Source organism: Melospiza georgiana, chromosome 15 (assembly GCF_028018845.1).
Source record: "Melospiza georgiana isolate bMelGeo1 chromosome 15, bMelGeo1.pri, whole genome shotgun sequence".
NCBI lineage: Eukaryota > Metazoa > Chordata > Aves > Passeriformes > Passerellidae > Melospiza > Melospiza georgiana.
This window is the reverse complement of record NC_080444.1, coordinates 9,146,082-9,218,170: the sequence shown is the minus strand read 5'-3', so window position 1 is coordinate 9,218,170 and position 72,089 is coordinate 9,146,082. Positions and strand designations below refer to the sequence as shown.

At 41.4% G+C, this 72,089-nt stretch overlaps 1 protein-coding gene across 4 annotated transcripts; it reads right to left on the bottom strand.

Annotated features, from left to right (window-relative positions):
* Positions 1–25,020: 25,020 nt before the first annotated feature.
* LOC131089691 (core histone macro-H2A.1) lies at positions 25,021–67,615 on the bottom strand. 4 transcript variants are annotated; one of them, XM_058034526.1, is made up of 9 exons: positions 67,507–67,615; positions 59,698–59,898; positions 46,876–46,982; positions 45,269–45,466; positions 43,368–43,478; positions 38,179–38,278; positions 32,793–32,882; positions 29,537–29,711; positions 25,021–25,525 (listed from the first exon to the last, which is right to left on the bottom strand). In XM_058034526.1, the coding sequence occupies exons 2-9, from the start codon at positions 59,867–59,869 to the stop codon at positions 25,360–25,362; spliced, it is 1,119 nt and encodes a 372-aa protein (XP_057890509.1). In that variant the 5' UTR covers positions 59,870–59,898; positions 67,507–67,615; the 3' UTR covers positions 25,021–25,359. The 4 variants fall into 4 exon arrangements, with proteins under 4 accessions (XP_057890509.1, XP_057890510.1, XP_057890511.1 ...); XM_058034527.1 differs by having other exon boundaries at positions 43,368–43,475; XM_058034528.1 differs by lacking the exon at positions 38,179–38,278 and adding an exon at positions 36,624–36,714 and having other exon boundaries at positions 67,507–67,614.
* Between the last annotated feature and the right edge of the window lie 4,474 nt (positions 67,616–72,089).

The window sequence follows — 72,089 nt, the reverse complement described above, 5'->3', positions numbered from 1 at the left end:
CCTGGCTCATGAAGCAGATGAAGTGTTGCCTTGCATTTCAGAAAGAATGCCTCAACACCAGCAGGACTTTGCTGGCTGCTTTTATGCAAAACCTCCAGTTTGTTTTGCAAAAGAGGGGAGGATTCAGCTGAGTTTAAACTGGGCTAAAGTATGTCACTGACTTTTTTTCTGTTTTATTGTATTTTTTCAGTGTATGCTGGCTCCTAAATTTACGAACTATTTTTAAAGGACTCCTTACATAAGCATATTTAGATGGTTTAAATTTGCTCTTAATAAGTGGAAAGATTTACTAAAACAGGCCTGATGTGATGACTTGGGAGGGATTATTCACCACTGATGCCAATATATTCCAGACAGCCTGAAGAATTAGGCACTCTGGGTGTTGAAAGCAATCTGAGCATCACCACAAACTTGTGCTAATGGAGCTCTGGTCTGCAAGGGGCAGGAGTGTCAGGAATGCAGGGAAAACCAAGGGACTGCATGGAGGGCAGAGGCAGGTAAGAACAAAGTTTACATTTTTATGGGAACTTTTCAAATGATGATGTAGCCAAGCTCTGCAAAGAAATCTGTCTGATGAAGATGTGAGGCTCTGATAAATGATGGGCTACAACTGCATTCCTACCAAGTGCTGCTGTCACTCACCGAGCAAATTTATCGTATTTTATTCTAAAGTGCATTGGATTCCGAGGTTAGGAATTTTCCTCTGGCCCTCTTATGGTTTCACTTTTCTTTAGGGAAACAGATTTAACTACTTATAAACAGAATTTACTAACAGTTTTTCACGACAGTCTCTCAGATGGGAAAGGATGCCCAGGGAACTGCAGACACTTCCATAGGATCAGTTCATGCAGGTAGCACTGGCATAGCTCGAAACAGGGTCCTGCAGGATGGCACTCCCTGTGAGGAATGCTTTCCAGGGAGATCATTTGGGCACTGGTGTGTGGAGAAAGAACCAATAAATTATAACAAATTGTTATAGAAATTATTAACAATAAATTATCAACAATAAATTATCATTCCTTCTTTGGAATTCCAAAAGAAGGAATGATAGGAATTATTCCCCAGGATGAAGTATGGCTAAATATGAGTAGGATGATTTTTTTTGGTAAAACAGGCAGGCTCAGCTCCATCTGATGTACCTGCTTGGGTAGGTCTTAGTGCCCTGCAGAAGGCAGAGGTGTTGACTCATATCAGCCCTTTTCTCTGATCAATTTTCCTAAGTGAGTATTTTCCCAGCTCATGTTCCCCTGACAGCTGTGGAGCAGCATGAAGGTTATAGTTCAGTAATCACAGCTTTCCTCCTTGTGGCCACCTGTTATAATGGAATATAGATTGTTAAATACCTATTTAAAGGTGAGCTTGATATATGGGAGTTTTTTTTTCTGTATCAGCTGCAAGGATGTTATATTTTTGTTAATGGAGAGAGAAAAGGCTCATTTAATTGCAAATTAATTAACTCATCCAAGGGCAGAACCTTGAAATCCTTTTTAAACCCAGTGTGGATACTAATTTATTTCATTTATTTTATTTCCTGTTACCCTCTTTGGTCAACTGCCATTTCCATTCCATATCATGCATGACCTTCCCTGTCACACCGACCCAAATCACACTAAACATTCAGTTCATCTGTTTTGTGCTAAGTCATTACCAAAAATAGCTGACATTTCACTGGCAGGGAAAAGATGTGTGGGTTCACTTCCTTTGCCATGGTCACCTGCATGTTTTATTAACAGGCAGGTGAAAGCCAGGAAGTATCTTCAGGAAGATACTGCAACTGCAGACACCAGACTTGGGGGATGACTGAAATATCTGTCTCCTGTTAAATGAGTGGGTCATAATGAGGGGGCAGAAATGTGAGGAGGAGCCTCCCTGGGAGTCCTGAGCAAGCCCATCCAGCTGACTGTGCATGAAAAAGGCTGGGGATCAGAAAGCACCCAAAAGTGCTGCTAGCAGCATTGCTTCTTTTTATTTTTTAACTTCAGAAACCAGCAAGTCTGAGATGTGCCAGGCTGAGGTCCAGCTCTTTCTGGGATCTGTGCTAGGGTGTTTCTAAGAACACTGCAGAAAGTTCCACTTGGCATGTCCTGCTGTATGACATAACTTGTGATCAAAGCACAAATTCCAAACCTTAAGCTTAACATCTTTCCTTCCACAGCTATAAAAATCAAGAACAGCATGAGGTGCTAGAGGCCTTACCCCAGGATAGACATTCTGTACACCAGAAACATGGATTTTTTTTTTTTGCAGTTTTTGTTATTGTTTTTGTTTCCAGTGTGTTTGTGAGGAATGATTCAAAGATGTCTTGACCGCTCTGAGTAAGAGGTGACTGCAAGATAAACACTGACATAATTTTATTTCTATTTTTATCTATCAAATAGTCACCTTTGAAACCAAGGCATGGAAAGTTTTGGCTAGGGAAATGGCACCAACCTCAAGGCTGGAATCTCACTTTTGCTGCACAAACAGTTCCCCCTGTTCAAAATTAGCAGCTTGCTCGCTAAACACTCGCCAGGAAAGTTGGATACAGATGTCCACTGGAGTACAGACAATCATTTTTAACACCATAGAGCATGCAAGAATGTCAAGATCCTGGTAATTTTGTGCTGAGCTCCCATTCCCCGTGTTCCCATTGGCAAAGCAGCCTCATGGTGCATGGTGGCAGACAGGCTGCCAGGGTTGGGATCTTTGTGTTTCAGCGTCTCCCTTTTTGGGAGCCAAAGGCTCCAGTGGTACCTGGATCTGTCATAATTCTTGGATCTTCCTCTCTCCTTCTCTTGTGAGCATTAAAAACATTTATTACCATAATCTACCAGCTAAATGACTTTATTTTACATTTTTTTCATCATACAAAATTATCCAGTCAGAAGATCTGATTCCTGTTTGTCTGCTATGTAAATCATCTCAGAAGGGAAGTAAATTGCACTGCTATTGTCAAGTCCCTGGTGGTAAGAGACATTCAGCCCAATCTTCCCTCAGGTATTCCTGCAACCCCTACATTGCAGGAAAATGAATTGGCCTGATCGATGTGAAGTGATTCTGGCAGGGAAAACCACACTCAGCTGAAAGATATGTTTTAGCCTTTTGGATATGATTTCAGCTTTCAAGATAACTGTTCCTTTGAGGAGCTCTAACAATAAATCCCAAAGTGCCTGCAAGGAGTTGGGTAGGAGCCAAAAATGCCAAGTCAGGGGAAAATAATTGTTTTCAAATGGTGCCAAACCTGCAAGGTCAGCAGGGAGCAGAGGGGCTGTGCTGCTGGATGGAGATAGCCCTGAAACTCAGGGCTGTGAGCTCTGTACACTAAACAGAGCCTAACATCTCAACAGGCTGTTTGACTGCTGCAAATGCAGAAGGGAACTGGTCTGCACTGGTCTAACTCACATGGCAGAAATGATATTGAAAGAGAATCTGAAGATGTGGGGTACAGACATGGTGTGCAGTGCTAAAGCTTTGGCTCATTCTGGTTTCATTTCCCTGAGGTGGAGAAATGACAGAATTTGTATTTTTTTTAATTATTGCAATGCAAATAATTTGACAGCTTGGTCTGGAGGTTTTTGTGTCGTGAAACGTTGTTTGAAATTGTGCAAGGCAATACAATAATTATACAGTCAAGCATGTCTAAGGATGAAGGACACTTTGTGTAGAGGCTGTGAATTTGCCACTGCTGTGGCTCCAGATTCCCTCCTGCCTTGGACAGATTCCTACCCAGACTTCAGGAACAGCACTGCTTTGAAAATGCAGTTGCAAGTCTTGAGGAATCAGCTTGAGGGAGCCTGGTGATTACTTTCTAAGGATATCTACACATTAAAAAGTATGCCTGGGGGTATAAATCAGCACAGCTCTGCTGGCTGCAGCAGAGCTGCATCCATCTCCTCCAGCTGAGGATCTGGACTAAAGCACTCCAGCAGCACAGAGGACTGAAAACTACCAGAACACCTTTAAAGCTCATGTGCCAGCACACAAGAGAGGCATTCAGCTGTTTGGAGTGGACTTCTTTCATCTGGGGCAGTTAAAGAAGAAAAGTGAACTTTAGATTCTCACAATTTTACTGCATCTGTTAAAGCAGTATTGGCTTTCAGCAATGAAATGAGTATTCAGGCCAAGTGTCTCTGCAGAATTTCGGGCACTCCATGAACGGATAAAATTTCAATTGCAGAAACAAGAGAAAGTACCAGACACAAATGTACCACGTATTACATTTAAGGGAAGACAGTGGAGGGGCAGGTTACACCGTGGGAATAGGCAGCAGCTGTGGCTGACTCTGCTGTTATGGCTAAGTCATCGATGAGGCCACAAAAAATTAGGAAAATTAGTAAGTGAGGGCAGGGTGCCCTTAGGGAATCCAGGAGGGCTGGTGTGCAGGCAGAGAGCAGCCCTGGCTCCCCTGCTCCCCAGCAGACGGAGCTGGCAGCAGCCTGCATCACTCTCTGGAGGCCCCTCGGGCCAGAAAGAGGAGGTCCATTGGCAGCCCAGCCAGGGCACAGAGCCAGCTCCCCGTGCCAGAGCTCAGGTTGCTCCATCAGTGCTGGGGAAGGCTGGAGCAGGGCCCCTGGAGCAGCACACAGGGCTGGCAGGAGCCCCCAGCCAGAGCCACTCACCTGTCTGAGCATCCCTGGCTCCCAGGGCTGGGCTCTGGCGTGGCTGTGGCTGTGTCACTGTCCCAGCTGGCCAGAGCTCCTTCAGGCTCAGTGTGGAGAGTTCCTCCAGCAGCTCCTGGCTCTGCAGCAGCTCTGCCTCCCCCAAGCTCAGGGCTCGTTGCATGTTTCTTTTCTCTTCCCACTGCTGGTCTGGACAGGCCTGCTGCTCATCCTTTCAGTTCATCAAAAGGGCCTCAGCCCCTCCTCTAGCATCTCAGAACACAGTGCTGGGAAGGTCAGCAGTGGCAGGCAGAACTGGAGTAGCCACTGCACCCTTGTGCTGACAATTACCTTCTGTCCAGGTGAGAATCTCTCAGTGACCATGGGCTCTTCTCATTTTCATCAGCTGGAGAGCTGCATCTTTGGGATTATCCTCTCAGCATCTTTGCCTACCCCTCAATGTCACAGGCTTTGGCCTGTTAGCCCACTTATAGCTTGTCTCAATTCCAGCCTCGTCCTCCTGCAAGGGTAACTCACAAATAAAGCAAAGTGGGAGTTGCCACGTTAATGTGCTTTCCTTGAGCCCTTGGGGAAAGGTCCTGAACATGATTTCTTCCGCTTGGATGGAAAGAGGAATTTCTGTTAGAGCCTCCATGAAATTACAGTCTTCTCTTTTTATGAAATGTAAACCAAAGTAAATATTACCTTAGAGTCTCCTATTCGTGTTGCAATAAAATGAGACACTTCCTTGGAAATAAGTTTTAAGACACGAGTCTTGTAATGTTGGGGTTTATTGGAGTGGAGTTCACAGCTGACCTGAGGTCTGGAGGGTTTGGAAGCAATAGTCTGTGTGAACTTCCCCTTCTCCAGCACATGAGGTGCAAAACTGGCCAGTTATTCAGAGACTTCCCCACCCTTTGTAAGCTCGTGTGCTCATATATCTCTCATGGTACATAAAGAATGACATATTGCAGTGAATCTGCTAAGAATAGCTTGTAAAATACATCATTATATGAATCAGCCTCATTAGAAGTCTCCTTCTCTCATGATTTAAACCAGACACAGGAATGGAAACCAGTTTTGGGTTTTTTTTTCTCTCTTGCTGGCATGTTGTACTCAACCAAATGTTGAAACAGAAGAAAACAATTCTCTGAACTCAAGGCCAGAAGTAGAAAGTAAGTACTGCATTACCCTGATGCCTTTCTGGCATAATTAAGGTCTGGGTGTTTCCCTGGATGTACGACTTTCCAGCTTCATTAATAAAATATTATGTTGCTCTTCTGAGCTGCATTCCTCACATACTCCCAATCCCCCCGACTCAGGACCCTGTAACACCTCACTCTCAGCATCCTCAGCCATTCCAGGCCTTTCTCCCCCAGCTGCTGCTGTTTATGGAGGGGATTATCCAACATGGTGCCTGTGATAGCAGCAGACAAGGCTGGGCGGCCCAGGAGGCCTCTCCCAGCCCTTTTTTCTGCAAGGGTTTGTGCAGCAGATGCCACGGCTGTGTGACTCAGACCTCGCTCAGGTTGCTGTCTGCTGTGCAAGCACTTGCCAGGGAAGGCAGGGGAGGCAGTGCTTGGCTCTGACAGGGCAGATGCAGCCCCAGCAATGTCCCAGGGCTGGCTGCAGCCCTGGGCTGGTGGCCACATCCTGCAGGACTCATGGGAGCAAAGGGATGGCTCTGGGCTCCAAGGCACTGCAACAAAGCCTTTGTAGAGCTCGCTGACAAACTGCAGGTACAGCAACTTTTTATTGTTTCTCTCTTGTCACTTCAGGGTTGGAGAATGTTGTGCTTGCTGCTTTTTCTTTTAAACCACGCCAACACACGCCCTCCACAGCACACTGCCTTATAAACCTCTGGCTGCACTCTTCTGAATCACACTGATTTTTTAATTAACTGTTGTAAGATCAATTACTCAGCTGCCCTTGGTTGCTCTGGCCTCCTATTGCTTCCACCCATGTAACTCTGGTTCTCTCTCCCTGGTTAGCTCTGTACTGTGGTCTTGTCACCACAGAGCCTTGTTGGCTCAGCACCACCATGTGTTTGTCTCCCACCCAAGATTTTGGGCCAAGGACAGCCCCAGGAGGCTTGTCACAATCAAGACATCATGACTTTGCAGGCAAGCTGTATTTATCTTGAGCTTACTTGTTTGTTAGACTCTGTTTTGACTTTTGCAGAAGAAGGACATAAACACAGTCTGGATGAAACTTGCAGGGGTGATGAGCAGCTTCTGCTCAAGCCATGGAGGCTCCACAGAAAGCACCACTGCCTGCGACAACAGGCTTCAAACACTGCCCTTCTATTGCATTTGCTGGGAAATGCCCCAATAAGGCAGGAATGATGAATCTGACTCCATGGTCTCAGAAGGTTAATTTATTATTTTAAGATAATATATTATATTAAAGAATACTATACTAAACTGTACTAAAGAATACAGAAAGGATACGTAGAGAATGCTAAAAAGATAATAATGAAAACTCGTGACTCACTCCAATCCTGACACAGCTTGGCCCTGATTGGTCAAAGAGTGAAAACAACTCACACCAGAATCCAATGAAACAATCATTATCTGTGGGTAAACAATCTCCAAACACTTTCCACATGTGAGCACAGCACAAGAGAAGCAAATGAGATAAGAATTGTTTTCCTTTTCTCTGAGGCTTCTCAACTTCCCAGGAGGAAAATCCTGGGTGAAGGGATTTTTCAGAGAATGTGAATGTGGCACCCTTCTATCCTGCAGTGTCCTCAGGCTGCTCTGGAACCTGCAGTGCCTTTGGCTGCTGCCATTGCAGTCATTTCAATGCATCTGGGAGCATCCTCAGGCTGGATTCAGCACCACCTTTGCTTGGAGCTGATGGCCACAGGCTGCACTAAATAACCCACAGAGAGACACAGGCTGGGAGTTCTGCCCTAGGGAAGGAAGATTCTTTGGCTCTCCTGTGCTCTGGATATCTGTTGTTTTTTGTCAGTAGGAAATACAAATCCCTGATTTTCCTTCTGCCAGGGTTTGGATGCTCTAGCAGGTAGATGGTGCTGAGGGTTCAGCCTGGCCCCAAGATGAAGCAGTGTTTGGAAATATCTGGGTACTTTGTGCAACTGCACCTCACCCTGTGACATTTCAAGGTGTAGAACAAGCACATTTTCTCTTTATTTCTAGACTTGGTCACCCTTATCCACGCATTTGCCTATGTGTCATGATTTGAAGAAATTTTTTTTAATAGCATTTATTTTACATAACCTTCATGTCACTGATGCTTTTGCTATGACAGAAATGGGTTTACTTTTGTCTCTCTCTCACTTTGTTCATCAATAACCATTTTACAAGGCCTGCTGTGATTTTTACCTTAGGACCGTGCATCCTTTGCAATACAAGCCTTGTCTGCTGCCCCTCAGATTTGAAAGTGAGGATCTGGTTCCCAAAGCCTGGATTTCACAGCTGTGCTCTGACTGGTTTCCTATCAGCACATACAAAAGCAGTGAGCACACAGCCACAGCTCAATACCCACTTCAAACCTTAGCTGGAACAACTGCTGTGGTTTGAAGTTGTTTTGTTAACTTTGGCTAATTGATAACATCTGCATCTCAGCACCCTTCCTTGCCTCTCAAGCTGCTTTCAGATAGATGGACAGATAATGAGAAACTGAGGCAGATCTCTGTTTCTGTACTAGTGATCTATTGTTACACTTTTGGAAAATTGGGTGAGAACTGGGGGGTGTCTTCAAATAAAGCCTCCTTTATCAATGCTCCTTTCACACAGAAACAAGCCCAGAGACACTAATAAACCCTCATGCTATTAATTTGGCATTTCTCTTGTGATCAGATAAAAGAACTTATGATTTCACACTTTTTCCCCCCCCATGTTTTCTAAGGGTGGAAATTTACACTTGGGCTTTAAAATATTGGAATTAACATTTATTTCTCATTAGTTTTCATTTTCTTCGTATTACAATAGAAGGATCAGGAACTGGTATATGTGATATTTTAGTAAATAAAATCCTTGTATTCAGGATCACTCTTGAAGTCTGGTAATACAGAGTGACACCATATAGGTCCCAAGGAGACATTATGGTTGTAATGGAAATATCATATATCTCATATCCCAGGTCTGATATATCAACTCAGCAATAAAAAGAAACAGGATATTTGCAACTATATTTTAAACAGGGATTTTGCTGTTACTATGAGAACATGGATTACTCAGAAATTTTGGTGAGAAAACTCCTTAATGGTTTCATCAATGTCTAACCCCATGAGATTTCAGTTCTCTCACTGCTATTTGCAATAGCTGTTAATGCAGGGAAAATCAGAAATAAATGAGCATGGTTCATTGGTGCCTGCATGTGCACCCCTGAGCTGGGTCTCAGTGCAGGTCAGATGGTCTCTCAGGCTGCAGGATTGCCAGGATCAGATTGGGGTTATGCCTGGAGACACGTGTGCCCTGGGATGTTGTATTTGCCCTGATGAAGGAATGATGAGTCTGACTCCATGTTCTCAAAAGGCTAATTTAATATTTTAAGATACTATAATATATTGAAGAATACTATCCTAACTAAAGAATACAGCAAGGATACTTATAGAATGCTAAAATTATAAGAACTTATTATTATAAAGATAATTATTATTATACTTATTATTATAAAGACAATAACAGAATGCTAAAAAGATAATAATGAAAACTTTCATTCTTTCCAGAGTCCCAACACAGCTTGGCCCTGATTGGCCAAAGAGTGAAAACAACTCACAGCAGAATCCAATGAAACAATCACCTGCGGGTAAACAATCCCCAAACACGTTCCACATGAGCAAAACAGAGGAGAAGCGAATAAGATAATTTTTGTTTTCATTTTTCTCTGAGGCTTCTCAACTTCCCAGGAGGAGAATCCTGGGCAAGGGGATTTTTCAGAGAATGTGAATGCCACATTGTGACCTGTCCCCACCTCGGCACCTTTCCCTTTTGGCTGCCTCGAAGGGTTGATGCTGCTCAGCCAGCCAGGAGAGCCTCAGGAACTTCCTGGTAAAAGGAATTTCTCAGGATTCAGGGAGACCTGTGTTACATAAGACTTTGAAAACAAGATTTGACACAGGATAGGGCTATCCCCTTTATGAAGACCCAAACAGAACCCGCATGCTGCCATGAGCACTGTTATTATTGCAATTCTTTTATTTTGTGCCCTTTCAGCACCACCAGCACCTCCGAAAAAGATAAAATCCCAAATACAGATATCATAACTTCACCTAATGCAAGCTCAACACATTTGGTCTTAATCTGAGTGCCTGGACTGGGATGAGTTCTGCAGGGCTGTAATAAAATAAATATTTTCCTGCACTGGGAACAGCTCAGGGGAAGGTTCAATGTCAGGTCAGCAAAGGGAGCTCTTTAACTATGTTTTGCTAGACATGGACCATATCCTTCTCTAGGAAACTGTCAGAGGTCCATAGGGGCTGGTGGATGGCAAGTGACTGAAAGAGGCACTCTTTCACACTAAAGAAGCACCTCTTGCTGATTTTAAATGTTGGATTTGGTTGGAATTTGAGCAAAGTTGGGCAGTGGGTACAGCCCCAGCTTGCAGCAATAAGAGTTTCCACCAGAAAAACAAAAGTTATTAGTGAGTGAATTACTTTGGTTGGAATTCCCTTTCCTTGCCTGCTCAAATTGGATTACGGGCAGGAACAAAAGGAACAAGCAGCCCTGCTGCAGCAGACCAGTCCCAGGTGAGCAAGGCTGAGCTACTTAACAACTGCCAGCATAGGGAGAGCTCCTTTAATTGTTTTTTCAAACAAACCTGACCCCCCTGTCCTGCCATTTTAATGCAGGAAGCAAGGGAAATGTGATCCACAGGTGCATTATAAAAGGGAAGGCAGAGGACCTGGGGAAGGAAGTTTGCCTTTTGCTGCAGTGTGAGACAGTGCCTGAGTGCTTTGTGTCCTTGCACATCTGGTGCAGAAATAACCTGAACATCAGAAGAATTTGTTAAGGTCAGTAGCTTTCTATTCCTTTGCAGACATGCTGTTTTTTGGTATACCACAGATGAGCAAAAAACCCCCTCATGCTGCCAGGTCATTCAAACCCATTCCTAAGAGTTTGTTCCTCACCAAAATTCCTGGTGTCAATACTGCTGCAAACTCAGGGTAGTTTCCTTTCAATTTCCTGGGAACTGATTATGAACTCAGGAAATAAAATGCACTTCTTTGGATGGGGATTCCTTAGATTAAATTGGTTTATTGAGTTACTTTCCTAGAGGTTGGTCTTTTTATAGTCTGAGAAATTATTAATTTCCAACTTAAGCATGCATTTAGTTATTGAATGTTCTCTCTTTTACACTAGGCAGGAACATTTTTTTCATTTCCAGGCTCATACCAGCCCATGCAAAGAACTCAAGGTTTTGAACAAATTCAAAAACAGGACTTTGAACAGAGCTGGAAATTAGTGCAGGAGTTTGGTTCAAGGTACCTCTGACTAATTAATTATCCACTGATGTGATTCAGTTTCCAGAGAGATCAGCCATACCCACCATAAACTAACCAAGCTCAAAACAAAGGTATTTAATGCACAGTTGCAGACCTGGCCAACAGGAAATTCATTGTGGGCTCATAGAAGTGGATGATGCTCCACACCTGGGCTTAGATATTTTGCTACTTATGTAAATTCAGCAAATACATTCCATGTGCTCTCATATCTCTTGGAAAAGCCTAATTCTCCTTGTTAAATGAAAAATGTATTTATTGAGACACTTCAATGGCCACTCTAGGAAAAGCAGGTGGTTCTCATGGTTGGACTTGAATCACAAATGAAGACTTTTGCAGTATTTTCAAGCAAAGATCGAGTATTTATGTTTTTGTTTGCTGGCTGTCAGTGAGAGGGTGATGTGTCCTGTCCTAGCAGAAGTTAAGTGAAAGTATTTTTTTTATGACCATTGCCATTTTCCCTTTAATTTTGGAGCAGCACTAATCCCTCTCCTTTCAGGGTGTGTCAGTACACTTACAGGCTATGATAAGTTGCCCAGCATTGAAGGTTTTACAACCTTATGTATATTTTTGAATTTTTTTTGGGACACATATAGATCATGTTAAAAACCAGAAGTCCATTGTTCAATCAATCAAGTTAATCCTGGTGCTCCTTGATAACTATAGCTATCACATTTCAGAGTGATTTTATTGGATATTACTGGGATTACTTGTAGTAGCCACTCAGTCTAGACAGGGGTTTCTATTACAGAGAACACAGACAAAAGGGTAAGAAATATTAATGCCCAACATCCATTAACCATGCACAAACTGCATATCAGAGAGTGGATCCTGTTCACTTGGCTGGGGGTCTCCCTCCCTCTTGTTTATTTCTCAGAAGAACACTGGCTTCTTAATTAAAAGGAAAATTTAAGTTGTCTTAATAAAGGAGTAAAAAAAATAAGGAGCTGCTCGAAAAAATTACCTCTTAGAGCTAATAAATATTAGAGACTTTTCAATCAACAGTCGCAATACTGAAAGGCCTGAGTGTTTTGCCCCAAAATCTCTGGGATGTCTTTCTCTTCCCACCTTCTTGTGTGATGGGAGCAGTCATGGTGATCTTGCTTAGAAACTGGGATCTCCCACAGTCCTGTTGTGGGAATTATGATGAAATGAACCTCCACACTCACCAGAGATGGCTAAAATCACACTGCCCTGGTTTCTGGAACAAAGCCTGTGGAATGACAGGCACTCCAGGAATGCTGTGCCTTGAATAAATGTGATGGGGCAGTGATGTTGTTCCCACTATCCCTTGGAAGACAGCTCTGCTCAATTAGGACTGTTGGCTGATTAAAATTAGACCTAGTTAACGAGGCACTGAGTGAGGTAATGAAGTTAAACTCCAAAGCATTTCAAAATCTCATTTTATACTACTGCACATGTTCACGGAATCATAGCACATGGGCAAACGTTGTACTTGCTGCCTAGACCACTTGTGTCACAGACTGTATTTTGGATAGGACATATTTCAGATTGTTGTCAAATTGCCCATCATAACATGAGCTCCACCAGGTCTTTCAGAGAATTTTGGGAGTCAGGGGAACAGTGGAAAACTCAAACACTGCTTGCATATGGCTTGCTGTCCTGCATTCATGCACCCAAAGACCTTGATGTCCTTTTGGTCTCCACATCCTTTTGGGATCAAAAGTCAATGAGCCTGTTGTTGGGAAGGGTGTGAGATCATGTAGAAGCAGAAGAGTCAAAAATTCTTTTTTGTTGGAGGGCAGGAATGAAAAACTAATTCTCTAGTTGTATAAGAAGCTTGCAATTATTTCAGGATTCCCTTAATTCCTGGGTCATGAGGTCGATTATGGACTATATAGAGACATAAATCAAGATCTCCCTTCAAGCCTGTAGCTTGGTGTAGACTTGGAGAAAATGCTGTGCATGCCAGTGCTCTCAGCCCCCTTTTCCCCCTGACAGCTGATGCTGTGTGTGTGTTTGATGCTGATGCTGATGGTGTGTTTGAACATGCTCTGGGGGCACCGGGGGCTGGGTCAGGGTTGCTCTCACTGTGTTTGCCATGCAGCTCCTGGGGCCCAGCCCTGCTCATCCCTAATCCTGACAGCACACCAGCCTGGGACAGGAGCCCTCCTCTGCTGCTGGCAGGGCCCAGCCGTGCCTTTGGTGGGTCCCCATGGCTGGGCTACGTCCCCATTGTATAAATGGAAATGCATCATGAAGATCCAGACTATCCCAGTATGAATGCCTGATTCTCTGGGTTATTTTAAGCAGCAGTTATGCCCTTGATGCACTTATGGCTATTACAATAAGTTACTTGTACTAAACCTGTGGAGCTGGGCAAAGAGTTGGGGTGCCTCAGGTTTTAGACTCAGCTGTGAACACTTTTTCCTCTGTATTTATTTTTCCTCTGTATTTATTTGTATTTATCAGCTACAGGTCTGCTCGCCCTAACAGATCTCATGCCTTAAACTTTCATTTCATGGCAATAAACCATGAATTGCCAGGACCTTTCTCAATGTAGTGTTAGAAAGGAGAGGGCAGCAAAAATTTCTGCCTTGTTTCCAGTAAAATTATCTTCCAAGAAGAATTATTGTTATATAACTTCAAGATCACAGTATACAAATACATATATATAATTTGAGGCTGTTTCTAATAAGCATTGTCTCTAGCCTGTGGTTCACTCTGGTTTAAATGTTCTCAACTTTTTGGTCAAATAACAGCCTAGAACAATATTTTTAGGAAAAGATAATGCTGGGCAATGGCTGGAAGTTTTGTGGCTTTTACCACCCTTCAGAGGGCTTGGGGTAATGTGTGTACTTTTCAAGAAAACAAAAAACCCCACCCCCAACCTGGAAAAGCTTTAACTAAAACACCATCCAAGACAACTTGCAACTTTCACTTTGATTGTGTTTGATTGTGTTGCTGATGTCAGGGTTCTTCTTTTCTGGATATAACTGGACTTTCTGAATCTCTGTTTGCTTGGTTTCTTTTCTTTTTTCATACTTTCTTCTGGTACTTTCCTGAACGCCACTCAGGTTCTTGCAAACTGAGCAATCAATGGTGCTACACCAATGTCATTAATTTTGGATCAAGCATTTTTCTTTAAACTTTGTCAGAGATGTGAATGTTTTGGAAGTTAGCGAAGGAGGCATTTATCCATGGAAAGGCTGGCTGGTGCTGCTTCAGCCATCTGGCTGGGAGACCCTGATTGTCTTCCTTTGACAGGTTTTGGATCACTGTTGAAGATGGAGATGTTTAAATAATAATTGATAACATTATTCATCTCAGCGATTCTCTTGGCTACGCTCTTGCTTTAACATTAGTTTTTAATAAACCTTGCCACTTTAAATTTCATTTTAAGCAGGAAAAAAAGTTTTTAAAGTTTCAGATTTGGAAGCTTTTACAGAGCTTAATAAAAATTCACTTGGGCGAAGCACAGTAGACAACTGCATTGGTACTGATGGTTTCCATTTATAAAACATCTCTTTTGTTTGCTGCATCTTCAAGCTGCTGAGATTCTTTGTCTTGCTTCCTCTAAGTCTTTCCCTTGGCATCTCACAGGCATCAGAGAGGGGGAAAGTGACTCCAACACTACCAATGCAGAGAGCTTGGTTTTCTTCTCTCTTGTGTGACTCAGACCTTTGTATTGGTGTGGGGACAATCTGGACAACAAGCAGGGATGCTGGGGAGGAGGAGATGCTCTCAGTGAATTGGGATGGTCAAACACCCCACCACGCTTCATAAACTCTTGTTTAGGCAGCAGGATGGACACGTTCAGCAGTTTTTCATGTAGGAGAAACAGACCCTGAACCCTCCGTGCTGCTCCCTGACCCTCCTGTCAGGTAATGGGCAAAGAGCTCCCAGGAAAGCTTGTGGGGACAGAGATTGTGTGTGTTGGGCTGTCAGTGAGGTTCTGTAGAGACAGGAATGACAGTGCTCTGGGAATCCAGCTCTGCTTTAGGATTTGACATTCAAAGGACAGAAAGGCAACAGCAAAACAACTCAGAGAGTAACACAGACTACTCCAGGAAAATGATTTAAGGGAAAAAAAAAATTCACATATAAATGTTCTGGATAAAACATCTGTCTGGGGAGTCTGGGATCTGACTCATCCTGCTGTCACATTCCTGGATGTCCCTCACATCTCTAGGAAGAAGGAAAGGAAATAAATAAAGTTAATCTCTTGCCTAGCTAGTAGCTGTATCTCTTTACCAGCTTAGCACTTCTGGGCTGCATATCCATGTAGGAACCCCAGTTGTACTTCTTTTTATGTGTATTGACTTAGTGAAGTGCAAACATGTTAAAAAGTTCACTTTCTCCTTTATACGAGTCTATAAAAAAGCTCTTAAAAACGGACTCATAGTGTTTCAATGAGACAAATGAGTGATCAGCTGAGACCCAGCAGTCCTTTCCAATGGATTAGGTGCTTGTGTGAGAAACTCTAGGATGCTAATCAGCCTGGAGAATTTTCATGCCTCCAGCACTATGTAATGACACAAAATATTGCAGTGCCTCCAAGTTATAATGGGACAGGCAAGGGGGATGCAGTCATAGGTATCATTCCTGATATTTGATTCCAGCTAGAAGGAGGCTTTCAGAAGTCTCTAGGCAGCAGAGATTTCTTATGCATTTATGGACACTGGGGTAAAACTAAACATATCCACACTAGCCTGGAATTTTTTCTAACAGCTATTTGGACACAGTAATGTGCAAAAATAATTATAAACACATGCACAAGTAGATCAGTGTGTGTTTTCTGTGCCTGCCTTTTGGAGGAATCACACATTAACATATTTTCTGCATTTTGCAAATGCACTGCAAAATTGCAGCTCAATAAATGGAACTTTATATGTTTGTCTAAACTGATGACACCAGTATAAAATAAAGATATTTTCCAGTTGGAATTTAGGAAGCTGTAAGACATGACAGAAGTGTTCATAATTAGACATTTCAGCACAAATTTGAATTCGCATGGAGTTGATCCAAAACCAGTTCTCCAGCAAAGCTTGTGTCTGTTTAAACACTTACTGAGGAAGGGATCGATCCCAGTGCCAGAGCAGTAAAACACAGATTTGCTGTGATAGCACAGAAGTGGGTCACAGTTTACCAGAAGGAATCACTTACTGTACAGGGCTGTTAGACTTTATTTCTGTACATTTGGAATTTTTGAGTTACGTCCTGTCACAGCTGCGGGCGTGCAAGTGCTGTGTTTATACTCTGTGTTAGCCACTGAGAAAATAAAGAAGAATAAAAGAGAGTATTTCTTCAGCATGAGGGTGCTGAGGCCCTGGCACAGGGTGCCCAGAGCAGCTGTGGCTGCCCCTGGATCCCTGGCAGTGTCCAAGGCCAGGCTGGACAGGGATTGGAGCAGCCTGGGACAGTGGAAGGGGTCCCTGCCATGGCAAGCTGTGGAATGGGATGTCTTTAGGGTCCTTTCCAACCCAAATCATTCTATGTTTTATTTCTTTCTAGGTGTGGTGGTGTTATTTTGGGAGATAAAGGGTAAAACTGAGGCATTTCCAAACAGCCCTCCTGATGGTTGGCTCTCTGCAGGCTTCACTGAGCATTAAAGGATGCACCTGAGTTGGTGCTGAAATGGTTAATTAATAGCACAGGGCTGGGAAATCAGCTTTCTGCCTGGCACAACTGCTGCAGGAATCCTGCCAGGAGCCAGTAGCTGAAAGCCTCACTAAAACCAACAGGACAACACTATTAAATGCCTGGAGTCTTAAATGATTTGTGGTTTGTCAGGGTGACACGCTTGTGGTCTTCATGGAAGTGCAACCTGAGAGACATCCCTGCTATGGACAGAAATGTGTGAGTAATGCAGCTTGTGAGTGTTCACGTTGTCATTACAAGAACAAAATTTTATCTGCATAATTACAAAATTATATTCTGGTAGGGATTCTTATTTAAGCCGGTTACATGCTCCAGTAAAGCAGAAAATCCCTTCCTGAGCACCGTTAATAATGGAGCATTAGGAATACACTGTTTTCTTTTCTTGCTTTATATGCATCTATTTATTTTTAAAACAACTGTTTTCTGGTGCTTTCTAGGATTTCTTTCCTGGGTGCTGGAGGGAGCATTTCCCTGGGGCTGGCTGCAAGAAGGAATGTCTGTGCAGCCATATCTGGTGATGTTCCTGTGCCTTACTGGGACCAGCCCCTTCCCTCCTCAGTCTGCAGCAGGGCCTGGCACAGGAATTTGGGTGGGCAGTGGAGTGGGCAAGGTTTGTCAGCTCTGAGGAAAGTGCATGGCCCAGGAGAGGTTGATAATATTCATGGATTTCTTTCTGTAAAGATTAAACTGAATTTTATTGTGCAAAAATTCATGATATTAAGTGGTGGGCTTGGCAGTGTTATGTTAATGCTTGGACTTGATAATCTTACTTTTTTTTTCAAACTTATAATATTCTGTGATCAGATATGATGCCAGAGGACTAAAATATCTTTTCTTTTCCACCCTAGCAATCTTACTAGCAGAATTCAGTGAAGTGAACACGTCCTGAGGGATGCCCCAAGCATTAACTCACACCTGGGCAGTTCCACCTTCAGGATGGAGGGCACAGGGAATCCTTCCTGGGGGCTGTGGGGGCTCTCCAGGATGTGCTGTTGTGCAGGGTCCTTGCAGCTGGTGGGGAGAGACTCCTCAGGAGGCCCCACCAGCCGTTCCTGATGCTCAGTGAGCCGGCCCTGCCCTCTCCACACCTGGGGAGTAAAGGTGCTTCATCATCCTGCACAGTCCTGGGATGGGTTTGGGAACTTTAAATAACGTTCTTTGCAATGAAAAGGGAAGGAAATGAGTGGGAACCCCTCAAAGAGAAGCGGGTGAGGAGGGAGGGAGGGAGGGAGGGGCAGACAGGGTAACTGCTGGCAATGAAGCCTTCCTGGGGCAGCCCCACTCTCTGGGCAGAACCTGCCTGGCTTGCTGGTCCACAACAGGACAAACGGCCAGTGATGATAAGAAAAGGCCACTATCAATCAGGTTTTGCCTGTTGAGTTGCTGGGAATTGGTGTCTGGAAGGGCTGAGGAGCCTCCTCTGTTCAGTGCTGCCTCAGCTGAGGGTGCTGGCTAGACAGGGAACATAAATGTCCTGCCATGGGAGGATGGCTCAGCAGGGTAACCCAGACCTGCTCCATGGATGCATCACCCAGGGAATGTGGAAATGACTGGGCTTGCTCATTGCATTGATGCTAAGGCACAGCAGTAAATTAAACAGTGGTAAAAGGAACCAGGGTTGACCCTTCTGGGTGCTTGCAGGGCTGGAAGTGTAACACAGTGTCAGTGGCTTTGTTATGGACATGTGCATGCTTGGATTGCAGGCCAGTGGCTGCACTGAGCAAACATTTGTGTGGGTGGGAGCAGGGAAAACATCTATTTTCTTGTGGCAGTACAAAGGATGACTAATTACACCAGGAACAGCTGCAGTGCACTTGAAACTGCAGAAGATCAGCTGATCCCTACCAAGCTTCCCCTGCCAACTGGCAACACCTGAGCCCTGCCAGGTAAAAACCAGGCTCTGTGCTTTGTCCAACTCATTAGAGCTCCACTTGGAGAGAAGTGAGCAAGGAACAAGCTTTGCTTCACTGCTTAATGTTGCTCAAAAAGAAAAAAAAAAAATACCTGGAATAAATATTTCAGTCCAAAGCAATATTTACTTGGGTGCTTAAAACTTTGTAAAATGCCCTGAAGGTCACGAGACATTCATCCTGCTGTGTATTTCTCTTTAAGAAGGTGCTTGTAAGTACTACTGGAGCACATGTGTGATGAGGGGTTGCCATGGCAAACAGGTTTTGGCACTATTTAAGAGAGAGTTTTATTGCACAGCAGAATAAATAAGCATGTTAAAGCCACATACAGTAACTTGTTGGCACATACATTAATGCTCCCAAGGGCTGCAATAACTTAAGCACCCTCCCTTTAAACATTTTTCAGTGTTTTTTCTTTTTTATTGACTACATGCATTTAGTATTAGGGCTAGGAATGTCCCATTTCCACCCTCTTTTGAAGTGAGTAATTGAGGCAAAAAAAGAGGACTGTCTAATAAACTATAAAGGGGCATTGTTCACAGACAAGAGGGGCAATTTTCCCATTCCTAGCATACATGAGGATAAGCCAGTGTGAGACCTGTCTGTGAGCTAAATCCTGACTTTCTCCCTCTAGACACAGGAGTAGATTGGCGTGTTTATATTGCTGATGGAGCCTGAATAATCAGGAATAGTTTCACTCTGTTTTCTGCAGTTTCTGTCTTGTTCTGTCGTGCCAACCCAATCTGCTCCCACATCACAGCAGCAAACTCATTACTTTGGCTTTACTCTTTTAGGAACCACCTGCTCTGCTCCCAGTTTGGCTCCCAGTTCACACCAGTGAGGAAGGCTCGTTCCTCCCAGTGCTGAGGAAGTGCTGCAGGGAGGCAAGAGGCAAATCCGTGCCCGTGAGAGCGCTCAGGTTTGTGGTGCTCTTAAAGGTGAGCATAAATTACATTTATAATGAAAGCTCTGGTTTAAGAAGAGTTATTAGTGTATTAGTCGGGGCTTTATTAGCTCGGAGGGCTGAGAGCCATGCGGGAGGTGTGACACTGGCTCCCTCTTCTGTGGGAACCAGAAACTCTTCTGGGTTGGACAACTTCGGAGCTGCCACCAGCAAATGAAGCCCCCAAACCTCCCCACCCCCGTCCCTCCCACCTCGGGACATTGCTATAAATCACATTATTGCAGATGTGATCAGGCAATGCCCAGCTGTGAGGAGGAGCACGGCTGCCTCCTCCCCTGGGGAGGGAAGGATGGCCAGGGAGCTGTGCCTTGTTGAAACTGGCAGCTTGGTGAGGGTGATGGACCCAATTCTCCTTAGTTTATTGGGGAAGAGGGACAGAAATTACATCTCACCCTAAAAGGAGAGTGCAGGCAGAGCTTACTCCCAATATAGTCAGAGGAAAAATCTGGATTACATATTCCCTAGAGTTTTAGGATGACAGCTGTAACATATTTTACTCTTTTTGCCTTCTGCCTCATCATCAATATTACTATAGACCCTTCAGTAAGGCTTGGACTGATCATCAGAGCTACTTGTTTCTCAAGGCCAGGCTGGATGGGGCTCTGAATAATCTGGCGTAGTGAAAGGTGTCCCTGCCCATGGCAGGGGGTTGGAGCCAGGTGATCTTGCAGGTCCCTTCCAACACAAACCATTCTGTGGTTGTCCTCTGTGATTCTGAACTTTCCTGTGCACTCAGCAATAGCTGAAGCATGCTTGAGCCTCGGGAAACAGGGGAGGAAAGAGAGAGTTCATTATTTTATGAAAGGTACATGTTTGTAATATTGCATACTGATGGGTGCATTATGAATTACAATTTGCTGAATAGGAGGATTCCTGCGGGAGGGACAGTGCACAACTGAAAAAAGGCAAAGGGAGGGGGGTGATTTTTGTGCCTGTAAAGGTGTCTCCTGGGCGTACCCAGAGTGGAAGATAAACCATTTCCTTCTAGCTGTTTGGATTTGTTTGCAATTAAAGTCTAGTGGAGCTGTCAGGGGCTGTTGACAAATATATTATAAGCAACTTAGGTTAAGCGAGTTACTTAAAATTAATCCATCCCCGCACAACACTCCTGTTTCACTTCACAAGAATGTGCCAGGAGGAAGGAGTACAATCCTGACCACATTGGGAGAACCTCCTCAAGGTGGAAATTTGCAAATAGGGCTACTGTAGTATGTAATGAGAAGCTGCAGGGCTTTCAATTATCCCACATAGTCTGTCTCTTTGCAACTTGACTGACAGCTAATTATGCTGGTGCCATTTTTTTGGCAGTGGAATTTAATCTCCCAGATGGAAAGCAAATCAATCTGCCCATTGCTGCAGCTGAGGCATACTTTGACTCAAGTTTAATTTATTCTCCTAAGCCTAAGAAGGTTAGTCATTTCAAGGTACAAAAATATCAAATTTCTTCCGTTAACCAGGCTGGTGAAAAAGTGGGGAAGAGTTGGGATTTTATGGGCTGTGCTGTGAAACGTCGTCGCTGCTTCCTTTGTATTAGGAAACAGCAGCATCATCTCCCCTTGATTCCTGCTTGTGGAATCTAACAAGGAAGAGGCATTTATGAGCAGGTTGCTAGTGATAATGGTTAAACATGAATTGTGGAGGCATTAAGTGGGATTCTATGGAGGAGCAAACTAAATCTCTGAAGAACTCGACACAAAAAGGGATCGGTGGCAATTTTCAAGCGCTTTAGCCAGTGTGCAATAGCCTGGCTCCCTTTGGGCTTCATGCCAGGGATATAAATACAATCCTCCTACTTACCTGCACTCTTCAGGCCTATCAATTATGCTGCTCCTTCTGAGTTGCAGTTACAACTTGAGGTATTACTGTCCTCTGTAAAACAGCCCAGAGCAGAGTGTGTGACTGGTTAGCACAGGCTGCAGACCTCATCTTTGAGTACCAGCACCTGCAGCTCCTGCCAGTGCTGTTTCTCAGGCTAGAAACCCCAATTTTAGCTAGGATCAAGGGGAAGGGAGCTCACAAAAACTTGGTGCTAATGAATGCTGGAAACCTGGAGCCTTATTCTTCCGTAAACTTCTGCCTCTCTGGTTGTTTCAGTCTGAGTATGGTTCTGATGCTTTGTCTGTGTGTAATTGTTTTCCCTTTTGGAGTTCTTTTTCTGAATTCTCTGGAGATGTTTAAGGCCAGGCTGGGCTCAGCAACCTGTTCTAATGCAGTGTCCCTGCCCAAGTCAGGGAGTTGGAAAGAGATGATCTTTAAGGTCCCTCTGACCCAAACCATCCTAGGACTGATTCTACTCTGGTTTTTAGCATTTATACAAACAGGAAGGTTCCTGATTCACCTTTTTACTGGAAAAAGCATTTCTAAAAGTGCCTTGCTCACACCTAATGACTCCAGTTCCAGTCTTCCTCACATTTTTACAGAACTACAGTCACTCCAGTGACTCTTCCTTAGCATACTTGGTGGCTGAAGGATTACCCAATCCTATCTAGCTATTAACACCTATCTTTTCGTATTTCCATATTATCCTTATGATTATGTTGATACTGCTCCCTATGGACCCTTGAATTGCATTTCCCAATTGTGATAAAATCTTGTACATGGAAGCAATTTTGGTAACAAATCTCTGGAGATGTCCTGATGTTGTCCTATTGGTGTGTTGTTTACCCTGCTGCCCACTGCTTCTCCAATATTATGGTTATGAGGGCTTGAGTTATTAATCTAAATATTTTTTTAATCCATCAACATTCATTAAACAATTAGAACAATTTGTTCTCAGCTATGCTGTAAGCTTAAATGCTGATGATAAAATGTAGTGTCAGACCTGTAATCTCTAAGTCAAGCGCATGGAAGCAATGCAGTCCCACCTATTTTTGGCCTGGTTGCCTGAAAACAGGGAGCAGTGGGATCTCCAGGATGCAACAGGGATCAGGACAGGCAAAATCTCTGCCAGGTGTCTGTACCTCCTGTCAGGGCATCCTTGCTCAGCCACCTGACTACTACTGACATGACTTGAAAATGCTATTGGCTACAAAAGGCTTTAAACTCTTTTACTTTTTTACCTTGAAAGTATTGAAAAGTTAGAGAATGTCTATTTTAACTGATGTGCTCAGGTGAAAAACAGAATGAACTAACCAGAAAGAGAAGAAGCTGTAAAGGCACCTCACTGACATTTTTCCATGTGTGGTCTTCCCAAAGTGTGACTTTTATTTTGGGGGTTTTTTTTTGGTTTTATTTGGCAAGTGAAGCTTGCATGTTTAGCTCCAACAAGCAAAATGCCACAGAGATTCCCAAAGTAACATCCTGGCCCCAGTGCACATGTTAGCAGGAATTTCTCCTCTTGTTTTCCTTGTTATGAATGTAACCTGATATGTTACTTTTTAGGTTCTTGAATAGGTGCCATAATCTGCTCGGGCTGCCTGAGGTCAAGACTGTTCTGGGATCTCTGGCTCTCCTGACAGAGCCTGCTGGATTTTGGGACATTGGAGCAGCACTCCTTGGGCTGTGGGAGAGGTGGGTGAACACAGATGGCTCTGGGCTCTTGGAGGAGGAAGAAGAGGATGCTCTGATGTTTGTATGGAGAGAGAATATGGCAATGCCCCACATGAGACCAGCTTCAACACTGCAAATGATTCTGGTTTTGCTTTTTCCTTAAAAAGGCACCAAAATCCCAGCAAATAAGATGGCACATCACAGGTGAGCCCAATGAAATCAGCCAAGCTTCTTATGGAGCCCACACCTAAATAAGAAGCTGAGATGTGAGGCCAGAAGAAGCAAGTTCATTTGATTTGAATTACAATTCAGTTGGCTTTAGGATTTTCTAATTGAAAGTCAAAAATTGTCCCTCCCAGCCTGGTGCAGTGTGAGGGAGATCTGTTAAATGTTAAAATGGAGATTGTACTTTCAACCACCTAGAAAGTAAATTGGATAAACACTTTAGTTGACTTTAAAACCTTCATAATTTAAAATAGTGAGATTCATTGCAGTATAGTAAATTCTACACTGCTACCAGCTCAGGATTTTTGTTGTCTGAATGGTCAGTGTGATGTGGGCTCTCCTGTGTTAAAAATCCCATCCTGTACTGAAAAAATCAAGGCCCATTTCACTCCAAGGTAGCTGCTCATGAGAGTTTTTTGGTATTTTTCAATTCTTTTACTGACATCTAGTGAATCTTGGGGAAAGTGCAAGTTCAGTTGAACTCCAAGGATCGATCCAACTGCAGTAGCAGATGCTTCACAATTAAATGCCCAAAGTATTGCACTTTATTTCATTTACTGTCCCTTAAGCTGCTGTCTAAGAAATGCACCAAGTCCATTTCGGCCATAAAAAATTTTAAAGTTTGAGATCATATTCTGGTCAAACACTTTATGCATCTGAAGCACAAAAAAAATGTACTCTTTGCTCCTTTTAACTTTGGGTATATATTTAAAATAACTTTTATTTTATATTTTAAATTTTGCCTTCTGTTATTGCTGCCATTGCTTCTCTACACTTGAAGACTCCAAGTATTTTAACTTCTACAAAAAACACCCCAAACTTTTGCAGGAGTTCAAGCTACACATTTTCAATATTTGGTGTTCCTGAACTTATTGAAAAGTCAGATTTGGTCTGCTTGTTGCTCTGGGCCAATCCAGACTGGATGTGAAATACTCTTTCATCAGCAAATGAAGTTTTCAACAGAGATGGAAAACGTATGCCTCCTACCTAGAAATCAGCTAAAAACTTCAAAGGAAGAGCTGCCTCCCTCAGAGCAGCATCCACATGCAATAGCTTTTAACAGTGTAACTTCTTTTTCTCAAAGTACAAACCCAAGTGGCTTCCATAAAGTCTATGTTGGTATGGATTTCAGCTGTGCAAAGGACAGGGCCACCACTACAAACAGGGCTCATAAATATTTGGAAAAAAAATACAAAGTAGCTTCAAACAGGCCAGTATTAGATGACTGGAAAGAGTTCAAAAAATCTTAGGCCTTGCTTGATCTAAAAGGCTTCAACCTCCCAAACTGAAGAGGCAATTAGGGCAGATTCTGAACAGGATCTGAAGTAACTGGGAAGGGTGAACACTCTGGAGAAATCCCTGCTGTGAGTGGCACTGAGCCCACTCATGTGCAGCCAGCACAGGGACGATGCCCAGCATATCCAAACAAGCTTCCAGGTCACTGATTCTGGTCTGCTCTCATCCCTCTCAGAGCTAACTTTTCACAACTTAAAATATAGAGGCTTAAAGGAAAAATCAATCCAAGTACACCAAGAGCAACAGTTCAAACATTTTACTAAATCAATTCACACAGTTTCAAAATTGTAAATATAATTAAGGACAACAGGGTTTCTGTATTTTTTTCTTCCAGAATCATTAAGACAATAAACAAACACAAATTAGGTTTATAGCATCTGTTCTTTTAAAAAATGAAAGGAACGCCACTTGATGTATTGATAAAGCACCACAACACAGTTACAAAATAGGGTTGGCCTGTTTCTTTCACAAGTAAAAGACTACATACTCCTAACAGCTTCCTGCTTCAATCCATACTTCATTAAAATAAAACTATAAAATCTTCTAGATTACACTAACTTCAGACAATGCCTGGTATAACAGTGCATTAACAGCAGTAATGCCAACTATCAGTGCCAACATAAAACAGTTTAGAGAGGAAAAACAAAACAAACAAAAAAATCCAAAACAAAACAACAAAACCCCCACCTTTATTTTTCCTAGATGAGCAAAATTTAAAATAAGGGATGCTCTGCCTCACAATGATTTAAGGATTTGGGGATGCTGATGGGTGGAAGAGGGGGCTGGTACTGTAGCTTTTTTCTAGGCTTAGTTGGCATCTAGCTTGGCCATTTCCTGCACGTATATCCCTATACTCTCGCTGTCGAAGAGCACGAAGTACACCGTCTTGATTGAAGAGGACATTGTAGACACAAAATAGCTGGAGATGGCTTTCAGGATCAGCTGAGCAGCTGTTTGCTTTGGGAAGCCATTTCTAGAAGGAGAAAGAAAAAAAAAGAAAGACAATCAAGACTTGCTGAACCGACTTTTGATGGTTTAACCTCCCAGGGAAGGCTCCAGCTTTTCTCCCAACACCTCACAGCAAATAAAGCTGCAAAGCCAGGGTTTACAGTGTGAATTAGAAGCTGTTGATTTAGGCAAGACTTAAAATGCTCAAACAGAAGAAAAGCATTCCTAAAATATGAATACAGAGTCTACAGACACTGTTGGGTTGAACCTCATGATACCTGATGGGTCAATTATTCTCATTTAACAGGTAAGTAAACCAAGAGCCTGCTGTGTTCTGGAAAGCAGTGTATGTGTTGGAGCTGGAAAATCAAACCTGTCCTGAAAGCAAGGCAACTGTTAAAAGTAAAAAGGGACAGAGAACTTGATGTAGAGTATGAAACATAAAAAAACCCCAAAGTACAATATGGTCTTACCACTACTAACAGCAACTAAGCACAGGATTTTACAGGACCTAACCTGACAACCTTTCTTAAAACTTCTTCACATTTTTATCTAGGAACCTTGCCCAAAAGATTAATCTATTCTTAAAACAAGTCAAGCACAAGTAGAATGATGTGAACAAAGCTACGACCTGAACTTTTTGATCTGAATTTTATAGATCATGGCAAACTCCTGGAATTACACCTGGTAACTGCTTGGAACCTGACCTGAACTTTGTTGCTGTGTTACTCCTGAAGTACTGCTACTCACCCAGACCAGGGTCTACCTGCCAAATTCTGAGCCCTCCCCCAGCCTCAGTGATGTGCACTCCACAGTCAGTCTGAAGGTGATGGGACATGACCACTCTCTTAGGGGTAGCACCCAAAAAGAACCTGGAAGAGCCTGTTGAACATCACCTGGTTCCTTGGCGTGCACTTACAGATACCTGGTAGTTAATATTCCCCATTATAAAGTGTGTACTATTAATACTACAAATAATTTACAGATTACACAGATGGATGAGTTTCTCAGCACTTCCTGAGGAGTTCAAGGAAGCTGGGCTAAATGCACCTCTGGCACTAACAGGTGAACATTTCTCAGCACTTGCTCACTGAAGCACCACACTGGTAGTAAAATGCTGTTATAATCTCCCTCTTATTTTCTGCTGCAACACACCAAATGTGAAGGGCAACTGCCTGTGTCATGGCCCACTTGCTGCACATTGCCTTATCAAAAAACATTCTCAGAGAGCAATTCCATGTCATTCCTGCTTGTAATGTGATATTATACGTGCTATCTTGAAGATAATGTTTGTGGTATTTCAAAAATTATGGCATGAAATAACTTACACTGTTTTTTCTTTTTCTTTTTTGAAAATGCCTGATTTTTTTCTTCTATTGAAGAAGAAAAAAAAAAAAAAGGAAAAATAATTGTGAGCAAAGCTTGTACTATTCCAAAGCCAAATGAGCTGGTCAGGGATAATCAGCTGTGTGAGAAGTTAATCAAATGAGAGCAGTTTTGACACAGGAGCTGCATAGGAGTGAGCAGCTTCCACACCTGGGCACTTGCAAGTTATTTTTGAGTGCCGCATCCTGGCATACAGTGCAGAGATCTTCCAGGAACTTTGCTTCTGAACTGTCATGCAAGACAGCATCAAACCAGGGACACACACTGTTTCTGAGCTGTTCTCAGGGGCCTCTGAAGTGACACAACTTCCAAGTGTTCTGGCAGGGTGGTCACACCAGGGCACATGAAAGAAGAGTGGCCAGGTGAAAGGAAGGCCACTTGGCCAGCTGCTAACGATCCACTGCTCAGGACACCTCTCCCAAAAGAAACAAGAGAGAGCAGAAAAATCAGCAGGAAGGTGCTGGCCTGATGGCCATATGTGGGCTGCAAGAAACAGAAGCCTGATGCATTGATCTATGGGTCTGAGTTAAGTTCTTGTGAAAAGGCAGTTTGGGACTTCAGCCAAACCAGTGTCAATTCAGATCAAAGTCAGAGCATCAGAATGAAATCCCTTCTCAGAGGATGAGTTCATGTTCAATCCCTAACTCTCCTTTCCCTTTTCTCCTGCTGGCCCTACCAGACTGAACTCCAGGCTACCTCTGAACAGAACCCAAGCTGTGCTTTCCATAAGTTGGCTGTAGCTGAGCATCTGGCCCAATGAATGCTACAAGTATGCTATTTTATTTCCCCTCGTGATTTATTTGAACTGCCCTCATGTAATCCCATTCCTCAACTATAAAAGAGAATGAAACTGTTTATGTGGGTTTATTGGGTGATGTCTGCTTGACAGATGCCTGTACTAGAACAGCTGCATACATGTGGTGTCTTTGGCATTTGTTATCTTTAAAGCTTTACTTTTTTCTTTTTTTAATGCTTTTGACTTCATAAAAACAAGTAGAGAGTATTGTCAGAATATATTATGTTCTCTCCAAAATTAACTTACGCTTGAGTATCTCTAATTAAGGGGAAAAAAAAGGAAAAATACATAACCTCATATATTACTCAAGGCCTTTTGACTTCTCTCCATCTTTTAAAAGCACCACTTTAACTGGCTCAAGTAAGAATATGTATATACCAAGGGGAGGACTTGCCCCAGATCCTGCTTGTCAGTAACCAAATTTCAGAACAGAATATGAATCCTGAGGATTGTTCAAGGCTTCATCATCTTCCAGTACCAATCACCTACTTCACAACAAGGGCTGGGAATGGTTCTTTGCTGGGAGCTATCCAGAAAAGACAGGGCTGTGTGGAAGATACTTTACATGGTCCCATTTTCACATAACCAATTCCACAGACACTGCACTCTCCACATTATTCCGTGGAGGAATAGAGTTTCTCCCAGACAGTGATTCAGAGCTTCTCTTTGTACTGACCAGCCTATGACCCTGACAGTTAATCCAATAAGTTACTATGAATCCCCTGCTGTATTTCTCTACTGTTCTGCAAAGTTTGCTCAAGTTATCTCCTAAAAATTACACCTATGCAAATTAACCTTAGCTGGAGATTTTTATGATGCAAGTTGCTTAAATTTAGCATATTCATGAAACTTTTATTTCTTGTCATTCACCCAAAACCTCAAACACTGTTTTCTGCCTTAGCCCATAGAATATGCAAGAATTAATTTATTGTTGCAACACAGCACAATGGGAAGAATATTCTTGTTGTACACCAGCCAACTTCTTTTGTGGCAAACTCAAGACGGTCAGTTGTTCAGGGTTAATACACACAACTGTGTAATTCAGCCTAGATTTGGCCCTTGGTCTTCCTACTGAGCCATCAGTGAGGGCCAGGTGTTCCCAACCTCCCTCTGCACCCCAAACCCAGGAGCCTCAGACTAAAGGTGCAGTCAGTCTGCACTAAGACTCTTAAGAACATGATCCAACTTTCAAAGGCACTGAGCACACTGTACAGAGCCAGAGGACCTGAACTTTAGACTGAGGCTTTCAAAGAAAGACCTTGGCAAGGGGTTTTAAGGTCTTTTTTTTTTTTTTTTAATGAAATAGTCCCATGATGTAAACTCTATGGAATTCAGCTTATGGATTTTGGATGAAAGCTTGAAGTGACTCTGCAAATCCTGAGAATCAAGGCACTTTAGGTTTGCTGCTTAAACAAACACTAAGCCATGTTCTCTGGCCATTGTAAGACAGGTAAGTTTCATGATGCACTAAAATCAGGCAGAAGAGACCTCTTTTCTTCACGTTCTTTTCCACATCTCCAATTTATATGAATGAATTGATGGTCTGAAAGAATTCTTTTAACATTCTCTTGAAAGTTTATTATGCTCTTTATCCCATTTGCATGCTTTAAGATTAGCAGGGATAACTATGAGATCTGCCAACACTAAACTAGCACTCAGGAAAACACTGCAGGCTCCAAGCACTGCCTGAACACACCTAGAAGAAACTCTTCTTTTAGAGAACTGATTCAAACAAGGAAGAAAAGAGCCAGCATTGTAGTAGCAAGGTGTTTTGTACATGGGAAGGGACTGGAACACCAGATGGCACCCAGAGAATGTGACCTATTTGGCATCAGGTTTGCCTGACAACCTTACCTGCCACTGCCAATGGAAGGAAATGCAATTGATTTCAGCTTCTTTTCATCAGCCAGAGCCAGGCAGTTCTTCACTGTCTTCTCCAGCAGCTCCTCACATTTGTCTGAGCCCCAGCCTGGGCTATTACAGTGGATCACAAATTTTGCAGGCAGTCCATGGCCAGCACTGACAACAGCTAGGAAGAATTGAAAATGAAACATAATTACCTTCCTTTCTTTAGGATTAAAGGAGTGTACATGTGATTAAAATCACAAACAATCAACATTCATTCCCTTAGCCCCTGAGAATGTTTTAGATTATAAATCACAAATCACACAGCCTTAAAAATATAACATGATTACAGAGACTTTGTGTTTTCCATTTCCAGCTGCATTTTGCTGTGATAATTTATAAATCATAGCTAGGATTGAGCTTATTTGAGAGAGAGCAAGAATTCGTGGCTGACATCAAAGGAAGCACATTCATACTTAGGATTGGGTAAGGAGAAGGGCAGTATCTGTTGGAACCCAAACCCAGACAAGGGATGATCTTGCTTTGGCTGGGTTTACTGCAGAGATACACTAAATACCAGATTGCTGGACAGGCACAAGGACTTACACTCTGGTGACCTTCAGCTACTCCTGCTAAATGTACAGAGTGTTCAGCAGGCTTCTGATCATACCCCAGCCCAAACTGGAGCAGTTCAGACCTACTAGTGCTCTGCAAACCCCAAAGGAAGGAGGGAAAAGAGGTGAATTAAGATTCTGGCTTTATTTCCAGCTTTGTCTCTGAACAACTATAATGAAGACATTTTGTGTGATTTCAAGACTTTGGGCCTGGCCTTATTTTAGCTTTTCTCTGTATGGGTCATACAAGATCACTTGAACAATGCTGGGCTTAGTTTCCCTCTTTCATCACATTCTTGACAGAGGGGTGTAGAGGATGCATTTACAGATTTGCAGTGTTTGATTCACATTGTTTGTGGAACAACAGACCAGCCTAGTATATACAAAGAAATGAAAAAGAATTTTACTATACTAATCATATCTTATCACCACAATATTACCATGGACATGTGGGGACTAAGAAGATGCAGCAGACCCTGCCTACAAACTGCTGACAGGCAGGGATTCTCCAGATGAGAGGCCTACTTCTCTGCAGGAGAACACATTCTGGGTTCACCACTTCCCATCACAGAGCAACAACAGACTGTGCTCTGCCTGCCAGGAGCCAGGGGAGGAGGATCTCTGTCATTTCTGAACTCACTGGGCTGTGGTTGCAAATAAAAAGTTGTAACTGTGGTTTGTTAAAAAAAAAAAAAAAAAAAAGGTTGGGGGGAAAAAGCCACCCTAATCACAAGCTGAGGGAAGAAATACATCTATCTGAAATCTCACAAGAACATACAGTGAGCCTTTACAGAGAGTCAGCCCCTAAAATACCTGACAAAAGCATTGGTATAAAATGGTAACTTATGTCTTCACAAAACCATAATAAAAATACCAGCAAGTTTTTTAAAAAATTAAAAAACCAGGTTTACAGAGATTCTTATAGAAATCCTCTATTCTATTCTGGAATGTTTATGAGGCATTTTGCTATTTAAGTATAGCAGAGGTAACTCTTGGCACATGATTATCACATATGGATACTATCTCGTGGCTGCTGCAGGAAAGAGAAAAATAGACTTTGTCATATGGATCCTGAGCAGGGGTTAACCAGAACATTTTGAAGGACAATGGAAGCACAAGCATTTATGTTCTTATGGCTTTGCAGAGTCCCAACATGTTGAATAGCCTCAGTGTTAGGCAATGTTAATTTGTCATAATGTGCAACTAAAATGTTGGCAGATTCAGAATACATCATAAATCCAAGAAAAATCTATTAAAAGCAGCTGACATATCTCTAGTCAGATGTGAAATGTGGATATCATCCTCACCCTGAGAGAATAAAGTACTGTATTGATACACATGACCAACTTTAATATTTCTCAGGGAGTGTTTTCCAGGGTAGTCATTAATTAACACATTAGAATTCTGATGAGGACAACTGTTCATTATCAAGAGCAGCTGTCCTTTACTTCAAATGCAAATGCACTGAAATGGGAAGTAAGAACGATAAAGCCAACTATGGACTTATTCTGTGCTAATCACATTCCAGGTAAGCATTCTGGTTATGGGTAGATTAAAGGGATGCCCATAGAATTGAGAAATCTGAACCCTGGGTACATTTAGGATTGAAAAATTGATGTATTAGTTCTGTTCCAGAGTCCTCCAACAAGTCCCTAACAGCCAGTTTATCCCAGTGCAGTGCAGACCTGCCCTGGAGTAAGATTGGAGCAATGCCCAGATCTGAGGGATGCACTAATAGCTGAGAAAAAGAAACTTTTCTTTTTAACTTGCCACCTATTTGGAGCAGTTTGGTCTGGGCTGGTAAGCAATCTTGTACTGAAGTTAGTAAAAAGAAAAAAGTGTGTAATTGATTCTGCATATTTTCGCAGAACAAAAATTCCAAGAAAAACTTATTAAAAATTTTAAAAAGCAAGGGAGAAACCCCCAAAGTATTAAGCTCCAGAAGTAAACAGTTGTAATTTTTCCTGTCAGAGCTGAATTCTTACATCTCCCCTTCGGCTGTAGTTAGGATTCGTTTACAAAACTGTGCACACTGTATTTATTTTTATAGCATAAACACAGATGGCAGAATCAGCCTTCTATATGAACAACATGGATCAGCAATTTCACAGATGGTGTAAAATTATATATTGCCATTATCAAACTTTATTACTCACATAGTAGATTTTTCTCTGAGATTACATAAATTTTGATAACTAGGCATCAAAAAGTCATAAGCTTTTATAGTGATGATTTTGGCACTGATTAAACTAAGTACCCAAGCAGATGCTGAACTTTAGGCACATGCTTAAGTTCAGTGAAAGTCAGCAGCATTTCAGCAAAGCAGATGTTTAACAGAGTTGGACTCAAAAATAAGCATCTCATTAATTGCTTTTCTGAACTGTGCCCTTAATGATCAACACTGAGTGTGCATGCACGTACCTGTGAACAGCCTGGCTCTACTGTAACACTACAGCACTGCCCATTTCCCAGGTGCTTAGGTAAAGGTTACTTAAGATGCAGTGTGTGCAGTTTAACTGTGGAGAATACAAACACACAGCCCTTGGGAGCTGCCTGCAGACAGCAGAGCCCCAGCAGGGCTGCAGGGGGAGCTGGGCTGGCTGAGCCAAGCCCCAGTGGCACAGGGTGGGGGTCCCGAAGCGCAGCCTCACCTCCGGCTATGTCCAACGGCCCGTTCTTTTTGCGGAGCTCAATGACGGCTTCCACAAACTCCTTGCCACCTTTCTTTTCCAAAGTGCTCCCTGAACAGAGAATTGTTAGTTTACTCCTCTGATCTCAGCAGACATGTGACTCATCATTTGCTTTTGTTACATCATTCTAGAGTTTTCTGCCCAAACACTTTTTGGGGACTGCAAAGTAAGATCTAAACCTTTTGGGACTTGAGAATTAGCTAGTCATTAAAAACAACAACAACAACAACAGAAAGAACAAAAAGACAACCCTAACAACCCAAAAACCTCACACTGGTATCCCTTGCTAACATTCTCAGACTTGAATTTACTGTCATGAAACGTCTGACATGACATCCCTACCTCCTTCCTTCTCATGATCATCTCTTAGTGTGAAATGTTCCAGAAGAATGTGCTAGCTCAACAGTGGTTGAAGGTTTGTAATTCCTTCCCCTAGGATTCATTTCCCCTCTTCTCTTACAAATTGTTTTAAAGAGCCATTTGCCACAATAAGAATTTGAAACTCACCTGATCTTGGTCCCTGACCCCAACAGGTGGCCCCAGGAATGAAACAGTCTCGTGAGTGCAGCGGGCTGCTTTACTTGGTAACTGCCCAGCTTGTTGAGCCACCTTTAACCAAGAGGAAGAGCCTCAGAAATAAGGAGAATCTCTAAGGAACACATTCCTCCAATGAACTTCTCTAACTACAACTAAGGAGCTGGACAAAGTTATTCTGGGAGGAGAAGAGCTGTGCAGTGTGTCAGGGCAACCAAAAGGTATGCTGTTTACAAAGGCAGTCCATCACTAAATGGTTTAGATCTTATTTTGCAGCTCTAGTTTTAAATATTAATGAAAGAAAAAACAGCCCAAGAAAGCATTTTCCTAACTACATAAGCATCCCACATAATTTTGCACTGTGCATATTAATTATAAAGGTAGATAAATAAAAAGCAGTGATATCATAAAGGCTCTGATTTGAGAAATTGCTTTGAAAAGTGATTTCCAAAATTCAGAACTAGGATCTCTAAAGATCTAGACATTTATTTGGCGACACCCCTTACTTCCACTGATGAAGAAAGAAAAAAAATGCAATTTCTGATGGAAGTGCACATACTATATGCTCCAGGAAGCAGAGTCCCTCCTCCAAGATTCCAGTTACTAGATCAGGTTATATAGCTCTAGGAACCAAGAAGACTGCAAGATGCTTTTGTTTGGTTTTGCTAAATTTCTTCCAAACTGAAAAGCTGAAAACAATGCATTTGTTTTCCATTCAAAAACTGACTCTGTGACCCTGAGTCTATTTTGTTTGTGGGAGTTTATTGCTTTTGGGGTACAAAAGCTGAGGACAATTAAAAAAGCAGTGCCTTTTCTTTGGCTTTTTCATAAGCAGTTCTCAACAGGGTTTGCCAAAAACTGGATTGCAAGGTCAGACTGTGTAGGTCAGAGTGTAATTTGCTGTTTGTGCTCATTTAAGCTTTTAAATATAAATACTTCAGCCAAACTCCTAAGGTCTTTCTGAACTTAAAGTTGCCTTTGCCAGTGCAACTGAGTGGGAGGATCACTTTACAAATCTCAGAAAAGACAGTAATGGCTTTATTGGTAGCAGCAAGGTGTCTTAAGTGCTGGGAAAGGAGATCCAGAGCAGCACTCAGGTGCTTGGAAGCACTCTGCCCTTCAAAGGCAGTGAGTAAAGCACAACACTCTGTGCCCTTTGCTGAGCCCATCCAGCAGATGTGGCTGACTCCAGGGTCTTATAAAACCACTCTGACTGAGAGGGATGGGGAGGGAATGAAACAGCCTTCCATTCCAGTTATATTTTTGTTGTATATATTTCCATATCATTCCTATTTATATTTATATATATGCCAGTTATATTCCCCATGAGTCCATGGACTCTGATCAGTCCTAAAACCCATGACATTCATAATTCTTAATTTCTCTTGTTTCAAGGGGAAACATAATTAAGCCTTGTGCAGAACCTAGGAACAGCAAAGTTCTATTAAGTAGGTCATTTCTTTGCCATTGCAGAGCTGTTGTACGTTTAATGGAATTTAGCCTAGTTTGGTTTAATTCAATCCAGAAGGATCAGCTTTTTCCATTCTAGTGGGAATTAATTTATAATTAAAAGCAATGAACAACCATGTCAGTTTATTCCACTCAGCTCTCTTCTAGCAGATCTGGTACAAAGAAGAGAAAAAGTGATATTTGGTATGAATGAGTGAAATATTCTGCATTTACTCCTCAATTATGCTTTTCTTCTGATTAATAGTGAGGGTTTATATTGAAATCATACTTGACATCTATGTTGTAAATTAGCTTAATCTGGCAAAGGACAGACTCTATTTAACTATTTTCCACTACACTAGCAAGTTTCTTGAGGGAAGTCTTGCTTCACAGCTTCAAGGTTAGTAGCTTATTTGCTCACAAGCATAAATATGTGTCACTCCCATGAGAATAAGATCATTATCTCATGCTTTCCAAGCAGGCATTGGTATCAGTGTTGAAAACAGCGTTAGCAGAAATTTAGGCTCTAAAATTCTCAGGATAAGCCCCCAATACACTTAAATTGTTAGGGAAAAAAACCAACAAAAAATTAAAAAAAATTTAGATGGGTAAAAGTTAATCATTGGAAGCTAAGCATTTGTGCACTTCTATTCTTTCTTACAGCAGTCAGAGGCAACAGGAACCTACACTAAGGAATGAGCAGTCCAACTTCAAGACACAATTTTCTTTGCAGAGTAGAAAAGCATTTCTTTGTCACAGGGTAGGAGATAGGCACATTGGCTAAATGGGTCTGACAGACTTTGGAAGCATATTCTTCAGGTACAGGCTACTATGACACTCTGCATATTATTTAGCCAGCAAAGTCACAGTGCTTCTGCCCCAGCAGGTCAACCAGAGCTGTATTTCTCTGCTTGTTACTCAGAATACAGCCCTTTCAGAAAAAACAGGTGGTGCAGGATGTGTGTCCCTCCAAGGCAGTACTGAAAACAAGGCCTTAGGCATGGGGGGAGCCCATTCTCACAGCGATGGTAAGATCAAGATGAGATGCAGAACAGAGGCTGGGATCAGCTGACTTGTTCTTAAGCACTGCCAGCAACTTCTACATTTGGCCCAAGTTCTGATTTGCCTTCTCAAATTACCAAGGCAGTTCAATCGAAGTGCTCCTATCCTTTTATAAAATCCTTCAAAATTCTGTGTATGAGAGGGGTAAGAGAAGGGCTAGGAGAACAGTTACTCAAGGGACAGTTCAGATGGCTGAATTAAGAGGTCTGTCCTGCTTCCTGTCATGCCTTCTCTCAGTCTTGTAGCTCAGGTGACTGATGTGTGTGCAGCACTAGCTGGGCTTGTGGGTGTGAGGACCGTGGAGCAGGGCTAGGAAGGTCATCGGTCCATAAGGATAATCTTAAGAGTTTGGAAAATACAAACAGGTTAGATCCAGCCTGTGAATCCAGATATGAACATCTGAACCTTGGCATGGAGAGAGTGCACTGGAACTGGTTAAAATCTAAAGATCAAGACTCAAACCACATTGAAACCAGGCACTTGTCAAACCAACAATGTCGTAATTCATTTTCTTTGGTCAAGTGCCTGCATTTAAATTTTGGTGGTGCACTCCACGGTTACTTCTGAAAGGCTGATTTGGCAACAAAAACCAAAAATGCCCACTAGGTTTGTAATTGTTCATTTCTTGTTAGGATCAGTGGGGACTGCTGGAAGTGAGAAATGAATGCAGATCTGCATAGCTACAACAAGCTGGTGGCTGCTGACCATGCACACACATACGAACTGCAGCACTGAACTTGCCATTACCTACTTCACCACCGGTGTAGAAGTCAGAGTTTGTCGGGTGAACGACAGCATCACTGTCGATCGTGGCAATGTCAGCCTGTACAACTTGCAACTACAACAGGTAAACAGATGTATATCAACCACGTTGGACAGAGACCCAGCACAGGCTCTACATTTACACATGTACCAACGTCCATATTTTCCTACCTTTACATCTCCAAACCTTGCGCCAAAGGAGTATGCTGAGTTGTGTGTGCAGGTGTGTGTAGAGAAAGGGGTGTAGGGAGCAGGAGGAGGAGTATGACATGATCAAATAAATGTTAAAATGACAAGTCAGAGCAATCACATGAGATCATTTCCAAAGTTTTAAAATCAGCTAAATGCCCCATTTCACTTTGCAGAAACCTAGAACAACCAGTTCCCCACAGAGCATGACATTAAAATATGGAATCTGTTTAAAAAAGAGAAATTCAGGATCATCAAGACAAACAAAATAATTAGTTTCTCCATTTTGTCAGCACTAATAGGCTGACAGCCACTGATTTTCATATGTAAAGTCTTTAATAATTTTGTTTCTAAAAATACCAGTTTCCTTCACATGTAGGAAACTATGTATTTGCAGCCAGGGTTGTACAGAATTTGCTTCAGAAAATACAAATTGTTTGTATAGCTTACAAGTAAGGCATATCTTTTAATTATATGCTGAAATGGCTAAGATATTTGCAGAAAGATATGTATTTCTAAGAAATGCTGATATAAAAATTAGCCTTCTTAGACCTTTTTTCTTGTGAAGTTACTTCTCTACATTCCCATAGGAAATGCAGCAGTATTAGAATTATGGGTTGTATTCCATTAAGGAAGTTTCAAAAAAAGCAGCAGGTCTACTCAAATAAGAAGGGAAAGCAGTACATAATGCAATAAAGGCAATTTTTGTTTTGTTGAAGAATAAACTTCTGTTAAAGAAGGATTTTTTGATTTCTTATCAATCTGAAAAGAAAAGCTTCAAAAGTGATTCTCCACCCATGATAGTTCACTCTCGGTATAATGTCAGTATTTGTTTCCAGCTGAATGTAAAAGTGACAGGGAAGAACTGAAACATAATGGAAACAAATTCTTGACTGAATTAAACATCAAATCAAGATATGGAAGATTTGGAGACAGCTAATAAAGTAATAAACCCTTACCAAAAATTTTATGCCTACTCTAAGTATTGAAATAAAACCCTTAAGATTGCAGGTAGAATGGAGAAACTGCTTATTTTGAGAAAAACCTGACAAAAAAGTATTTTAGTCCTCGAAGTATTCAAATAAGAAACCCCCCAAAATAGCTAACAGTCACATATGATCATTATGGAAAAGAATTTAAATTTTTTGAACTGAAATCAGCTTGAAGACTAGCAATAGCTGCAAGTGTTCAGAATTGGTCAAAAAGTGTTTTGAATATAGTTCTTCAACAAAGCAGGACCTGCAAGATTTGAATTTCTGCTCTGATTAAAGGTATGAAGCCCTAGGGAGTAAATTCTGGGTTCCATAATTTCCATGTGACCGTTAGTTGTGTCAACCCATGCCCCATTTACCTAGGTCATCTTTAAGGTCAATGTCAGCATTGGTAGGATTGATAATGGCCTCCACCTCGAAGCCGGCTAAATTACTGATTTCACTGTGAATAAGGTTCAGCTGAAAAGAAAAGCATGAGGTGGGAAATAACAGGACAGCTGGGAAATCACAGAGAAGCTGCAGAAAAGTGAGCTTTGCAACACAGATGGAGATAGCATCACTGCAAACAAATATGCAAAATAAAAGGCAGGTCATCAAGGGATATTAGCCCAAAAAATTCAAACACAAGACTCAAACATTGCTCATACTGGGAGAATATGAATGTACCAGCTAGTAAGCTCTATTTTGGTTTTACACTGATCACTATTTGGGATTCTTATTATTATGCAGGATCTAAGGAGGGCTTATAAGAAGTCTGGATAGGGACTTTTCATGAGGGCATTGAGTGACAGGACAAAGGGAATGGCCTAAAACTGAAGGAGGGGAGGTTAAGATTAGATATTAGGAAGAAATTCTTCCCTGTGAGTATGCTGAGGCCCTGGCACAGGCTGCCCAGAGAAGCTGTGGCTGCCCCATCCTTGGAAGTGTTCAAGGCCAGGTTGGATGGGGCTTGGAGCAACCTGGTCTGGTGGAAGGTGTCCCTGCCCATGGCAGGGGGCTGGACTGGGATGAGCTTTAAGGTCCCTTCCAAACTATTCTGTGATTCCAATTTTGCTATCAAATGAGAGTATTTGTTTTTTCCCCAAGTATAGAGATGAAGGACACCCTAAGCATCCCTTAAGCATCAGTTATAGGGATGTGCTGGGACTATTCTGCACTGAAACAGGAGCAAAGCTGCTGCTGCTCCTTCTTTAAGCCAGCAAACATGGGCCTATCTCTGAGAAAGCAGACACTTGTCTCCAGCAATTCCTCCATCCCAACAAGGGGATGTGGTTTTTTTTCTTTCCTTATCAGTAGTCACCATGTTCTGTATTACAGCACTTCAGTCCTCATTACAGTTTTGCAGCCTTTGGCAATGTCTGGTGAGGTATCATAAGCAGGCACATGATATTACGTGCTTATTGCTTCTAGTTTTTATTTTGTTTGCTTTACTTCCTTTTAAAGGAGATTTTTAAACCCAACCATTAATGCTCATTTACTCCTCTAAGTATCCTCATATATTTCAAGCATGTCTTGAATTTCTTTCTTGTTCTAAATCAGGAGGATTTCTCCTGCAATCACAGGAAGATTTCTCCTCTCCTGAGGCACACAGGGAACTGCAGAAGGCAGCACAGAGCTCTAGAGACTGGCCTCACATCTGCACTGTGTGCTCTTAAGAGACAGTTTGGGGGTCTCCTCATAGGATGTGACCCACAACACAAAACCAGCTCTAAAATTTGATGTGACCTAATGGGAATACTAAACTTGGCAAAGGTCAAAACTGCAGGTATTGAAAGTTTCTAACCAGGGTTTGAGCAGGTTTGACACTGCTTCATAGCTTCTGTTGGAAGTCTGATTTCACAGGAACCACGTTTACTACTGACAAACTTTAAATACTTTAAAAGTGCAAAAGATTTTCCAGACTTTTTCATTTGGGGAAATACATTAGCTACAGCATAACCAATGCCTGAGTTCACAATATGCATTTTAAATTATTTTTCCTGTAGCTGTTTGGGTGATACAGAGAACAACCATGAAGGAGAAAGCTCTCATTTATTTATGCAATTCCTGCAACCAGCTGCAGTTAGGCCAGGCTTTCCTTTTAATCCAAAGCCCTCAGCCTACAAAGCATAACATTCATCTTCAGGCATGGCACTTTATATCATCCATATCAGAATTTTATCTCTTGTTTGTTGTAGCCCACAGTCTTAAAGTTAACTCTTCAAATAATTTCTTTGTATATGTTAATTTATTACCAGGGAATATGAGCCAGTCCATGAAACCCATACAAGTGAATGGGACATTTAAGGAGGCCACCATCCCTATATTTAAATTTTCTGAAAAAAATATTTCCATTTCATTAATTTCATTCTATGAATTGACCTTCTTTCTCTTTTCAAAAGCCTGCAATTTCATATAATTTGCATATGTTGCTTGAGTAAACTATGAGTTACCTCAAACTAGGGTGACTGTCTAAAAATGAGTGTAATTCAGCCCTGTTTTAAAGTATGTGTCTGTTTGGGAATTTGTAATAAAATCTAAGAAAGCTTCCTTCCCAAATAGCTTGGAATCCTTTAATACTTCAGACGTGGTGAGTTATTCATACTGGAGTTTGAGTCTTGAGTTTGACTACAAGCAACTGCTGTTTAAAAAACCAGTCAAATCAAATCAAACCAAAATGTTAAAAAAACTTAATGAATTTTTAAATTAAAAAAAACAACAGCAAAACACATGCACACAACACGACTGTTTTGTGGAATTATAGTATGTTCCTAAACATATTTTGCTCATTCTGTAAGTGATTTTTTTGATTCCTAATTCTGTGCTCTACAAGTTTTTACCGCAGATCTATCAGCTGCAGACTGTTTTTGTTTTGGACCTTAAATCTATCCCTGAGCCTACTCATATATGGGATTTACATAACAGCCAGCTGGTAATTAAAGTTTCAATTTAGCAACAACAAGAAAATGCTTAAAAAGCTGCCCATGACTGATAGCATGTGTTGGCAGCTAAGTATTATTTTACTAAATTCTGCATTTACTGCTCAATGCACTGTTAGCTATCCAATTGCCAAAAACAAATAAAAAATTAATCAGAATTTTTCCTGTGGAATTAAATCCACCAATGAGTAATTGCTCAATTTCCCTACCCAACAGTATGAAGCATGTATTAGGCAGAAGTGATCCCCTAAAGGGCCACTTAAAAAAAATAAATAGATACAACTTGCATATACATGTGCAACAAAGAATGGACATAACTTGAGCTAACATTTCAATTAAATATTAGTTAGATAAAATGCAGATGGCACTTAGCACATCCATGAATATTTTCTAAGCTAAGCCTGGCATTTCTAATTTCAGACAAAATTACCTTCAAAGTCTTGAAGATTTTTCTGGTGTGAGTCTCATACTGAAAACTGAAGATGCTTAGTGCAGACCAAAAGCTGAGGTCTCTTGGAAGTTCCAGACCTTAAAGCCTAGGTCTGAGTTCCTACAACTCTGCCTCTACTTTGTAATACTCTCAGGAAAAACAAACTACTTAATGTGCACAATGCCACATCTCCACTGGGACGACACTTGTGGATGTGCAATCATTTACATATTTATTACCTAGATTTTAATAATTAATGTGGCACTAATAAACTTCTACAGGTATAACTGAAGGATTCTTTGCCATTTCATGACCTCTAAGAATTTCCAGCTGAATGGCAGCAGTTACCTAAACATTTAATGCAATAACTGTAATTTAAAAACTGAACAATACCCAGGTTTGCAACATTCTCAATTGTGGGTTTTGCATTGAATTAAATTTAGGGTTATTAGAAGGATGAAGATCTGCTCTTGCAAATAAGTTCCTTCTCTTCTATAAACATGGAGCTAAGAAAAACATTTTTTCCATTAAACACTTATGAATGGTGTGATATCAAAACCAAGATTGTTTTCTTCCATCTCTGCACTTAGGAAAGGATTTTCTGATCTGGCAGATAATGGTTTTGCAAACCAAACAGATGTGCTGGAAAGGTGTTCAAGAATGTCACAGAAGGTTTGAAAGATCCTGATTGATTGATCTCAGCAGCAATTCTTCAAATGCCTTCCCTAACACTCAGAACATGATCTGTTTGATTTGTGTTCCCTCACAGGAGACAAACAAGTTTGCATTTTCTTTTATTTTCTCTTTTCATTATGTGTTACAACAAAATGCTGACACCTGGTCCCTCTCATGTGCAGGCTGACAAGGACCCAGTGCAGGGACGGATGTGTCACACCAGCAATTTCCTCAGGGGGCTGGACTCAAGTGAATGAGAAAGCCAGAAAGTCCATTCCCCAGTACTGGGACTCACTGGGAAGCTGTACCACAGACACTGGCTTTGCTCACCACAGCTTAAAGCAGTCCTGGAGTTCATGATTTTTTTCCACAGAGCCCAACAGCAAAGCCCCACTGATTTGCTGGGTCAGTCTTGCTGGAACACAACGCTAGGTCTTATTACAGGTTTGGTAACTAAAATGAGCTCAAAATCAGCTCCAGAGGTCTGACATTACTTGCTTTCTTGAAACAGTAATGTAGACTATAAATTTTGCTTTCTAATTTAGTCATCAAAATGTTTTTGAAAAACTACCCCCTTAATAGGAGTAAAATAAAAACCAACCCTACCAAACCAGCCACGTAGCTGCAGCTGTAAAATTCAATGTGGAAAATTAGAAATATTGAAAAAAATGTTACTGTCATGCATGTTACTTGGCAAACAAACGGGAGGATAAATGGAGAACAACCTCATTATGAAATAAAAATGAGTCAGAGGAGTTACATTAAACAATGGACAATGGCTCATCTTTTATGGCTTACAACACAATGATCTGATTATTGAATGATAGCAGAAAGATGCAGTTTTACTTAAGAAAATTTTGCATCACATATTAAAGGCAGGTTTCAGGATAAAAGACCAAATTAATTTAATGACTCATCTCTTTAAATGGATCCTCTTTAAGCAGATATGTATTTGTATTAAACCAACCCACATCCCAAATCATATTCACAGGGAAAAAAAGAATTGTTGATTTCTAGCTTTACATAAAAGCATCATTCATTATTACACAACATTAACTTCTGTAAATCACAAAGCAGAACACAGCATAAGAACATTATTATGAACAAATGTCTAAAATAGGTTTTGATAAAAACCTGTAAATCATTTACATCAGCAATGAAGTGGGCTGACTGTTGGAAAAAATACATTTTATGCTTAGAATAATCTCTTTGGCAGATGCTTATCTGTAACAATTATGTTGTTTATGAAAGAGATAGATTACAAGCACGCAGGCTTTCCTTCTAATTAAGTATTTAATTATGTAGTCACATGAAGACTTATTTATGTACTGTTTAAAATGCTCTAGAAGTTGTTTCAGAGAATTTCTTTGATGAGAAAAACTGATATCACACATCTCCTTGATTGCTCAGTGGGGAAATGTCCATTGTACCTAGATGTTTTGTGGAAAAGGGGGGAGTAGGAGGGGGCTGTTCCCTGAGCAGCACAGAAAAATAGGTATTAATTTATAAAAATGCAGGATCATACCTTCTGGCCAAGAAACAGGCTTTTGGTGGACAGGACTGTGAAACCATCTGCAGGAGTTCCCTCTGTTGTACTGTCAGCACTGGCTGATTTGCTCACTTCTCCCTGCTTCTTCTTCCAGAAATACAGTTAATTAGTTAACTCAAGGCTCCGAGAAAAACAGTTTAATGACACTAAGATATATGACATGCACTAAATGCTTAGCAGGCAATAAAATGCCTGTACAAACAGTGGTGCTGGATTTTATCCTGTAGTCCAAGCAAAGCGCCTGATAACAGCTGAAGGGATCAATAGGAAAAACGACCTCAACGTCTGCAGATCTACAGGCACCTCCTCTTGCCCACAACAGCACACACTTGAGATGGCAGTTGTCCTAAATGTTGCAGGAAAACATATAAACAGCCCCAAACTTTTAACAGCTTTCTAATGGCTTGTGTGGACAAAGATTACAGATTTCTGTGTGTGGGAAGACACACATTGTAAACTAGAAACTGACTTGTCAGAGAATAAATTTTATCTGTGAAGGGAGGTGCTCCCAGATTTCACAGACTTATTTTTAGAAATTCTCCTTTGTAATGTGGCTGTCCTTAGAAGCAGTGTCAAGAGAATACAGCTAGTTTCTATCTGCCTGCTTGCAGGAAATGGGCTGAACAATTTTCCATCATCACCTACTTTCATTCCCAGTGAAACTGCTGGAGGAGAGAGGAGTTCCCCTCAACCACCATTTCTTTTTTTCAACTTTATTACTGCTGTGAAATAACAGGTTTCAGGAATTAATTGGTTTACTGAACAAAAAGGAGGATTCAAACATTTTGAAAAGGAAAATCAATTCACAAAGACTGTGGTTATAAACTCAATTGGTACCAATTGCATTTTCAATAAAATTATTGCTTATGATTTCATATAGATATTGCTGAGGCACCAAATACTTATGTTGAAGCAAAAAAGGACACCTGGAACACTGAGCAAGCCACTGTTCTCCTATTGCCCCTTTCCAAAGTATATAAACTGAGTCTGAGGCTGAACAACTAAAATGACTTTGATGCAAGGGTACATTGTGCTTTTAGAAGCTGTAACCACGCTTTACTTTACACAAGTGTTTTGAAAATTAGATTTTCATGGGTCTTATTTCAATTCCCTAGGAGTTTACTGTTAGCCAAATACCAATATAGTAAGCAGACAATACAGTTTATTGTGTGGAAGAAAAACAGAACCCCACAACAGACTTCCTGCTTTTGTAATCAAGCAGGGCAAAAAAATTCCAGATTTAGGGGAATTATTAGTGCATGGTTATTGGAAGCACTGCATTGAAATGTGCACTAATAGGTGTTCTGAGGGAGCAAACTAAATTCAACCAAAAGAGTAAAATAATTGGAAGAGAGACCAAGTAAACAGAAACAGATAAATAAAGAAGCTTTGCTTGACCCAGAGGGAACTTTCACATTCCTTGTCCATTTCATGTGAAATTCCTGTACTTTTCTCCCTATTTGCCAAACTTATTGCTTAACTGTAGCTGCTTTGCAAAAGAAAGAACATCCTTGGCTACACATGTACACATTAGAAAGATCTCCTACTCCTACAAACTGAACCTGTAAGGCATGACCAGCACAGCCCCCAGACACTTTCCTCTTGTCTCCTGGCACACCCTCTGCCCACCTCTGACTGTTTCTTACAAAGAACAGACTATTTATGGCCCATCTGTGTGTGCTGCACACCTGGGCCATTCCTGAGGGTGTTCATGCTCCAGATGCACCACGGGAAGAGCAGAGCTTGTCCTTCCCTGCTCACACTGTGGTTGAAATCACCATTGGTAACAACACAGGCAATGGAGAACTGACTCAGTGTGAAGAACCCTACAGCTACTGCTGGCAAGCTTTGGGTTTAAAATAAACACATTACTCTACCTTGGATTTCCTTGCTCCTTTCTTGCCACCTGTTTTCTTTGATACAGTTTTTTTCTGTGATGGAGACTTTGCCTTCTTTGCTGGGGGTGGAGTGATGATGGCTTCCAGTTTTCCTTTTGATCCCCGCTTCTTTGCCAGCAGCTCTGGGTGAATATTGGGTAACACTCCACCACTGGCTATGGTGACCCCTTTCAATAGCTAATCAAAAATAAATAAAAAAATTTGTACACGACAAATTCCAGCATTTACTATCTGATAAATAGAAAATAGGATTTACTGCAAATTTTGTATACTACCTTGAGTTTCTCCACCAGTATCCTTGAGGAAGAGATGAGAAATGCATGAAATGGAGCTGACCACACACTTGATTTCAACTGTAAAGGGAGCATGTGTTCTTCTTGCACACATGCTTGTCACTGTCAGCATGTTACCCAATGAGGAAATACAAGACAGCCCCAGGCACACACCTGAGGACCCAGCAGGGCAGTCTGTGAGAGAATAATGGGACCCCAAAGTCCAGGGTGTGAGACTACAGCAGGTGCCACACTGTGAAGAATCCAGTATATGTCCCAAGTGCTGCATTTTCCTGCAATTGTTTTATTAAGGGATTTTTTTTCTTAGAAAAAGAAACTTCAAAATAGAGGGCAACATTTATACAAATCTCTATACCTGTCTTTCTTCAAAAGATAAGCAGTTGAAGATCAATATTCAAAAGCTGCAGTTTATTCAAGCCTTTAAAAGCAGAGGTGAAATATATAATGTTCTGTATTTAAAACCACTTTAACTAATTTTTATACATCTAACTGGGACTAATTCACTATTCAGGAGGATACAGACAGTGACATCAAAGTCCCCCAGGCACTCCCACCTTCTGATTTGTATTTACTGCTCCCTAATCTCAACCCAGAGAGGCTCCAAGCTTACAAAGGGATAATGAATGGAAAGTATTACCAAATTTCAGACAAAACCAGAAGGAGGGTGGTTGGGGGAATATTATTTTTTCCTGCTCCATCATGATACACAGATTTGGAAAAAGTATCTTTTCAGAGGGGTTTTTACAGCTTCTCACACAAAGATACATTGATCCCAGCCACTGCCTCTGGCTGACACCACAGCACTGTAATAATGATGCTCAATATTTTATGGCCAGGTTAAAGGCATCTTTAAGTCTGCAAAGGACACAGACTTGCAAGACTTTAGAGCTCTTCTGTGGTCACAATAACATATTTCAGTGAGAACAGGATAGGTCCCACTGAGTCCTCAGTTAAGGGGGAAACTAAAAACAAACAAAAAACCAGCATCTGCAGGATTTTCTCTGCATCCTTGAAGAATTTATGACAATTCCCCAGTCCAACAGAAGTGGTTGTAATAGTGTTAGCAAACACCATTTTACGTCTCCATTGCATTTTTACACATTTTAGGAGTGCTGAAATACATAATTAAGCTGAGTGCTGCAGTTAGTTACACAGCCAGCAGACCAGTGAGTGTTTCCTGGTGTGCTGCTCAATAAGTTACAGGTCTTGAGTTACAAGTCAGCTATATGAAAAGACAATTTAAGAAGCCCTAAAAGGAAATCCTGGCCTTCACATGGCAGAGGTTTTTCTTACCTGATTTAATTCTTCATCATTTGCTACAGCCAACAGGATGTGTCTAGGAGTGACTCGACCCTTCTTGTTGTCCCTTGCAGCATTTCCAGCCAATTCCAGAATTTCCGCTGGGGAAAAAGCAAGCTCCTTTTAATTACAGTGTGGTCATTAAGAAAAGTCACTGTGTTATTTAGCATCCATGCAAAAAGGTATGGGAATTACATCATGTTACTCCTAAGGTATGGGAATTACATCATGTCACTCCTAACTGCTGTAGATACCTGCAATAGACATCTATCTCTAAAATTATAATTTTGTTTTTATATGTCTAATCACTGAAGAACAAATGTACACTTAAGTCCTGTGCTTTAAACTAGAATTATTTTCTTTATTCTTTTGAAGCAGTTTCCCCAGATTCCTCACTTTTCAGTGTTCTTCTCAAGGCTTCTGTGTGCTCATCTCTTAGGATCCCTCTCCTATCAGAGGACAGAGTATAGCAGAAACACAAATTCTATAGGTCTTTTTCTCAGATCTGTCAAATGTGAGTTCTGGCTTGTATCACTTCTACTTTTTTATTACTGGAAAAGACACTATTCTCAGTGACTCATTTTTAGCATTAGGGAACCATGTAAGCACACATCCAAGTTAGGACATTAAAAATACAAATTCTGCTGCTACACTCATTACAAGATTTTTTTCTCTATCTGAGAAGAAGTTTTTAACCAGAAAAAGTAATTGATGAATCATGTTTGTTTGCTCCTCATAAATTATTCCTTAGAAGATGTTTCCAGTTCTGAAAAAATAATGTTTAACAGCCAGGCATTTAATGGCTTTTATTGAATTAGGAAAGATGAACTTGCTCCCCGTGCAAGGATCTTTGAAGAGAAAGACTAGAGCATTACCTGCTAACTGATTTATCTGCAGCTCAACAAACCTTGGGCAAGGATGCAATTAATTACAAGAAAGTCTAGGGAACAATTAAAAAAAATGACATAATATGTTTATCAGACTCGGCAATTATGTGCTACTGCTGTCTCCATTACACCTAACCTTTCATCTCCCTCTCTACAATCTGTGTCTCACTATTGCACTTGGTAGATTTCCTTTTGCATATCTGGTAACATGTGGAGAAAAAGAGGAGAAAAAAAAAGGGAAATGTCTTTTTTTGCATCTAATACACACTTACATTAAACTGTAACATTAGAGTAATTTATGAGCTTGATTTCACATTTAAGAACTGACTACACCATGAGAGCTCTCCTGTAAGCCTGATTTAGAGGCAAAGAGAACTGAATTAAGGCATTAACCTGGAAACAAAAAAGACTAAAATCAAAGTTCATGTGACCACATGCCTTTACCATAGGACACAGTAAATTTTCAGTAATAATATACAGCTCAGACTACACCTCTCATTAGACTGAATTTAACATGATTCATCGATTATTTTTCATCCTAAGTCCCATAACAAGTAAGCTATGATGCTTACTGGAAAACTTTCAGCTGCTTCTGGATATTCTACAGCTAAACTTCATTGAGGATTTTGGTGTGTTTTCACCATTTTGGTGTTCTTGAAAGTACACAATTAACTTCATTATAGCATGAGGCAGAATACTAAATCTAAACCCCAAAGTAACTCAACATTTCATGCTGACAACAATAGCTTTAATTTATTTTTAAAGCTGGATTAGCAGGGTAAGGTCAACCTGCCCATGCTTTCCACACCTCCAAAGCACTGAATTAAGTTGGCATAATCCCATTCACATACTTCTGGCAAGCCCAGCTCAGACATGTGAGGTTTTGCTGCCTGCAGCCTGTGATGGCAAAGCCCTGCATCACCTCACAGTGGATGCAGTGAAACCCTGGGTGCACCCAGAAATCCCCTCTGACCTCAGCAAGGCTCTGTCACTGAGTAACGCCACCACCTCCACCTCTTCCCACCAGGAATGCAGCTGTTTGTACCTCAGACCTAATCCCAGCTGAAAAGCAAGGGAAGGCTTTGCTGTTTTTTGGTTTGCCTCTGCTCCCCCACCTCTGCTGCTTTCCAGCCCTGCTGAACAGTCAGGCCGTGTTACTCCCTGTGACTGATCAGCACAGCTATGTAGACAGGCCATTCTGCAACTAAAGACTCTAAGAAAGTGTTATGCCTGTAAAGCACACAGGAATGTTTTATTTGTTCCTCATAAAACTAAAATGTCTGCCTCGTACAGTGGAGAACTGTTCTTGTAAGTGCTAAGCCCTCTTCCTTGGACAGGAAACTCATTTTGAAATTACAGTTTTCTAATGGTCCTTTAGGGAAGTTGAGGTACCCCACTTCCTCTTCAGGAAGGGAACGCTTTGCACTGCTGTTGAGGACCACAAAAGAGGAGCTTGGGGAGAGGGAGAGGGAGAGAGGAGGAGGCCATGGAGGGTGGAATTTCTCTTCTGGCCTTCTCCTGAGTGCTCCAACAACAATCAAGTATTGCTTGTACATGCAGAGAGACCCACAGCACTGAGAACTGCCAAACTCAGCTATGTACACAAGTCTGGTCAGAGGGGGACTCTCACATCTAAAAACAGAGGATTAGGGGGTATTCAAACTGAAGCCAACATAGGCAACAGCTTTTTGATTTAGAACTGACAAGAGACAAACCTAATCCAAATCCAACAGATCAGAGCACTTAGAAATGCTGGAAATGAAGACTTTCTGGATGCAGACAGGATTCAGACTACTTGCCTGGATTTTTCTTGCAGACAGCACTACTTTCATATCTGTTTAATGCTGCTTTAATTCTGGAGATTTAAATGGTATTTTGCCCATTTTAAAAATCAATTTTAACTTAGAGGAAAATCTAGATCTCTCTGATTTTCAGAAGAGTAACTGTGGATTTACCTGGAAAATTGAGTAGGTGGGAAAAGGTATTTAAAATTGAGACTGGACTTGAACTCTTAGGTCAACCCATCACTTTGGAAGTGTCATTCTACCAGGTTCAAAGGTTTGAGTCATTGAGGAGTTCTGTTCCATTAAAAGCCATCTTCCCACAGTAGGAGAAAACAGACATTTAAAAATCAACTCTAGCAACCAAGCAGGGTCAAGAGAGAAAGCTCTGCTTAGAATTGTTGAGGTAAATGAAAGTGTTAAGAGCTTCCATGACATCAGGTTTCACTCAGCTTGTATTTATTCAGCCAGAAGACCAAAACAAAAATGTTTTACAAAAATGAGGCCTCACAAAAAGGATGGAAGTTGCATAATGTCTATTCCATTCGTTTCATATATTTACTCAAGGCATTTCCCCCCTAGAGAATAATTACATCACTACCACTCAGGCAGCAGGCAACTGCAAGACTCACTTTACAGAGCTACAGAACATGAAAAGCTCTATTTTTTAAAAAAGAAGAAAAATCCCAAGTTTTTCAATATTATATGGTTTGGAAGGTATCCTTCAACAACTACATTTGAAATCAGCTTAATATGAAGAGAAACGCCATCTGCACAAATGACTTTTGAATAATTTCAAACAGAAATGCAAACCAACATTTACCGCTTCAAGTACAGATATAAAACAAACCAGAAAAGGTGTGAGAGCTGTATAATTAGGAAAAGAAAACTAATTAGGAATGCAATGCCAGCATATGATATATTCATGTATGGACAGCTGTTTGACAGCAAAAAAGGCATGGATGCCTCAGAAATCTGACTACACCATGAGCACATCAATTTGATTTAAAAGACATAGTTATGATTAGTATTTTTCTTCTTTTCAGTCATTATTAAAGTAGAAGTGTTGAGTGGGAAACCCTAAAAGTTAAGAAATTTTCTTTAAAATTTATCACCAAGGCAGTTTTCATTTAGATCACTTGAAAAACTTCTTGGTAATAGTTAGAACTGGGATATGGGTAGTGAAAACTGGTCTAAGCCTGTTCTCAGCACTTGGACCAAAACTGCTTTTCTTCAGCTGAGGTTTTAAAAGTTCAGTTAAATATTTTTAAAGGAGAAAAGCAAACCGGTTGTGTATCTTCATATTTAAGCTTGAGATAAGACCACAGGAAAAGCTGTTCTCAAGACATTTCCTACTCAAACACAACCAAAAAGTGTCAGAAGTCTCCACAGAAACCTCATCCTGGATGAAGTTTTCAGGATTCAGGACTCAGATGTCAGTTTGCCTCATCCTTTACTTTCAGAGACCCTGGTCATCTTTTGGACACACTACTAACTTCCCAATTTCACTGCTTGCATTTCCCTGTTTCACAGGGGGCTGCTCTCTGCCCTGAGTATTGTTACATTGGTATTTCACAACACTTGCAAATTCTGGAACAGAACACAACACATGGTTAAAATGAAACCAATTACTATTAGGCCAGAACAAAAGCACAGTAGAAACTGCAGACCTGGATGCTACAAAAGCAAATGCACTCTCCTCCCACTCCTGGAGAGTGCTCTAGTTCATTTATCACTAGTTTTCAAACAAAATATTACTGGTCATTATTGACTAAAACTCCTCTCAAGCCTAAATAACAAAGCCTTTAGCTTATCAAGCATTTCAGGCTGTAATCTTTCTCAACATAAACAGTAAATTCAATTGGTCTGACTTCATCCCCAAAATGTTTTTTTTCTCTTTTTTTTTTTTTTTTGGTTTACATTGCAAGCTAAATCACTGCTGTTGCACCGAATCCCTTTGTCCACCTTGTCTTCAGGGAGATGAAATCATATCTTTGAAAATTAAACTCTTAACAACTAACAGGTGATGTGCTGATACAAGGCCAATTTCTGAACACACAAATTCCAACAGGAACAAGTCAGGGGTTTCTAAAAGAATTGTGAAGCCACTCCTCAAAAGAAAATTGAAAACAATATCCAGAAATCAAAGAAAAATGAATGTTGATACAATTCCACTGAGAAAAATATGTACTTGCTACAGAGTCAACCAAATGACAAAGAGTCTGCTTATTGTACTTCAAACTAATCATCTTTCCCATCAGCATTTTATTGACTTGAGATTCATTTTACATGATTCCAGAAGGTTTTAACCCAATCAACCCCAATCAACCAAGGTTGTTAAGAGTTTCCTGCATTCTTCTCTCCATCTATTCCACCCAATCCCCCTGGAATCTGCAGTTGCAAGAGTGAAGGTAGAATCATTTAACAACACTTTCCCTCTTATGCATTCCAATAAAACAGTTCTCAGCCTTGGTTCAAAGTCATGGAAATCTGATGCAGTGAAAATCAGTTCAAGAAACTTCACTGCTTTGAACAAGCCTTGATGAAACCTTAACTCTCAGCAGGGCAATCGTTCTCTTAGGATGTGATAAAAACCCCAATCCTTTCAGTCTTGAGTGTCTGTGCTGGATCAAAACTAGGCCTCTTAAAGGAAAAACTGTTAACTTTGCCAAGTTATTATAAGTTTTGCATTTCTGTGAGGCAGATGACAGACTGCTGTTTACATAAAACACAAATTCAGGCCACAAAAGCCACTTCCACTTAGAGCCTTCTGATCTGACTTACACGTCTCCTCAGCTTTTTTCTACATTTTAATACCATCCATTATTTTTTTTTGTAAGAGATCCAATGTTATTCAACTTCCTTTTTTTTTTTTTTTTTTTTTTTTAGTTTTTTTTTAGTTTTTAAGTTCTTGTTTACTATTGATCTGTAAAAGATCAGTACGAGAGTTCAATTTTCAGGGAAACCTGAATTTCAACTCAGATGTAATTTATAACAAGGCCACACCCTGAGTGCTAATTTGAAGAGATAGCCTAGCTCTTCTCCACAAGAATCCTGATCTAACTCAAATCAGCCTTTATTCTTTTTCAGTGGAGCTTCCTCTACCTGGCAGTTCACTTTGCTGCTCCTCATAACAGCTTACATATGCTTTAGAAATGCACTCAAACATGATTAAAGTAACTGCTGCCAGATGTTACCTGATCAAGTGCAGCATGTGGCACTTGGGGACATGGTTTAGTGCTGGACTTGGCAGCACCAGGTTAACAGTTGGGCTTGATGATCTTGGAGGGCTTTTCCAATCTAAATGATTCCATGTATGCTTTGGTCTGGCTGTTAAAGAATACGGGAGACTACTCACATCCTGAGACCAGCTCCTGGCTTAGATTTAATGCTGCATTTCTAAACATTAAAGAAATCAAGAGGACTTGCTGTAACCTCCTTGGAGCAAAGCCCACATCCAGCCTGACCTCCAGTCCTCAGCCAGTGCCCAAGTGCAGATGGGCTGGAGCACTAAAGGAGCAAGAAAATTTTCCAGAACATTCCCTCTGATTTCAGCCATGTGCAGCTGAGAGGTTGCCCAAGTTAGAAATGCTGTCTTTTTGTTTAGTTCCCCAATACATTTCGCTTCTATGGATGTGTCTAATTGTTTTCTGAACCCATTCAGAAAGGTTTAGCACCATTTTTAGTAACCATAACATCATGCACTAACAAAGCCTGCTATACCACAGACATTTTTGCAGTTTGGGAGAAAAGTACCTCCTCTAAGGTTTAGAAATATTGTATTTCACTGTATATCCCCTAAATTTATATTTCCCCAGTGAAGTTTATACTGAGAATGGAGCATTTAATCTGATGGCAAAAAAGAATCCACATGGAATTTCATTTCTAAAGGTAATTCAGGGAAAAATATACTTCGGAAAAATACTGAAGAGCAAAGACAGAACATTATCTGAACTCAGGCATTCTAAATAATCCTCATGGAAAAAAGGTGAAAAAAAATCATGCTTACAATACTTGATGCATAACTTCTAAAATAAGAGAACATCTGAGGAAAGAAACTGCTTGATAAATACACTGTAGAACCAGAATGTCTTCCTGCTTCTACCCAGTTGTTCTACACCTGTCATTCCAAGAATAAAGGGCTAAAGAAGAAAATACCTCAGCTTTATAGAGTCTTTTATTGTTCTCAACAAGGAATTCCATGTAAGACAAAGGTATGGGTAGGAAAAAACTGTGTAACCAAATCAGCCAAAGGCTGATACCAGTATTAAATTGAGCAGCAATATATAGACAAAGTCATTACTCTGCTGTAACTTAGCCAAATAAACAGATGAAATTACTAACTAGAATAAGAAATATTTCATGCTAGTTAAAATATAACTGAAATATAGCAAAAAATGTAACATTATCAAAGGAGGAAATATTCACTGACCATGTCATAAAAACTAAACCAGCCCCATCCAGCATCTTATACATTGTTGCAATAAAAATAAAATTTAAATAAATTGTGACACATGTCACAATGTTGCATATTTACCCCTTTGAACTATGCTTACATAGCAGTATGCACTGTTAGAGCTTTTATTACAAGAAAACACACTTGGTGGTTCTTACAGTTTTTCATCAAACTTGACCTGTGCAGCTTGGAGAATACATCAGGACCATAATCAGGTGAGGAATTTTGTACTGAGTGAGCTTTTGTAACTCAGAGATCCATGGAAGTTTACGGGACTACACAATAAAACAGACACATGTACCTAAGTGCTTATAGGGCTGGCTTATCAGTGAAAGCAAACTCTTAATTTATATACATTCAAAAGACACTGATTCGTGCATTTATATTTCAGAAAGTTGGTCATTCAGCTGATAACAGTGCAAAGTTTTATGTCTGAAGTTGCACTTCTTACAAGCAGAGCTGTTTTAATTTGTGATAATGACACTTCACTTGAGAGCATGGCACAAGTCTTATGTAGAAATAATGCTACAAAGGAGTTTTCCAATGCTGATACAGTCAAAAGGTCTCTGCTTGTGAGGTTATTGCCATAAACAACCCTGCTGCACCCTACATACAAAGATTTTTTCATGCTTGCTCAGGGAAGGCACAGGTCCTATGAGCCCCTAATTGACCTCTGGTGTCTTTGGGACAGTTTGTGGTACACCACCATAAAATGAAGTAGTGTTTCTAAAGCTGCCTGTTTAAATAGAAGAAATGTATCTTGGTAGTGAATGCACTTTTCAACGGTATCAAAAAGATATTGTCAATTAATTATCTTCTTAAATTTCATTACTCTCCAAGGATGGTTATTTATGGGAGTCTCAGACTGCCTGGAACTTGAATCTGCTTCTAACCTAATGCTTTTTTACTGTGGACCCCTGAGCTCCCTCTGCTTCCAAGCAGGAGTTCAGTGCAACATCTGCTTTGACAAAAAGGGCAAATAATTGTTTTCCTCTGTGACCCTGTGAAGATTTTGGTCAGTGAGCAGAACACAAGAGGTGAACAGCAGTTCAATTTGCTCAGCTTGGACATTGTAAAATGAGCATCTGAAGTGAGCAGTTAAACCTACTGCTCTCAGGAAGGACTTTTCCTTTGCAGCCAATCAGCAGCTGGATCAAAAATGTCTCCCACATTGAAAATTCATCAAGATAAAAATGCAATGAATTGAGCTCCAGCACATGAACTCCCATTATTTGATTCTGGTGACATCAGAAAGCCTGAAAACAAAAACTTGGGTAAACATAGGAATGCCTCAGATGCAATTCTAACCATGGGGTTCAAGAAGTGCTTAATTTACATTTCAAGAAAATATATGATCAACAGTACCCCTGTGCAAAAAAACCCCAAAAACACAGCTGAAAAAAGATCTAATGGAGAAACCAGGTATTTAACATTTTCTCCTACCTTCATATGTACGTAACAAATATAAATCAGTCTCATTTCTTCTGTATTCCTGTGCTCCTGCTGTTTTATAAACTTCTCCTTCTCCTCATTTGCTATGACATTTTGGCAATTGAAAATTATTTACAGTGTAGAACAGATGATGGGGGAGGGGGGAGCAGAAATCACTTGCAGGCCTGGCTCTTTCTGCCTTTAAATATGCTCAAGAGAGTTCTGTTTTTCAAGGGCAAAGGAGTATCTTTTTCCATTAGTAAGAAAGGTTGGATAATGTAGCTTGTGCAAGCTCTCCTACCTGCAAAGACCATACTTGATGAGATGTATGGCAGGGCCAGCTCTGACAAATACAAACCACCAGAATTCATGTGAGTGGCTGCAATGCCTCAGATGAAGTCTGTGGCCATTCTCTTGACTGACCTAGAGCTCTTTTTTGACATAAACTGATCCTGATGAACTACTTTGCAGAGAAATTATGGGGGTAATTGCAGTTTTCTGAAGTCCACGTTTGGAAAGACAAATAGGCAAGGAGCCATTGGAAAATAAGTGCAATAAGGAAAGACAATAGGAATCACCAACACAGAATGTACCAACTGAAAACTGTTGATAATGGTTAAAATTAATTTCTGCTTATGTTGCAGAACTGATCCACCATTCTGACTATTCCCTGCAAGGCAGGAAGCACTGCATGAACTGCTGCTTCAAAGAAGGAAAGAAAGAACTGTGCATTTATAGTTCTTTGGCATCCACTCTATTCCTCCAGTGTAAAGAAAGGAAGCATATCCACCTCCCTCAATACTGGTAACACTCAAAGGTACTTTCTGCACATTTACCCATGCAAGACACACTTGCATCCTATTTGCAGTGGACATAACACATTATTTCCATAAATAAAAAAAGGAAGCAATAAGCAACTTGGCTTAATAAACCAAACCAGATACACTGCTTGTGCTGATGAGAGAATTAATTTATAATGTTACTTCAAGGTAACAAGAACCTTTAGTGAATAAGTAAGAAAAGGAGGATACTGACTGTGCAACTTGTTTAAATGTGAAGTATATTGAAATCTAAGGACATGTGAAATCACAGAATGTGTACTCTTACTTTCTGATGAGGAGTTGTAGATAAATGATAAAAATAAGCTACTTTTCAAGTGCTAAGTCTAAAGGGGTAAGTCATAACTCAGGTGAATCCAGAACAGACCTTCAAGTCTGAACAGCTGGAAGCATTTCAGAATTTCAAATCTCAAATTGAACAGAAAATCCCAGATCTGACCACATTAAGGGCTAATTTCAGATTTACATCAAGGTTAAACCTCAGAAAAGGCCAGCAAAATTTAGCACCTCACCTTCTAAACAAATAAAGTTGGTTCCATATTCTGCACCCTGATGAACCAGTTTTTAAACCTTTGAAGGTTCCTTTCTATTAGGTCATGTCTCTGTCATTTCCACTCCCATTTTTGTTTCTAAAGTTTCTCTTTCCTATGACTCCTTTTGATATTTTATAGTTCTCCTTCCTGGATACACAGGATTGCCTTTTGATTTAGCCAATTTATTAGCATGCCAGTTCACATGGTCTCCTTCCTATTATGTCACGTTCCTGGTTTTACTTTGAAATGGTTGAAATGCTTTGATTTGGTCTCAGACCATGTGCTAGCATAAGGATCTTTAAAAACTCTCCTGGAGAGAAGTCAGGATTTCTCTGGTTTTGTGAAGTAATAACTGCCAAGAGGTAAAAAGAACACAAACCAAAAATCTCCAAGCATTCCATTTCAAGGGGCTGTTTCTGAATTACACTGAAAAAGATGAATGACCTGAAGTTCAGAAAACATACTGAGCACTAAAGGCTTAAAAATTATACTATACATTGTGTGAAAAACTTAGAGAAAGGAGAAAAAATCCCACCAGACTGAAACAGTAAGGAGTCTACAAGAAAGCTGGAGAGGGAAGGACTTGTAGTGATGGGACTACAAGGGGGAATCACTTCAAACTGAAACAGGACAGATTTAGATTAGATATTAGGAAGAAATTCTTTCCTGTGAGTGTGCTGGGGTACTGGCACAGTTGCCTGGAGGAGCTGTGGCTGCCCCATCTCTGGAAATGGCCAAGATGGTTCAAGGCCACCAGACTGGATGTGGTTTGGAGCAACCTGGTGTAGTGGGAGGTACCACTGTCCATGGAAAAGGGATTAGAAAAAAATGAACTTCAAGGTCCCTTTCAACCCAAATAATTCTACGATAAAACCAGTACCAGCTCTGGAAAGAAAGGTGTATCTGCACTTTTGAGATGTACAGGAATGAAAGACAGCCATGAGATACTTGGCAGGTTACTAGGATTATCTACCTAGCCTTCCAAGGAGACACAAAAACCACAGCAAAACTGCCTAAAAATAGTTAAAGGGATAAAGAAGGAAAGTACTTTTTCCTTCAGCTATTCTTTCCTCCTGCCTTTTGTTTTTCCTAAAGTGATATATGTTATTTTCCTTGGGTTTTTTTTTCTTGTTGCTGGTAATGTCCTCAGACAAGTTCCCAAGATGCACAGCAGTTAAAGAAACAACTTTATTTCCCCAGCCTATTCTTAATTGCCTAAACTATCACTGCCTCAGTCAACACTAAATCATTTAACCCATAACATGTGCTGCTCATTAGCAGAGCCTTAAGCTCACCTGTATTGCTCTGTTTCTTTAAAAGGACAGCATTCAAAGCACTCTTCACCCTAAGAAGCCTTTTATTTGAATTGTTATTGCTGTAAGCAGCAACCTAGCTAAAGGAAATATTAATTTTTAAGGCCATCTATGAAATTTAAAAGCATTCTTTTAAAGAAAAGGCCCAAATAAAGAATATTGAATGTTGACAAGTGAAGGCGGAAAAAATATATATTTGATGGTATGAATACCCTACAGAAAACAAGCACTCTATTAATTATTTGGTAATATTACCAGTCTTCATCTTTAGGGGAAGAAGAAACTTTATAGGAAGAAATCTTCTGTCCTTCAACGTCAAGAGCCATTATAAAACATATCTAATGTTGTGGCAAGGTCAGGTTGCTTCAGTTTTAAATACTTCCAGAAAAGTCAATACTTTATAACTTTGTGCTTGAGTCAAAGAAAAACCTGTACCTTTTAGAGGCTCAGCACACCAATACAGCTTAAAGTCTCCTGTCCATTGAAACACTTGAACCTATGGCAAGAACACCGACACAAGCAGATGCACTGGAAAAAGAAACACTGCTTTGAGAAATAAAATCCAATTTAAACTTTTCCTTAGTCATGCTAATAGAATCTGGCTCCAAACACTCATCTATCTGGCACCTGAGCTTTTTGCTAGATCCCTACACCACAGATATATACTTAGACATCAGTCTGGCCACATGAAGGTGACTGAGCCTTCTTATCCATTTTTATTTTAAGCAAACCATTATTGCAAAAAGCCCATATATTGATGCTATTACAGCTGGGGTTTTCTGTCAAAAGACTGCTTTTGCAATGTTGTTTAGAGTGGGTAAACTTGCAATGTCTCAAGTTTTGTCTGAGAACAAATCAGCTATATAAAGATCTTTACTTGCACGTCTGGTTGTTTATGTCATTGGGCAAAGCATTTTATTCCTTTGAAGCTTATTTCTAAATGGAGGAAAAATAATACTTTTGTTCTGTGAGAAGATGAGATAGTTATTTAAGGTATTCTCATTCTGATGTGATGAAGGGAACAGAACTAGAACTACAACTGTAAGCAAATAAGCTACATAGATCTAGGGCAGATGAAGAGTTTGCATGTATACACAGACTCAATCAAACAAACTGCAATTGCAAACAGTCTGAAAAGAAATCTGCAAATTGAACAAAAATGTTTAAACAAGGCTGTAAGCAGTCTCAGCCCTGTGTAAACATGGAAAAACTCTCTATTTAAAATTAATGTATATGCTTACCAGACAATTATAACCCAAACAAACTCATCAGGCACAAAATCAAAGCGAGGAGAACTGCAGCAATGTAGTCCACACACACTGATGGCAGTGGGAACCCTGACTACGTGGAAAGAGTATGTTTACAAGTGGTGAAAGCAAATTCTATACTGGAGTAAACAAAAGTCATCAAGGCTCTGAGGCAGGGGTGAGGGTACCCTGATTTTGGCTTAGATGTGTGATGCAAAACACACATTTCAGCTGTAACTTTTTTTCACTTGTTTGGGTTTCTTTCTGTGGAAATTCAGTTTGTCTTTAACTTTTACTGCTACTATTTCACATAACTCAGCAAAACCTACCAGTTAGATATTCCAGTACAGCAGCCATGTACACAGGAGCACCAACACCAATTCTGTACTTGGGGTGGCCTTTCTTAATGTAGCGGAGCATTCTTCCAACCGGGAATATGACCCCAGCCTTCGCAGAGCGGGAAGTCTTGGTTGACTTCTTCTTTCCACCCCTGCTGGACATCTTGTCTGTATCAGGTCTGAAACAGCACTCTATATTTAGAAAGAAATAAAAAAAAAGGAATAAAAAAAAAAGGTTATTAATAAGGGCTGATGCTTTAAGACTACACACTGAATTCCAAGGCAAATCAGCATTTTGAGGTAGGCAATGCATTACAGTGTCTAAAGCATACAGACAAGTTGCCTTTTTAAAATATACACAACAAGAACCTAAAATAATTTCCTCCAGAATGTTACTTCCCATTGTAATTTGGCATAACTTTATACAGAAAACATATAAAACAAGTTATTTCCTAAGAATCTACTTTTGTGAAATTCCTAGCAGATCAAACCCAGTACCACTAATGGAGCAGAGTGATAGGTACTGGATTTAAAACAGAACTTCTGCATTGAAGCAGAGGATGCTTTCTGCAAGGAGACTGACACAGCCCCCTTATCTCCATGAAAACATTTGGTAGGGCATTTGAACAGCTCTGGTAGGGCAGTTAAGTTCATGCATAATTACCTTCCAAACTAGGAGAAACCATATCCACTAAAGCTTTCATAAAGTGTATTCACTGCCTTTAAAAAACCTCGATTTTCCATATGTGTGAGAATTGACAGAACAAAGGCCTATGGATGGCAAAATACACCTCCTGTACAGTAGATGTTCTATTTTTAGAAAGATCCGAAATAACCCCCTTGAGATTTGAACCTACCAAAACTCAGCCATCTCTACACTTTTAGACCATATTGCTTCAACATTCCCTCCAGGAACCTGACAATCTTCTATCTGCCACCTTTCCCTGACAGCACAGTGTTCTGAACACCCAGCACGTAGCTGACAACTGTATCTCAGTTTATCTCGCTGAGGGAACCTACTGCTGATACAGCTGTCAAACATATTCAGTCCTCTCTTTGATTTCTGCTCAGACTGTAAATAGAAACTGACAAATCCAAAGAGGTGAAGGGTTCACAGGCTCTCAAGGTGGCTTTGAAGGTTTAGGCAACTCACTGGGTTTTGAAATTACCTCAGAGGAAAAGAGAGAGTGCCCATCTCCCCATCTCTCCCCTCCCTCATGTCTGAACTCCAGGGAAACCAACAGAATGCACCAGGGATACAGACACACCTCTGTGCACCCCACTTCTTCCCTTGCTGCACAAATCCTACCTAACACACATGGCAAATTCACTGATGTGTTTCTACCCTCCACAATGAAGCCCCCTTGAGTCCTGCTTTCCCATCACACCATTTTTCTACTTCCCCTATTTTTCTATCCTGAATTCTCTCCTTGCCCTCATGAACCTAACTGTATTTTCCACATGCCTGAATCCACAATGAAGTGATCTCAGAATTAGGCAAAACAGGTTCATCAACCCCACTTCTAGGTTTTGCAATTTCTGCTCTGTGCTGACACATCCTGCAGCCCTTCAATTCTCAATGAGTCAATAAGATTCAGGCTACATAAGTGCCAAACAAATACCATCAGAATAGCCAAAGGAACATGAGTCTCAGAGCTTTCTTCTCCTTTCCACTTCCACATTCCGTTCATCAGAATCTACACCTGCACAGCACATTAAGTAAATTAAATGCTATGAGTTTACTCTTTTTAAAAGCTATACAAAATAATCCCATCTTCATAGATCAGATCACACTATGTTTAGGAAACTCATGTCCAGAAACAGATAGGAATCTTTGGAAAGGGGAAGCCATCAAAAGGGCTCCTTCTTCTTTCATCAGCTCTGTAACAGCCATTATTCTGTGAAGAAGAGGACAAAAGCCAATTTTCTTGCCTTGAGAAATGACCCAAATGCAGCTCACCAATGATTTTAAAAACATCCATTTAACTGCATTTTCTCATCTAGCTAGCTCTGTCTTTGTTAGCAGGAAGGCTGGGTGGGGCTTTGACTTGTCTATAGACCTTCTGCCAGCAATTATTTTCATATTTCATAATCCATTGTCATCAACAGGACTAGGGATGTTTAACCTCAAATGTTAAGAGGTTCATTGAATCAAACACCATGGAAAGTGGCATAAGAAATATCTGTGCTGCCCTGCAAGATATTTGGTTTGTAACTGAGAGGTCAATGATGACAACCATAATTTTTCTAGAGAAAGCCTGCAAGCCTTAAGCAGTAAATTTCTATTAATCATTTAGTGAGTTTATGGGATATCAGAACAGCTGGAAGAGAATATGGAAATCCTTACTTCCTAATGTTTTCTTTCTTTGGGAGAATGTAATTTTAGCTATCAGCTGCTGCAACAACTGCACCAAAGCATTAGTAAAGTAGGTAGTAATACAGAATAACACCAACCCATATATAAAATGGTGTCTTTTTTTTTTTTTTTCTTTCATAAGCTTACTTTATCACCTCTGCAAGTTCTACAGCTATTTATTCCCTGTATCTTATGCACTTAGGTCCAGGGTATCCTAAATATTAGTGTGAGTAATGTCACCAGCTTGCCAATTCACCTGATCCCCTTATATGGAAAATTAAAGAACTTTCTAGCTGCAAGTTTATTTCTAAGGAAAAACTTTGCCTGAATCTGAAAGGTATTGGTGCACAGAGCTGCATAATGAAAAAAACAAGAACTTCTGAAACTTTCAGTATTAAAGGGGAAATGTGATACAGATGAGTTTCAGACCTTCCCATCTCAAGGATCCCATCCCTCCCTGTATGTTCAGATTGCTCAGATGTTGGGGGGTGGAGGGAGGAAAACTTCAATTAGGTTTCAAGTACCACTTTTACTGTTACCAACCATGTAACCATTTGGAAGGTGAGAGCCTGGCATGGAAACCTTTTTCAGAGCTTAATTGTGCATTCAGGATCATTACTTTGCAGAACCTGTTTGTCCTGCCTTTGAGCTGCAGGATGGCCCAACCAACTCTCAAATGCCTCTTCCCTATTTCTAGTTCTCCACCAAAAAAGAGAACAGAAAGAGATTTCACTTGCAAAAGCCACAAGAAAATGCATTGAGGTGAAATGCAAAGAGCATGGCAACAGATCAAAAACCAAAGAAAGCTGTATGCCTTCCATGTTCTGAAATGGTTTATCTTTGTAACACCAGAAACTCTGGAATGCTGCCAACACTAATGAACTAGAGCTGTTTGCTGAGTCACTGGGAGCCCACAGATCAGAGGCAACCGAAGGCAACCTTATCACACGCATCATAGTTCAGACAAGATTGGAGCAGTGTAATAAAAGTAAGTAAATATATTTTTAAATAAATCACAGTCAATGGACCAGTACTTTCCTTTATTTCTTCTGTCCTGCCTTTGTCATGGAATTTTTGAGAATTTTACCAAATACATTGCAAAGTCTCTCCAAATATTTGATAATAAAATGCTTTTGTTTCAATGTGAGAGTTCACAAAATTATCACTATGAAAATTAGGGGATATCATTGAGGAGTCAAGTATCTGAGTTCACCTTTGACTTCAAATCAAATTTAACACTATATTCTTCAGTGGCTCTGCCATGCTCGGATGCAGATACAGAATTTAACACTTGACTCACAGCCTTTTGAAACTCCTTAAAGACTGTGGAAAGATTCACACTGCTTTCTAAGATCTCCAAATGCATAAATAAGATTTGATGATGTATTAATTTGGTCACAGCAAGGATTCAAGCTGCAAGGCTCCTCTGCTGTCATGTCTTTGCAAGTCAGAAATACATTTCCTAAGAAACAACCTTAAGGTGTAGTGATGAAATCAGCATAATTAACATTTTTGTCTTTGAAACTGGCTGGAGTAACTCTGGTTGGCCATATTTTCCTGTGTGAAGACAGATACTCTGCTGAATTACACTTTCAAATACCATCTTCTTCAAATGCACAAAGGCATCTGCTTTTCTGAAAGGTTTAACATCACATAATTTTTAAAGTACAGACTGAACATCCTGGTAAAGTGATACCCAAATTCCAAATACCAGCACTTGATTAGTTCAGTTGATTTGACACCTTGATTAAACAGCAGTAATAAACCCAGTCTGTTATTAACAGTTTTCAGGTACTGGTTCTTAATGACTAAACAAATTACTATGACTCTTACTGCTGTCAGAAAAAGACTGTGCTGATTGTGGGCTGACACTGGTGTATTAACTGCACTTAGCAAAGAGATGATTCAATTTAGGTCTACATCATCAGATCAGTAAGTAGTGGATTCCAGAAGATCACTACTACAATTAGAATAATACTAAGATATAATAATTATTTTTCTTTCAGTACAAAGACTAAGCTGGAAAGTTCATTTTGTATCACAAGAGATTAACTGCAATACTATTTTCTTTCCATTGTTTCAAAAGATTAACAATGTAAGTGCTGCCATTCTCTCTTAAATCTATTTGTGTCCCATAATAATAGCCACTCACTGAACTCTTGCTGAAAATGGGCATTTAACTTTGCTGTGACAATGAACTTGCTCTGTTCTCAGCTAATCAGAAGCTACTCTGGCATAGTTATAAAATGGTATAGAATGGTCTCCAATAATACTTGCCTGGCACAACAGTGTCTCTCCCTGGGACTGTGGTTTCAGGGAACAACAGAACTAAAAAGAGCCAATCACTCAGTTAATATTTGATCTGATGTGATTTCAAACTTTAGCTCAAGCTGTTTATCAAAGCAGTAACTCTCTGAGGTCTGAAACACACAGGAGAGTGAAAAACAGCTGTAAAACAGTTGTTCCATAACTCCATGAACTTCTCATCTGAGAAGGTAGCACCACACATTTATTTTCATGTGGAAAACCAAGAGAACACTCCCAATCTAGGGATGCACAATAGGTGTACTTTCTGTTGAAGATTAAGACAATTAAAATTCCTATAGCAGTGACATAAAGGATGGAACAAAGAGGAATAGCGTTTTCACAAAATCTGTCTGCTAAACAAAATACTGCTGCACAATTGCACTCAACTGGCAGAAGTCCCTCCCTCCCACAGTGGGTCTGAAACACCAAAACAAATACCCCTTAATGTGCAAACTTCCACTAAGAACAGTGCTGGGAGTGTGACAAGAGTTTCTGCTGGGCATCCTGCCACCAATAGCCAGGAAAATGTAAATACAATTGTCTTCACTGACCACTGCTGGGAGAACTGGCCTGAAATAACCATTTATACATTACAGGTTTTTGTATGCTAGATAGAAAGCATAATAATTTACAGAGGGCCTTAAGTCATTGGACCATTTGTGAAATCAATGCAGAAAAACTGCTTTAAATAACACTTTGAAAACAACTTTGTCCCTTAACATTTCTGTAGGAAAATAAAAACATAATAAAGAATGCATGTGGATGCTTCCAAGGCAAAATTCAAATGCAGAACAAAATTTAGAATAGATAATAAACTGCTGAGAGAATGGATTGCAAGAACTTGATCCATCAAGGAGGTCATGAATGGTGTGATTCTTGCATCACTCCTGGAACAAGGACCCTGAGCTGAATCCTGACCATCCTGTCTTTAGAATGGGCCTGGGTAAGGAACTGTGGCTTCTTTGTGTGTTCTCAGCATCCTTCCCAAGCAAGCAAACAAGCCAGCCCTGCAGTCTTTCCACAAGTGCTGCATTTTTCTTCTCCAATTTTACCTCTTGAGATGACAAAACCTAATGCTCAGCACTACCCACAGGGCCAACGTTTCCTCTCCCAATGGAGGATCTATCTGGAGGCTCTTTCTCCACTTGTGGCATCAGTTACAGATTTCTGCCCCTTTATTCCTGCTTTATAACCTTGCTGGGGTAAGACTACCTTTTCTGTGGAACAGACAGCAGGCTTTGATCCTAGCTGGCAGTGTTGCACAAAAATATGTCTGTACTTCTCTGAGAGCAAAGGTTCATGATTATTCTTCCAGACTGTGATTATATCACCTACCTTATCAAGAGAATACCTTTTATCAAAGCTCATTGCTATGTATTGGCAGAACTAGGCAACTCCTAAGAACAAATTTAAACACACTGGTTTCTTTTAAGACTAAGCTTGCAGTGGTGGACTTCTCTTTTTGTTCATGCTGATCTACAAAATAAGCAGTTCTTAAGCACCTTACTGACTTTACTGTCATTAAGCCAACTTCTAGTCTTGCTAGTTTTTATATCAGTTATGGCTTAATCTACACTGTCAACATTTGGCTTTACTGGCAATCAGAAGGGTATACAGCACACACAGCAAAACAAAGTTACTGTTCAGAAACCCAGGAGGCCTAGATTTCAGTGCAAAAGGTTACAAAACATAATGCAGCAAAATAACCTCGAACCATTACTAAGTAAACAATGTAATGCCTTTCTTTCACAACACTTAAAAAAAAAAGCCCCAAACTCTCAAATACACTGGGTAGTTTTCTAGTGATGCAAAATCTTTCATACCCTGCTGCATTAAAACATAATTTTCAAAGCAACTGTAATTGTCTTGTTCCAACATAAGTCTTTCAACTCTGGGCTGTCCCTGAGAACCCAGGTACTGTTTTTATTAATGGCACTCTTGCTCCTTTGCTAATTTATTTCTTTTACTCTTCAGAATGGGGGAGGCAGTGGATCTGCCAAGTTCTCTACAGACCTGTTGCTAAGTGACAGCCACACACAGTCCTGGGGAAAAAATGGTTGTTCACTTGCATGGTCAAGAGATAAATAACAAGTCTCATCCAAGTATATTTCAAAAACAAGTCTCTTTCCACCACTACAAATGAAACAACCTCAGCTTTACACCACCCTGCTCGCATAGGAGCTAGTCCCAACTGCTGGCTTCAGACACAATTTCACGGGGCTTCTACAATTTACTTTTAACGATTACAGAAGAAACAAAAGGATTAGAGGGAGATGCGAGCCACAGAATCAGTCTGCTGCCCTCAGTGTCTCCTACAGGCACAAACACGTCAGCCTGAGCGTGAGTCCCAGCGCTGCCGCGCTGGGGCCGGCGCGGAGCCCCGGGAAGCTGCATTCACCTGCAGCCCTCGCAGTGCCCCCGGAGAACACCCACACCCAGCCAGTCCCCACGGGCTGCTCCAATCCCGCAGGCAGACATATTGCAGCCTCTACAAGAAGTGACAGTCCGAAAAGAATAAGGAGCCCCGTTTCCAGACAAACATTTATTTTTGCTGCTCTCCGCAGCCTCTGCTTACGGTTTAAAATACATCATTAGGCTTTTTTAAAATCAAGTCGTTCACACGAGGCAGGTAACTTTTACACGGCGGGTTCCTCATCCCGAAGTGAAACACACGGAAAACGAGTCCTGCTGTTTTTTTGCCTTGTGCTTTTCGCAGTCTCCCTCGATTATCCTCCCCTGCTCGGCGACCCGCGGTGGGAACAAGGACGGAGCCCGTCCGTGCGTGGAACGGCGGGGACGCGGGGCACCGCGGCTCCACACCCCGGGCCGCTCCTGCAGCCCCGCCGGGCTCCCTGCAGCCCCACACCGTCATTCCATAGCGGATTCCAGGGAAACACAGCCCCGCTGCCACCATTTCGCGGGGCGCGGGTGGATCTCCCGGCTTCACCCGAGGCACAGCAAGGAGCAGCTGAACCGACTCCCGGTTTCCCTCGGGGGAAGGGACCGGCACCCTCCGTCCCGCGGCGCGCCCGGCCGGCTCGCGGCCCCCCCACCGCCGCCGGGTGTCACCACGCCGCGACAGAGCCCCCCGCGCCCCCTCCTTCCCGCACGGCGGGCGCACCGCGGCGGTGACTTACGGCGCGGGCAAGATGTCTCCGGTCGGCCGGCGGCGGCCCCGCTCCCGTCCCCGCTGCCGTCGCCGCTGCCGCTCCCGCTGCTCCGCTCCGCCCGCGGGGCCGCCGGGATCGGCTGGACGGGCTGGCGGAGCTCCCACAATGCCCCGCGCGCCCGCGCGTCACATCCACCGCCCGCCCCTCGCGGCGGGGCCGCCGCACGATGCCGCACGATCCAGCGCGCTCCCTCGCCATCCCCTCATCGTCTCCCCACGCTCCACTCACAATCCTTCACGATCCTCGCGCGGATCCCCTCACGATCCTTCACGGCTGGGTCACGGGTGCCGCGATGCCGGAGGTTGCCGGGGCTCTCCTGGCTCTCCTCCCGCCCGCACGGCCCCAGGCGCAGCTGGCCCGGCCCGGCTGTTGTAAAGCCCGGTCCCTGCGTGGGGCTGGGCTTTGGCACCGCGGCCTCCGCAGCTGCTGCCGGCCGAGCCATTGTGTTCGAACGTGTTCGCTCCCACATTTTCAGGACGGGGAGGTCAGAACGAGGAGTTCGCGCTGTGTTCACCGAAGAATGAAGTTTATAGAGGGAAGAGAACGAGCAGCTGGATTGACCCGTCAGGGGCACGCACCTTCTTCCTCATGCTATACAAAAATGGCTCAGTGCCATTTTAGCAAGGCCCCAGATGGAGCCTTTGGAGGCGTTTGTGCATGGGCCACACGGATGTCCTTGAGCTCACCTTGCCGGATTGGTATCACTGGGTGGCTGCTGCCCCTTGCCCCCACGCCCTGTGCCAGACCGAGGGTTCATTCCCTTTTCCACCTCTCCTCTCCTGCCTCCCCAGTTGCCTCGCACACCGGCTGCCACAGCGGATCTTGGCTGCAGGACAGACAAGTCACAACAGACTCCCTCTGTGTTTACAATGGTGGGACTAGAAGCAGCTGGAGTTTTCAATGTCCTGGAATATTCCTGGCTTGCTAATGCTCCCAGACTTTTGCCACTGCCATTTGAAAGGAGCATCCTATTTCTTCAGTACCCAAAGCAGAATGCCAGCCCCTAGCCTCCTCCCCACTGTGTGTCCCTTGCTGTTCTTTCATGGGTAGAGCTGTACTAGGTGAGAAGTGGCATAATGCCATTACTACTGGATTACAAGGAGTTTCTCTCCTGCTCTACTCATCAACCACTCTGAGCTCCAGTTCTCCTTATTTTGCTGAATATCAGCATATCATCATGCGGCCTTTGTCATACAAAATAGAAAGCAGAAATGAAGAAGGGGGTTTAAAAGGAAAAGAAAAAACAGGGGAGTGGCAACAGCCTATGTAAAATGTGTGGTTGGTCTGAAAAAATCCTTTCAAAAATCAAAAAATTATAATTGTGATGCACTCATCCATCTAAATGGCCAGGCCTAGTCTGGTTTTTAACACAGTTAAACTCAGTGTCTCCTGAGCCATCTCTCATTACGTCTCAGTGCACCACACTGTCAAATGCAGCCTAGTCCTGACTGCACTCCCTGAGTGCTGCTTGTACCCTGCCTGTCCTGCAGTGGGGCAGTTTTGCCTAACAAAGGCTCCCTGCTGGGTAAATACCCTGATTGTCCTTAACCCAAGGGTATGGATACAGTCCTTACTAGGCCATCTGCCGTGGCTCTTCTTAGGAAGCTGAGGACACACTCTGCTTTCCCTGTGTTCTATCCACACACATCATCTCCTTCCCACCTCCCCCTCCTCCTCCTCTTCCTCCCCCACTCCCTTTTTCCTTGTTGGTAGTGCTGCCCACACAGTAGCCTTTTCCCTATGCTGTGCAAAGCACCCAACAGAACTGGTCCTCCAGTGCTTGGCTCTTCACTCTTTGTTTTCCTGGCACCCACACAAGCTTTATTTAAATAAAGGAAAATCCAAAAAAACAAACCCAAACCACAAAACCAACCCTCCCCCAAATATCTCTGTTGATATGAGCTGCAGAGGCCTGTGTAAAATTAAAGAACGTTGTCTAATGGGATTGATGGAAGGCTGCAAGGGATAGGGACTTGTGGGTTGTAACTAGATGATCTTTAAGGTCCCTTAGAACCCAAAGGTTGCTTTCTATGCTGTTCTACTACCATTGTTCATTTTGTCTGGTTTGAAAGGGAGTCCATGGATTTTATGCTTTTGAGGAAAGCCTTCAGAACTTTCAATTTTATCTTTCAAAACTTTCTCAATTGGTGAGAATTTTGGGAGTGGGAGTTGCCTGAGTTTGCAGAGGGCATGAACAATTTGTCCATGGAATAGGATGCTAGCATGAAGACTGCTGTTGATAATGTGTAATGTTAGCATTGACTGGCTCACCTCCCACCCAAACACAGGTTTATAATATGGAACATCTGCTGGATCTACAGAGAGTGCCCATTTTGAAAGCACACAATGTATCATGACTGTCTACAAAAGTCTGTGAAACTACACTACATGAACTACCTCACTAAAATAAACCTTGGCTTAGATTTTGGTTTTTTTTGCCAGTTGTGATATATTTATTTATCTATAAAATGATAAAAAGCACCTTTCCAGGGTTCCACTGCCTTTATTTCTAATATAAACAGTTCATATTCTTACATTTATTTACTCTTATTTTATTTTGACACTCTGATTCGATAATCAATTCTAAGAACCTCAAGGGACTATTTGCAGTTCTGAGTCATTGAGAATACAAACACTTAACTTGTTTATGCAGCAGAGGTGGTGGAGAAGGAAATATCACCTGGGAGGGGGGGCAGAGCAGCTGGGAAGGGCTGTGGCTGGGGGTAATCCTCTTAAATTTAGGTAAGCATTTTGGCTTTGGGATAGCTATCTGAATTCTAAATGTGCCACCTCTTTGTGACGGTGGTATTTGTTGTGTATGTTTATTGGCTAGTGAAAATACATGTCCTAGGTTACTGCAGGTTGCTGAAATATCCCTTCAGGATGTTGTGTGCCTAACCAGCACATCCCTGCTGTTTTCCTTCAACCTTCACACGGTGAAAAGAAAGTACAGATTGCTCAGACACGACCTGCTTCTCAGAAAGGGTTATCTGAACCTCCTTCAGCTGCTCAGCCTCCTCTCTCTTTGCAGGCCACGTGACTAATCCACGCTTCTTAACTTCAGGTTACAGTGACACAGATAAATATACCTGTGCTGTGCATCATGCTAGTGCCACTCTTCACCATCAGAGGGGCACAGTGACTTTGTACTGAATCCACTGAGTGCTCATGCTCCTGATGTGACCCACAGACCTACTGCCTGTGCAGTATTAGCTGTGACTTGCAGAGTAGCTCCCCTGCTCCCTGGGGAGTGTTAGCTGTGACTCCCTGAGTACTCCCCTGCTCCCTGGGGAGTGTTAGCTGTGACTCCCTGAGTACTCCCCTGCTCCCTGGGGAGTGTTAGCTGTGACTCCCTGAGGGCTGCCCCTGGCCTTCCAGCAGATTGCTGTAATCCACTGGTGTCGTTACCATCCTGAGGAGTGATACACCACAGGACTTGAATGAGTGTGGGCCAGGCCTTTGCTTTCACTTCCCTCTATTTTCCAGCCACTCTGAGGAAACTCAGCTTCCCTGTTATTCAAAATTAGCCCATCAAGATCAGGAAGTTGTGCAGCTAAGGTTGCCCACAAACTGGTGCTGGAAGCATGGTATGTTTGATACCTGTTTGGTTCAGGGTCACATCCATTGATTTTAGTGATCCCTTTTTATCTCTATCTAGACCACCAGAGAATTGCAGTTTGGTTTCAGCACAGTTCAAAACCTGAGAGCTGACTGTTGAACTGAGCTGCTGTTTTACACTCAGCCTTTCTGTATCTGCCACAGGTGAACAGGATTAATTCCATTTTCAAACAGTCAATCTTTGTTTTGACATCCAAGTCATGACAATTGGGATATCCTCCCTCTTCAGAACATTTCCTCCTGCCTTGACATTGTCAAGGCACTGGTGGCTCTATTAATTTGCCAGGCATGTTGTTCTATAGCAGAAGCACTGACTGGTGCTGATATGTTATGGTGAGATTAATACTTCCAGGGCACAAAAAGTGGATGTCTAGGATTTCTTTCCTAGGCTGGTAGACAGAGATAAGTTAGTACCAATAATTTACTTTGTTCCAAATCTTTTCAGGCAGGCGATCTCTTACTGTTTTCCCCAAGATGATATTTGTGCAAATTTTCAAACATGTATGCCATTTGTCATTGCTTTCTTCTAGAAAAATGTCAGTTACAGAAATTTTTTATCAATGTTTATACCCACTGTCAGAAAATGTTTAATTGCTTTGAAAATACTTTAAATAAAATGTCACTTTTTTAAAAAAGAAGGCAAATGTCTTACATTTTTAAGATGAAAATGAGAGCTACTATAATAACTGCCCCTTTTTAAGATTGGGAAGTCATTCACAGAGTTAATGAATGCTGGGACCAAAGAAAAAGCCAAAGTTTGTAAAATCATTATTAATCTGTAGATTAGGGATAATATTAACCTGCAATATGACACACCTCAAAACCTGCTTCTTCTAAATAGAATCTAAGTGCTTTTTGATTTATAAAAGAGATAGCGCAACAGCAGTAGGACACAGAGGCATCAGGAAACTTAAATGCCTCTTTCTGAGCAA

Coding starts and splice junctions, on each gene's coding strand:
- LOC131089691 (XM_058034526.1), bottom strand. CDS start 59,869: ATGTCCAGCAGGGGTGGAAAGAAGAAGTCAACCAAGACTTCCCGCTCT. Junction 43,479..45,268: donor AAGGAGCAAGGAAATCCAAG/GTAGAGTAATGT, acceptor TATTTCTGGAAG/AAGAAGCAGGGAGAAGTGAG. Junction 29,712..32,792: donor GCCGTTGGACATAGCCGGAG/GTGAGGCTGCGC, acceptor AATTCTTCCTAG/CTGTTGTCAGTGCTGGCCAT.